Source organism: Gastrolobium bilobum, unplaced genomic scaffold (assembly GCF_033153095.1).
Source record: "Gastrolobium bilobum isolate Gb01-03AN ecotype WA unplaced genomic scaffold, APGP_CSIRO_Gbil_v1 utg1526, whole genome shotgun sequence".
Classification (NCBI taxonomy): Eukaryota; Viridiplantae; Streptophyta; class Magnoliopsida; order Fabales; family Fabaceae; genus Gastrolobium; species Gastrolobium bilobum.
Genome location: NW_026898895.1, coordinates 1 through 63785, shown reverse-complemented (window position 1 = coordinate 63785; position 63785 = coordinate 1). Strand labels below are relative to the sequence as shown.

At 36.1% G+C, this 63785-nt stretch overlaps 2 protein-coding genes across 2 annotated transcripts; both read left to right on the top strand.

Moving 5' to 3' along the window:
- The first annotated feature begins 35004 nt into the window (after nt 1–35004).
- On the top strand, nt 35005–41242 carry LOC133285121 (kinesin-like protein KIN-7G). The gene is made up of 13 exons (XM_061482294.1): nt 35005–35209; nt 35740–35829; nt 35941–36051; nt 36111–36235; nt 36315–36396; nt 36561–36628; nt 36713–36778; nt 36884–37008; nt 37584–37920; nt 38959–39063; nt 39150–40106; nt 40355–40674; nt 40790–41242. Exons 1-13 carry the CDS (start codon nt 35005–35007, stop codon nt 41109–41111), a joined length of 2913 nt encoding a protein of 970 aa, XP_061338278.1. The 3' UTR covers nt 41112–41242.
- A 4382-nt stretch (nt 41243–45624) lies between these two features.
- LOC133285120 (V-type proton ATPase 16 kDa proteolipid subunit-like) lies at nt 45625–50558 on the top strand. Its single transcript, XM_061482293.1, has 3 exons — nt 45625–45771; nt 45856–46141; nt 50260–50558. The coding sequence occupies exons 1-3, from the start codon at nt 45696–45698 to the stop codon at nt 50390–50392; spliced, it is 495 nt and encodes a 164-aa protein (XP_061338277.1). The 5' UTR covers nt 45625–45695; the 3' UTR covers nt 50393–50558.
- Nucleotides 50559–63785: the final 13227 nt, after the last annotated feature.

Sequence of the window (63785 nt, the reverse complement as noted above, 5' to 3'; positions counted from 1 at the left end):
ACCCCAAACCTTTCTTGGAAGCATCACAGTATAATTCAAACTCACCTTTCGGATCGGGGAGGGTCAACACAGGAGCAGTAGTCAATTTCTCTTTATGGCTCAGAAAACAACTCTCACATTCCTGAGTCCACACAAAAGGAGTATCCTTTCGTGTCAATCGGGTCAATGGCAGTACCATTGTCGAAAACCCCTCAATAAACCTCCGATAATATCCAGCAAGACCCAGAAAGCTGCGGATTTCAGTAACAGTTTTTGGTCGTTCCCAGTACATAACAGCATCAATTTTATTTGGGTCAACAGCAACACCCCTCTCAGAAATAACATGCCCCAGAAATTGTATCTCAGATAACCAGAATTCACACTTTGACGGCTTCGCATACAACTTTTTATCCTTTAGCACCTGTAACACAGTCCTCAAATGCTCACTATGCTCCTCTCTGCTCTTAGAGTAAATCAAGATGTCGTCGATGAACACAATCACAAACTGATCCAAATATTGTTTAAAAATACGATTCATGTAGTCCATGAACACTGTCGGGGCATTTGTAAGCCCAAATGGAATCACCTGATACTCGTAGTGTCTATATCTAGAACGAAAATCCGTTTTAGGAACATCCTCCGGTCTAATCCGAATCTGATGGTATCCGGACCGGAGATCAATCTTTGAAAACACGCAGCACCCCAAAATTGATCCAACAAGTCATCAATACGCGGCAATGGGTACCTGTTCTTAACCGTAACTTTATTCAATTTCCGGTAATCAGTACACAGTCTCATGCTTCCATCCTTCTTTTTCACAAAGATCACTGGTGCTCCCCACCGGGACACACTCGGCCTAATAAAGTCCTTTGCAGACAGTTCCTCAATATGTTTCTTCAACTTAGCTAACTCAAGTGGCGCCATCCGGTATGGAGCCAATGAAATAGGCCCCACACCGGGCAACAATTCAATAGAAAATTCAATCTCTCTCTCAGGTGGAAATTCTGGTATCTCATCAGGGAATACATCCGCAAACTCATTAACTACCGGAATCGTAGAAATTTCAATCTCCTTGCCACCCACTAGACCACCCAAGAAAATGTAACCCTGATCCTCATCCTTCAAGGCTTTAACAGCATTGCACATAGATAAAAAGGGAGACGGAGTAACCGAGGGCTTCTCATGAGACAATATCAACCTCTTGCCACAGCAATCAATCATCGCACAGTTTTGAGATAACCAATCCATGCCCAATATCAAATTAACAGAGGCCAGGGGCAATATAATTAAATCAATAGTGTAACCCCTGCCTTCGTAGACAAACCCGACCTCTTTGCAAATGAAGGAGGAATCACTAACCTCTCCTGTAGCCGTAGTAATACGCATAGGGGGAATCATCCGTGATACTTTTAATCCCAACCCCTTAGCCACATATTCCGCCACGAACGAGTGCGTAGCTCCAGAATGAAATAAAACAGATAAATCAATATTATAAATGAAAATTGTACCTTTTACCAAATTCGACGCCTTCGCCGTCTGCTGTGCATTAGTAGTATAAACACGCCCCACTGTAGGTGCAGATGGCAAGGTCTGCAGATTCGCAGCCTGCCCAGTATTGCTATGACAATTGTTGGCATAATGCCCAACCTTTCCACATCTGAAACAAGTAACTTGAGCAACAGTACAAGGCCCTTGATGAAACTTCTTACACTTATCACAACGAGGAGCAGAATTTCTCTCATTATACACACTTTTCTGACCACCACCCTTTTTAAACTGACCCGGGGGCTGTCTTACCTGCAACCCCCTACCTCTATTATTGTTTTGATGGTAGCCACCTCTGTTATTATTGCCGGGAGGAGCAGATGTCCTCGAAGAACCAGATTTTGGATATCTATTTTAAACATTTTCAACTCGTTTACACTGAGTCACAAGATCTGCAAAGTTTCTCAAAGCAGTATTAGACATCCTCTTTGCAATTTTCTCATTCAAACCCCTCTGAAATTTAGCAGAAAGAAACTCGGGGGTCAGCAGCACACCCCCATAATTGGCAAATTTCACCAAATCATTAAACTTTGTCACATAGGCATCAATAATCATGGTACCCTGTACCAACTTTTCAAACTCACCCTGTTTAGCTTCCCGGACATCCCTATGAAAGTATTCCTCATGAAACAGTCTCTCAAATAAAGCCCAAGTAATCTCTTCCCCTTGAAGAATGAAAGGCTGAGATGCAATGTACCACCACTCGTGGGCATCTCCCTCAAGCATATAAACAGAATACAACAACCTCTGGGGATCCTGACACTCCATAACTTGGAAGATTTTATCCATACCTCTCAACCAAGTAGTCACTACCTTTGGGTCCCTTGACCCCTGAAATGATGGCGGCTTGTGCTTTCTAAAAGAGATGAGTCTCTGCTCATTATTACCTGCCAACACTTTCCCAGCAATCCCAGAAGATTGAGCAGCAACAGAAGGATCCACAGAAGGCTCTGGGATATAAGTAGGATCAGTAGTGTGGTGACTAGCCTCGCCAGACTGACGACTAGCACCACTCCCCTCTTGCTGAGGAGTAACAGATGGCGTACGGGTAGCAGTCTTCGTAGCCGTATATGGAGGAGAATCATCCCTCCTATGCCGAGCCCTGTCCTCCCTCATCTCATTCATGAAGGCATGCATCATATCCTGATTATTTTTCATCAGGGTCTCGGTCATAGTCCTATTGGCAGCAGTCTCTTCCTGCAGTGCATTCAGGACTGCAGTAATAGGATCTGGTGCTGCTAAATGACCTGCACCTCTAGCTCCACGGCGACCCCGTGCCCTGCTCATGAAACTTGTACATGTAACACAAAGGAATGAGCTGATCAGACCCACACTGAGGAATCACATATACATTAATCATAAATAGTTCACAGATAGCTATGCAACACAAGACACAGTACTACTTTATCAGAGTTCCCTTACAAAACTGCTCTGATACCATAAAATGTAACAGCCCGTTGTACACCGGTATTGTTAACATTAATTATGATATTAAGCGCAGTTACAATCACAACAATTCATTTATAAAAATGTGAATAAACTTTTTCCGATTATTACGCGAGCATTTAAAACATAAAAAACGTAATAATTAAAAGCTGTGACCGTAACCGTAAACTCTTGCGGAAGACTTATTTAAACTATTTTTATAACTTACTTTACTTATTATAAGTTACTAAGAGGGGTTCCCATAAACCCACTTAGCCAATTTCCAAACTTTACGTTTTTACCTATTCGGACATATTTCACTCAATTTTTCTGCGACCACACCGCTCGCAACCAAACCTTCTTCTCAGATTATATCTTTGTCTTACTTAATTACCTTTTAAACAAGCTATCATACGCTCAATTCGGAGCTCATTTGCTCCGGTTATCGCCGTTTGAAGTTAGATAAGCAAATAGCCAACCAACCCCAAAAACAGCTCCAAACTACTCACATTACTCGAATTAATGCAATCAATCCACTCATCCATTTGTTCTCAAATTTTTATCCTACAAACTAGACATCTCAAAATTCATTTTGATATATCACATGCTTAATTTGACTGAGAAACGAAGCGGGAATTAATTTCCCAAATCAGGACCAGAACTGCCCCAGATGCAGTGGCACATGACCAGTCCGTGTTTCTCCATTTTTTTCAGGCCTAATATCAACCCAGATTTTTCCCAATTTTTGACACAAGATAGAGGCCATCTCAAACTTAAAAATGGCATATGGGACGTCCCTAGGGAACCTCTATGGAGGGAGATATGCTCTCCCGAAGTTCGCCTAAAATCTGCCAATTCTACAGAAAATTCGCCAGAGTTTCCTTTGTTTTTCCAATAATCCCAAATTTGTAAAAGATCATTTAAGCCTCAAATGTACCTAATAAGCACATGATAATACAGTAATAATCCAATGGGTGGCACACACAAGGACCAACAACGCCTTGGGGCACTTACAACCCAATCCAGTTTATAGTTATTAGGCATATAGTTCATATTAATCATCCTTAAGTAGTTGCAATCACTAACACCTTTTTCATGCATATTTTCATCATACATGTAATCATACCCTAAAATAGGCCTAAGGCCCTTCCATCATAAATAGACATGCATCAAATACGATTACAATATTGCTTTACAACTTACAACTTGAAACTTAAACTTTAACTTACATTCTTCCAATATTACAACTTAACTTCAAATAACAACATAACCAAATACATAACTACTAGACTTAGGCAAAATGGCATGAACAAATATGCTAATGAAGCTCATACCACATACATATGAGATGTTCATGCCCTAAGTCTAGCCTAGGCCACACAGCCAACAAAATGCAAAATATGAAGCACTCCACTGCTCACTCTGCGGGCCTCTTGCCCGCTGCTCCGGCTCCACTGCTACCTCCTGAAATAAATGCCCCGAGACGGGGTGAGATATACGAATATATCTCAGTAACCAAGAGGTTCTGGAGAAAACTCCACCCAATGGTTCACTTCGATGCATATCAATAGAATAAAACAACCACTTTGAAAACGGGATATAGCAAGGGATTTAGAGAAATGGGGAATATAAAGATATAAACTACGACGATACGGGATGGTAACCCCAATTCCACGTACGCCCTGGGCATATATAAGCCTATGGGTATCATCCAAGGTGTGTTCACAGAAACCACAACCATGATGCCCAAACCATCCAAAACGCCAAAGACATTCCTAGTGTGCTCCTACCCGGATCACACACCATGACACGCGGTCAACTGGAACTCCCTCCTGGAGACCTATCCAGCGGAAGTCCGAAACTGCCCGAAGGCTAATAAAACTGTCTACTGGCCAGAGACTCGGTACATAAGTACCCATAGCAATAATGCATGCATGCTCATGTGTTCTATACTACTCATACACACTTCCTACCGTTGCCATCAACTGGCAAGGTGGAACAGAAAAGGGGAGCAAGCCCCAGTACCAAGAGGTTACCTTAAATATTGTTTTCACAAGCTCCGCAGCAGCTTATCGCTCAACTTGGTACACAGCAGAATGCCTACACATAGGACATTCCCAATCTCTTATAATTCAAACAATACATGCTAATTTACAATTATACATGCATTGAACCAATTACATACCTCAATCCACTTGGTCCAGGACCAAGGGCAACTCCCAGATTCAAGTTTCGGGATTCAAGTCAACGTACGGCAACCTATACAATTACGTACATCCATCAGTACGCGTCAAATAGCATCAAAACGCAAAATTCACAAAATTCTCCCCATCCTCCCTTGATGGTTCGGCCATTCAAGTGTTAATTTGAGATTTATTTTTCTAAATTTTCTTTCTCATTTTGTTACGTCTCATTAGGTTGTCAATAGGCCAATTCAAGTGTCGGTTCGTCATTTTCGCGTCGAATTATATCAGAACGCGAAAACCGTAAAATCCTCCCTTTTCTCCTTGAAGGTTCGGCCATATAGGTGTTATTTGGGGATTTATTTTTCTAAATTTTCTTTCTCATTTTATAACACTTCCTTAGGTTGCTTAGAGGCTAGTTCAATCGTCGTTTTTCTGTTTTACGACATTTACTCATCGTTTTGCGAAATATTTCACTTTAGGCTCATTTAGGTCTCTAAACACAATTCATTTTTTTTTTCCATTGATTCAAACACTTTCCAACCACAACACAACCCATCTAAGCACCATATAACTACACAAACATCATCCAAATCATTTTTCAACATCAATTCCTCAATTTTTCCTCAAAGGTTCGAATTTTGCCCTATGACATTCCAAGGAATTTCCATTCAATTTTAATCACTCCAACCTTCACACAACCTATTATATCATCATACCATAAAGCCACAATTCATCATACAAAGTCTCAACACCAAAATTCAAAAGTCCAAAGTCATGATCATCAATTTATCTAAGTTAAATTCATCAATTTTTTCCAATAAATTTCATCGCATTTCTAGCTTTAATACATCATTCTAACACATTATCATCTAATACACATTTTCAAATTGAGCTCTCTAACATCACAATTCATGAATTCAAAGCTTTAGGTTTTCAAAACTCAATCACAAGAATCAACCAATAAAAAGGTGTAACAACTCACTCAAATGCTAGGCAATGGGCTCCTCCTACACATACACCACCATTGGAGCATTCCAAAGCTCCATGAACACAAAATTTCTCCTCCAAGTCGCGGCTGAAAATGGGCAGGATATCCTCCCACACTCAATTTCAAGGCTCAAGAAGGGTACCAATGGGTTTAGAAGGTTCTCCCCAACAAATTTCAACACAAGAATCAAGTGATTTGGTGGAGAAATGGCCAAGTTATGGTCCAAAGAAAATTTTTGCATAAAGAGGAAGGGAAAGAGAGGGGGGCGCGGGTTTGGGGCTGATGAGGAGTGGAGGAGGTGATGAATAGTGTAGTGATGATGTGTCTTAAGTGAATTTTAAGTGGGGTGGGTCCCACGCCACCTCACGCGATTCAAAACGCGTCAAAACTCTCACTAAACGTCAGTAAATTCAAAGCCTATTTAGAAAATCTAATTTTTTACATTAACTATTCCACTTTAATTAGGCTTGATCAGATGAATTCGGAGTCCTCCATTCGTTCGGAGAAAACACTGTTTTAAGCTATCGCGCGCGCCGTTGGCACGCTTCCCCAAAAGGACTTACTTTCATCAAATTTTATCAACAATCCAATTTCCTAACTCATTAGACCATTTATAACTCATATTTGAAACCTAGAGCTCAAAATTCAACTGGCACGTTTTACGGTGCAATCAGAACGCGGTATTTTTACCCGCGAAAAACACTATTCACTGATTTTTCTGAAACTTGCCTATCCACTCAATATTTTGTTCTGAACCCATTTCTAGGGTTATTTTTACCATCTGAGACCTTTTACTCAATTTTTATCTTCCTAGGGTTGTGTGTTGGCTAATTAACATTTTGCCCTTTCTTTGTATTTTGACCTAATTTTTAGGATTTTCACTAATCCATCACTTGATTGCTCACTTAATATTTTAATTACTTGATTTAAAATTGTGAGGTGTTATAGAGGGTAGGTTCAACTATAGTTGAATATTTTTCTAAGACACGCTCATATCAGAAGTACATATGTTTAACTGGATTGTTGATGCATGGTAATTGTAGAGAAGCTGATATAATTCTATATTTTTTGATTAATTTTCATGACATATTGTCACATAGGCAAGATTCATCTCCATAACTGATGGCAGAATATAGTGGTGAAGAATAAGTGAAATCCTTGACAATTGTAAATTAACTTACGAATTTAAGTTCTGGTTTGAAAGGAATGCTGGGATTTTTAAAGGAGCTACACTTGTGGTCATGCTTTTGGACATATCGTCTTTTTGTTCTGTTCAGCACATGGGTCCTTCTTGTGGTGCTTCCTTGATAATTTTTCAGAAGGACCAGAAAACTCTTGTATTCACGGTTAATAGTTTTTGCTAGGGTTCTGTTGGTGATTGTATATTCTAAGGATGGTTCCTTATCCTCATAATATTTCATCTGTTATTTGAATAACTTTTTTAACAAAAAATAATGTTTCTCAGTAATTTAATATACAATAATCAAGGGTTGGTGTATGTAACGTTTTAAAGTTTCTTTTGCAAAAATTGTTTTCATTTGAAGACTTGATGTAACCATCTTCTCAAGTCTTTGGCAACAATTGGTATTGAAGCTTAACCTTCTGAATCAAGCTTAACAACTATGACGAAATGATCCTAAGGAGCCAACCATGTCGTGTGAATTGTGAATATATTCTGACGAAGTTCATTTTTATTTTATAAAAATTAAAAAAATTAAAAAAAAAGACAAATAAAGAAAAAGAAAGAAATTTTCTATTAGCATTATAGTCCAAGCCCAATTGCCATCCATTACTTATATTCCTACCCAACTAGTGTCTAATGGCTATGAAATCTAGTACTCTAGTAGTCTAACCTCTTATCCTCACCATTCAAACTCTAGTTCAGGTTAGCGACATATGAAAATTCCAGGATTTATAAAGAGAAGACAAAGAAATGGCATGACAAGAAGATCCAGCCAAAAGAATTCGAGCCAGGACAATAGGTATTACTATACAACTCTCGACTGAGGTTGTTTCCAGGTAAGCTCAAATCGCGCTGGACTGGTCCTTTTGTTATCAAAAGAGTTTTTCCATATGGAACAGTAGAGATCTCCTCTCTCAAGGAGGACAGACCTTTTAAGGTCAATGGGAATAGATTGAAAATCTATCATGGAGAACAGATGAATAGGGATAAAATTTTTGTCTCTCTAGCTTCACCTGAAGCTTAGATTTTTCTAGTCAGGCTCGTGACGTTAAACAAGCGCTTGCTGGGAGGCAACCCAGTAGAAAATTTTTCAATTACTTAGTTTTAAATTCTTGTTTTTAATTTTTAAAGTTGAAGAAAACCAGAAAAATCAAAAACAAACGGTGCAGTGAGTGATCAAAAAGGAAAATCAGTCTGAGAGTCCACGCTCCTAGTGTGGGACTCACGCTAGCAACGTGGAAGAATCAAAGAGGCAGTACTTACCACGCTGATAGCGTGAATTTGACATTCTCAGCGCCAGAAAAGCCAACTGAGGCAGCGAGGTCCACGCTCACAGCGCCATTTTGGCGCTGCAAGCGTGGGAAATTAGTAAAGGAAGCCACGCTACCAGCGTGGGAACAGCGCTCTCAGCGCCATAAATCAAAAAGTGGTAGTGAATATCACGCCTTCAGCGTGGGAACCACGCCATCAGCGTGGAAACTTCACGTAATACTCGCGCCCATAGCGTGAGATTCACGCTGGAAGCGCCAATGGGTCTAATTTAGGCAGTAAGAACCACGCTCTCAGCGGGATATCCACGCTGTGAGCGCGGGTTCAAAAATCAGATTTTAAAATTTAAAACCCTAATTTCTTTCCCACCCCTCCTTTTCTCTCCACCTCACCACCGTCTCCCATCATCCTTCTCTCTCTCACTCTCTTACTCTCTCTCACACACTTTATTCCAAACACCACGCCCTAGCCACCGTCGACCACCACCTAGCCACACCAATCACCAAGCCAAAACCCAATCGAACCCACAAAACCCCAACCATCCACCACCGGTCTCACCCTCCACTATCTTCCCCACAGCCACTGTTCCATCTTCCACAGACGACCATCACCGTGGCACACCCCAAAAACCCCAATCGGTCTTCCACAAAATCACCAACTCACAAGCCCTAACCACCGCGTTCCTTACTATTCGCAACCTAGGGCATTAGATTTTGGGATCAAATTTTTAAGGATTCTCATCACGGTTGATTCAGTATTAGGGTTCCTTAATTTCAATGGCTGGTGATAAGGTACATTTTCATGTTTAATTAAATTTTCCTGGCCATACTGGATTGGAGTATATGATGTCTTGGGTCTAGCTTGGCTTATTTTTACTTGAAATTGGATTATATTCCTTGTTAGCCCATTTGCTTCAGTAGAATGTATATCCGTGAGTAGGCAATTTAAAGTTTCCATGGTTGTTCTGGCATGCTTCATTGACATACTTGTGCAGAGCTATTCAACTGAGTGACTATGAAAATTCATGAGTTTCATATTTACAAGATTCCTAGCTTCCAGATGATTGATTATATGCTGAGAATTCTTCGTGAAACTACATGGTTTATTCTGTTAATATATGCATTCTTTTGGTTAAGGACATGGAAATTGATTGAGTACCTGTTCCTCTGTGTTGCTCTTGATAATGCTTAGACCCTCTTTTGCTTGCTGAATGTTTGCCCATCTGGGCAAATACCAACTGTTAATCTTGCATGCTAAATGAGATAAATTGGTCATAGGATGTTTTGTGATCATTTAAGATAATGACCCGATCCCTGCCTGTTGGTTACATTATTCCATGCTTATAGTTTTCTGAGTAAGCATATGATATTGTGATTAGTATACTAGTCCAAATGCATTTGTGATATGCATACCAAGGAGCATGCTGTCATTACATTTCTGATTCTGGGAATTTTGATTATTGGATATCCAAAAGGACCCACTGTGGAAATTAAATTTGGGAATTTATTGTATGCTTCCATTGCTAAGTTTCAAACTGACATACATAAATTCCACTGTTTTGGGAACTTTTCTCAGTGCAGGGTAAAAAGAACACCAAAAAGGCTGCTGGCGTAGGTGGCAAAAAGACGGGCACAAGTAGTGTAGCTGGCACTAAGAGGCCCAGGGCCTCCTCTTCTGCTTCCACACAGTTTGATGGTAACCGGTTCCTCACACCTGCTGCCCAAGACCGGTACTACAACTGGTTCATCCACAAGAAAATTATTCAGGAGAGAACAATCAGTGAGAATCTGAATGAAGATTGTCCAGTGAGGAGAACCATAGAGAGGAGACAGTGGCAGCATTTGGTGCAATTCCCTACAGTCAGCTCTAGCATTATACTCAAAGAATTATGTGCCAATGCTGATCCAGAAACCATTGACCGGACCAGGACTAGTTGGGTGCGGGGGAAAGAAGTCTCCTTCACAGCTTTTCAAATTGAGAGGTTCCTGAAAACTTCTTGGGATGCTACCCATAGATGTCACTTCACCCAGAATTTTAACAAGCTACAGCCTACTGACGGGCTGTATCTGGAGGAGATGCCTGACAATGCTGAGAGAGTCAGGATAGCAATTACCCAGCCACAGTCTGCTTGGAAGCCCAAGAGTGGTCAGCCCGATGTGCCAGAAAAATTGGATAGGCTGGACCTTAATGAAGAAGCTATTTTCCGGTACTCTTTCATCAACTCCAACATTATAGCTTCCACCAATCTGAGTGATGTTAATGTGGAGCGAGCAGTACTGTTGTATACTCTCCTGGGAGAGGAGAATCTCCACATTGGAGCTATTCTATCTGATAGGATAGTTTCCATCATCACTCAGGGAAAGCCTGACCATCGCCTGACACATTGTTCATTGATTGAATAGCTCTGTGTGCAGGCTGGAATAGAGATACCAGAGGAGGAGCCCCGGGATGTAAAGCTGAAGAGGGAGATGACGCAGAGTCACTATTGGGCAATGCAGAATGAGTCCCGCAGGCAGGCCATCTGGAAGGCCTCCGACGACACATTACCACCACCACCAGCATCACCTGAGCCAGATGACGAGCCAGCAGCAGCAGCCATGGCCCCCACGGCCGATTCCCTCCTACTCCAGGCCATAGACCATCGCCAGCAGCAGCTGATGATTCAGAACCAGTATATGATGAGCATGATGGAGAGACTATGCATCGACAGAGGGATTGACACGGATAGCTTCAGGCCGCAGTTTCCACCACCACCTCCTGCTCAGGCTGACCCACCAGTAGCTCCCGCTGATGCCGCTGATCCTGATGATGCTGCGATAGCCGATCTTGATGTTGATGCTGTCATGGACGACGCATGATGTTATATTTTCCATGTCATCACTATCACTCACTGCACCCTGACATTTACTTAGGCATTCCATTTTGATATTTTGAGTACATTGTTAGTTTATATGGTTGGATTATTTCTCCTTATGCAGTACATTTCCATGATTATTCTGTGTTTACTATTTTAACAAGTGTGTGTGTGTGTTCCATCTGGCAGAATTAGCTTTTCGACTAATATAGTTTGTTGCTGAGGACAGCAACATTCTAAATCTGGGAATTGTCGCATGTTGTATGCGAGACTTGAGCCTTGCTAAATACTGCGGAACTACACCACGGGAAGAACGTCTAACAGAAAATTTTCTGAAAAGGGGAGATATTTTAACCTTCAAGTTTTTTTTTTCTATTTATTTGCTGTTTTTAGTTAGATTCAATTTTTAAAGAAAAAGAGAAAATTTTTAGAAAATTCCTAGACAAGCAGTCCCAGAGTGTTCTAAGCCTACTCAGTAAATAATTGGATTAAGTTGGATGAAGCATTATATCTGTGAGCAATTAATTGTTTTAATCTGAGAATGATGACTGCTTGTTTTTATAACTGTTTTGGTAGAAATTTTTGGTTAATGCTTGATGTTAAATTGCGAATTAAAGATTCTAGTTGAATTATAACTGTGAGGATTTGAGCCTAAATAGGAATTTTTCTTTTTGAGAGGCCTCACTGTAGTAGTTTCTAGAACTTGAACTGTTTCTCTGGCTTGTATGCATGACTGAAATGATAAGGGCATTTTTATTCTTGACAACATAGAGCCAAACAGCCTACCCATAAGAATTTGTATTGTTAAGTCCCTTTGAGCCATAAACCAGTTCATTCAAACCTGATGAAAATTGCTTAATCCTGTTCCTCTTGCCACAACTTGAGAGATTGAATGCTGATCAAAGAAGAAAAGTCAAATTACTTCTCAAAAAGGAAAAGTTCAGTTGATGAACAAGGAAAAGATAAGAAGTTGAAAAGACTGGTTTGCAAAATATGGCAAAAAAGCCGAAAAGAAAAAAAAAGAGGAGAAAATTTGCAGCTCAAAAGAAAAAAGGAAGAAAACATCTGCAACCAAGGAGAGAAAAGGTAGTGAAGAAAGGGAAAGAATCCCAAGTTTGTAAATGAGGCAAAGCCTAGAAGAGAAGGAAGTATTGTTAAAATCAGTATTTCAATCTCTCCAATCAGCTTCTGACCAAAAGATTCTCACCCCCAAACCAGGCCAAGTTACAACCTATCAAAGACCGTTTGATCAGTCTACGCATGTCAAATGGATTCCTCATTTTTAGGAATTGAGAATAAGTTCAAGCCTATGGAATTACTACTACACTGATGGAATAGGTGTGAAACCCTCAAACACTGAGCGTAATGAGAGTACATTTTAACTGGTGAGGAATATTCAAGTTAGGATTTTAAATTCTTGATATAACTGAAAAGCATTACTGGGAGTTTTTAACAAAGAGTTATAAATGCATAGCAGTCTGAATTCTTAAGATGTTGTGTTCCATGTTTTCACTGAATTATTTTTTGCTGATAACTTGAATCTATTACATTGCTGAGGACAACAAAGTTCAAATCTGGGAATTGTTTGATATGTGCTCGACATATAAGGAAATCTAAACCAAAAAGAGAAAGAATGTGACTGAATCTTAAGCAAAAAGGGCGATAATCACTGTTAATCTGTCAAAATTCTTAATCAGAGATTGCATACTAATTTCATGTTGATTTCGTAGGAAAAATAGACAAATTGGAGCTAAAAAGGGAAAGCCAATCTAAAGGCACACGCTCTTAGCGTGGGTATGACGCCCCTAGCGTGAAGAGAGACCTTTCATACAGAGACAACCAAGCTACTAGCGTGGGACTCACGCTAGTAGCGCCAGAGTTCCAAAACAGGCAGAAGTTACCACGCTACTAGCGTGGGATTGACGCTAGTAGCGCCATCCTTTTTCACAACCCACTCTAGTGGCGTGGAGCTCCAGGATATAGAAGAAAACCTCCCACGCTCACAGCGTGGATCTCACGCCAGTGGCGTGGGAGGTGCGGATAATTCAACATGGAATCTTTTTCAATCAGAGACAAGATCACAGTGAGATTTTGGAAAGAAATTGGACCAGGCTTCTCCACTAGGTCAAGGACTCTATAAATAGAGACTCAGACCTCAAGAGAAAAACACACTTTTGCACGGAGGCAGAACGCAGAGCAAGCTTCTTCTCTACTTTTTCGGTTATTTCTAGTTTTTATGAATTCTTTTGAATACTTTGTTTTGTCAGACATGAATATATATGGCTAGTTTTTTTATATTGTGGTAAGGGTCACAACCCTTGATGTGAACCCCTTGTATTTTGGTTAAGTTTATGATTAATTATTCAATTGAATTTATTTTACTCTGTTCTTCATCCCATAATTCTTTTAGAATTCGCCACTCTATTAGGATTGCGAGGGTTAGGGTTCACAATAGGGATATTGGGATTCTAATTCCTGACAAAGGGTAAGATAACTGTTCATGTATGCACTAGGGATAGGCTACGTGAACTGCAAATGTGGAAAATTCACTGGGCTTAAGGATTAACTTGAAAAAGGATTTCTAAGGGATTAGGATTCTAATAGGGTTAATAAGGTTAAGATCACTAAGGGATTAGGGCTTAACTCATTAATTATAGATGGTGAATTATTTGGTCAATTGGGTAATTAAATATAAATATTAATCAATATTACAAGGTGGGATCGGAAAGGTGTTGGCGTTCTTTACTGCAATAGTTTTTCTTTTAATATTTTTCTCAAATCTCAATCTTTGTTTTTTTAATTTCTTCAAATTTCTCTCTGAATTATTCACGAAATATTGAATAGTTCACAATTGTTACAAATACCATTATTTTCAAACCAACCCTTGTTCATCCAATAAGAAAGGAATAGTTAAATTTAAATCTGGTGCCTCAATCCTCGTGGGACGATATCTTACTCACTTTTATTACTTGGTACGATCGGTGCACTTGCTGATTTTACGCAACAAATACATCTGTCAGTTGTTGTCCCATTTATTTGCTGCGCTTTTTCATGACCTGCCTCAATCCCATTTAATGTAAATCGGATGGGGTATTCATGTAATTCAACAGTATTATGGCTTCTAGGGTTTCTTTGTCTTGACCCTTGAAATTTATTGACAGCATTCTTTTCAGGAGGGCCCACCACATCTACGTCATTTATAACTGCAATCGGATTGTTCTCTGTGTTATCATTGGCAATACCATCATCATTGGAGCTCATTAAAACGACATAACGGGAGTTAGATTGGCTATCAACCGTAATTGGCTGATTTGATTGCGGTTGATTATTCCCATGATTACACCTTGAATCTCGTCTTACTAGTTCCTGCTTCCTGTTGTCCGCCGTTTTGTTTTGAATTCTTGAATGGCGTTGGCGTTGCACCACCATCCAAGGACCTAAGCCATTTTTCTAGAACTCATTCTCATCCTTTTTTCCTTCGAAATTTTGTTGTCCAACCTTTCCATTAACTGATAGCTCAGGACAACAATCTTTGCTATGCCCATAGCGCCCACATTAGAAACAAATAAGGCCTAAGCCTTCATATTCTATCTGTTTGGTTGCTCCATCCAAAACATATTCACCCTTCAAAGGCTGAGCAAGATCCAGTTCCATGCAAATTCCAGCAAAGCGTCCTCTTGCATGCTCATTGATTGTCCTATCAATCTTTAACATTTTCCCTAACTAGTTTCCAATACGACGAAAGAAAGCTTCATCATAAAATTCCAGTGGGATATCTGGTAAATGCACCCAAGCTATAATCTTCATCACACTTGCTGCATTTGGTCGAAAAGCTGGCTCCCAACGTCTCAGTGATAAATAATGTCCTAGGATGACCCAAAGACTATCATTTAGAGCAAAAAGAAGATCATCTGTGTTGCTAAATTGTACCACATAGAATCCATTACCTACATCGGTGACATTAATCTTCCCAGATCTTGCCCATAACATTTCAATCTTCTTTTTCATGAAAGCCACTCATGTATTCCTACCAAGGAGTTTAACTATTAGCGCTTTTTCCCACACCTTCAACAATCTCATTCTTGCTTTTCTAGTACAGTCAAAATGAGTTCTACCATCTTCTTATGTCCACATTTTAATCCCACCATAATTCACATCCTCTTCCTCTGCAGGTGCACTTTGATCTACATTTTCTTCCATATTCCATTCCATCCCTTCCCAGACATCTGTTTTACCACTGTGTTGCATGAGCATCTCTCTCCACGACATCTTTTTATTGCCTTCTTAATCCATCCAAGATTCATGTCTAGGAACCCTAGATGTTGAATCAGTAAAAACCCTATCTCCGTCTTTATTTCTCTTATTGCTCCTACCTAACAGATCCTCTTCTTCTTTAGATGATTGGCCTTCAGTTGCTATGTTTTCCTCCATGTAAGAAAAACCCTAGCAGAGACTTTTTTTTTGTAAAAATTGGGATTATTTATCCATGTTTTTAATTGATGACTAAAAACGATAACATAGTTAAAGAAAATAAATAGATGAAAGAAAGCTTAAAGTGTCTCACATGGATAGAAGCAATACCCCCTCTTTTTTAAGTCCCATGTTGCAGAGGTCTTGTCTATTCCTTCTTCTCCCATCCCCTCTATGTAAGTAGCTCTCATTATATGTTTTGACGCCCAAGATTTTTCAAAGAGTTAAAAAAAATACTTGAGCTTAATAACAAAAACAAAGTGTCTTATAGTAATTTTTTTTTTAATTTTAAGCAATGACGAACTCAAGATTTTTTTATGATAGGAGACAAAAATAAATATTAAAGTCATAAATGTTATTAAGACTAATAAAAATGCTAATTATTACACATATTTTTGAGGGGGATACTAACTATTAGGAATAGTCTATTATTATTTACAAAAACACTATTTTATATATATAATACTAAAAAATATCAAAGTTTTGAGAGGGGAGACCGCCGACCCACGCCCTCCCTAGGTCTGCCACTGATTTTGAGGATAATTGGATAGACTTTTTACAACTTAACTCCATACACCAAGTGTTGTCACATTTGACATAAATTTAATTACCTTCGTTTTTAGTTAATAATTACTTTTTTATGCATTTACACGTTTTATCTTTTCTTTATTTGTTTTATATTTTATGTTGATAAACTATGAATTTTCGTATATAGTTTATTTGTTGTATATTAATGGAAATTTAAAAGGGATTATCTTAGTCATGATGACTTGTTAATCTCATAAATTTTATTTAGGGTCATTTTAGTTATGATAATTTGATAACCCAAACTTATTTAAATATATCATGCTTTCACCATAAGGGTCCAAATAACTATATTTTCACCTATTGGGAATGTATGTGAACATATTATTGGATTATATTATTAATATATTCAATAATCTCATCTTATGTTCACCATACAACACAATCCAATAGAGTGAGCAGTGTAATGTTCAAAAAAATCTGAATCATTCACATCCAGTTCAAGATAATCAACTTGGATCAATCTAAGAGTTTTAATGGTAAGATATTAAACTCAATCATCATTTACAATCTAAATAAAAAAACCATCATTATCATGAATTTCTTTTTATAAACCACAAATATCCTCCACGGGAGGCAATCCTATTAGGGGCGGGTCTAGGATTAAGGCTTTGAATTCGTCCTAAAGATGATAGCGGGGTATCATGAATCTATTCTGCGATCAACATACCAAAATAAATGTTTATAGTTTTAGATTCAATCTAAACTCATCCAAATCCCAACAACCAAAATAAGTCTCAAAGTCAGTTTACAATCAACAATATTCATAAAATAAAGATAGCAAAATATAAGTCTCAAATAAATGAACTCTGATAAAATGGGCAATAGCATGTGAACTATCAAGTTCCCACACACTAAATGATATATTCCTTTTTCAAGTAGGTCATCTTGGTCAAGATCTCACTCATTAAACTGTCATCCATCTATGTCATCCCCTGTAGAATATCAATTATTAATTTCATATTATCATGAATTCAATCAGTTGAATAATCTACCAAAGATGTCTAGTTCTACTAAAAAGAACTTAGCATCATATCATCAGGCAGAGAGAAACATATATTATTGTCATAAAGCATCATAATATCATGTTCATAAGCATCAAGCCAGTTTCATAAATTATAAACAAAGCCTAGACAATTTGATTTGCAAAAAGTCATCAACTTAAGTTTATTTGTAAGAGAATAATTATTGTCTAGTTTCAATGAACATGATAAATAGTCAAGTCACTTAGAATAACCTAGTCATGAGATGTTAAGTTTCAATTAAGAACAAGACCAATAGGCTCCTTATGCAAAAAAACTATTCAATTTGGAATGTCACAATTACTAATTCCTCAAAATCAAATAATCTAGCGACAAGTTTGGAATAAGATCATTTAACCAAAAAGATGGTCCAACCTAGTTAGATAGTATCATGTTTGGAATGACACAAGTTTCCCTGGTAGAACCTTTGAATTAGATTAAAGTTATCTTCATCAAGTTTGGAATGAGACAACTTACCCTTTTGAAATTAATCAGCAACCACGAACATCGATGAAACATATAAATTGTGCTTATCATTTTGGCCAACAAAATAAAAATTTGATAATTTAAAACACACAATTAGAAGGTAATTAAAAGGTAATTGAGAATTGTCTACATAGTCTTTAACCTTATTTCCCTTATTGTTTTGAATAATTGATCTTTAGGCATACCTTTTGTGAGAGCATAATTCAATCTCACAACGATAAAGGTGATAACTCCTTGTTCTCTCAAATAATTCAACAACACATGTCTCAATCTCATATTGTAACACCCTCCCTTGTATGCATCCAAGAGAGTTGTTTGCTAAGCGGAATTAGAGTTTTTTTTTGACGTCATTACTTTGGTACTGAAAATCATTTTGACGTTGCTAATTAAAACTTATAATTGAAATCGAGTCACTTATAAAATCAGAGTGCACTTTCAAAATTTCTTAACTTACTGAAAATATTATTTTACTGGCCGACGTTGCTGTCTTGAAAAATTCGTATAAAATCAAGTTTAACGATCCACAAAAATATTCTTTGTAATATAGAAAGAGAACGTTTGGGGCTTCGCGTGCATATAAAATAATAGTAAATCGGAATTTGTTTTCCCCTTGGAACATAACTCGCAAAGTGCTCGCAAAGCTGTTTCTAAATCAGCACTTAATAAGTTTTGAGAAATTGTTTTCGCAAAACGTTTTTCAGCATTTTACTCAAAGCATTAACTGATCATAAAAGTCTTAAGTTAGCCGTAATATCATAGTTCAACCGTTAATTCAGACTTCTCAAAATAATACAGTCATCCATCAAATAAAACAGTAACAGCAGCAAGTCCAATAGCAGAACTTAACAGCAAATATCCAAATAATCCATGTCCTCATATGCTTTTGCGTCCTTCTGCCATTTTATAAAAATAGCAGCCCCAAAGGGGTGAGAAAAATCTCAGTAGTGTGATAGCAAAACCAATAATGCAACGATATTAAACTAGGCACAAAATTATAAACAGTCACATCAACATTTCATTCTACGTTAACATATCATAGTACGTATATAACGCCATCATTACGCTCATAGCACCTTCGTGCGCGTACTAACATATCATTGGTGCGTATATAACACCATCATTACGCTCATAGCACCGTCGTGCGTGTACATACACAATGGATATTCCATAATGGCTCCCTCAAAGGTGAATTCCAATTGTGGCCTATGCGGACGGAAGCCAAGTGTCCCATACCCTAGTACCGAAGGGATGCCTATATGATCCGTGCTCAGTCGTATGCGTACTTACATTATATATTTTGGTTCCCAAATGGATGCACAATGCTATATGCCATGTTATGCTTCGCACACACAAGATAAACAAATGCATGATGAAAATGCATGACTAAATCATCATCAATATAACATATCTTTCAGGTATTTTTAATACCAAGCATCATCATCATTATAATAACATATCTTTCATGTGTTTACAACCCCAAGCTGCTGCATAACAAATATTTCTCATAACAGCATTTCCATCTTATCACATTCAGAGGCAGTACACATATAACATATAACAGAATACAGTCCAGGCACATGTGAGCAACAATTGACAATTCTATACTCTAGTTAATAATCACAATAGGTAATGCCACCTAACACATACCTTGTGTCCAAGCAATTATCAACGGTACCAAAACCAGCCCACACTTTAATAATTATGCGTACCTAATCAATGGTAGAATAAATCAGAACTTTATTCATGTCACCGATTATTTATAAGAAATTCCCATGCCTCTTTATTCTTGCATTTCATTCGACTTACCATGCTTCTTGTGTTCACCAATTTCAGCCTTCCCATTAATTAATAACATATTACCATAATAAAATCTTAAGTCCCCAACATATACCAATTCAGTTTTCATGATTATTTTATTGAATGAATTTCTGGCTTCTTATAAATTTAGTAGTTCATTACAATGATGGAATTCAACACATACAGATTCGGCTTCCTTAACATAAAAACATTCAGGATTTTATTTAAATAGTCCATCCCACTAAGCCTAGGGTACGACAAAGGGGCCTAGAGCATGTTGTCCCTGAATTTCTTAACTCCAACAGATTCGGTTTCTTACCAAGGAAAATGCTCACGAAATTTCTGGTTCACATAATAACTTTCCTCTACTAACAAATTCTGACTTCAATTAATTTTTATCCACTTGACAACATCACAAAACTCCAAGTTCACAATGCAACAATCCTTAAAGTTAATTCTGACTTCTAGTCCTCTCTCTACTAACTTATTAATAGAAAATTTCCAAAGTTCCCCAATCCTACCCATACGGTCTTCCACCCATAAGGGCTCATGATTCTTTATATACTTTTCCTACCTTTCTACTCCTATAATGCGCTAGAAGGGCCTCATGAACATGCTGTATTCATAATTTTAATACATGTAGATCTATTTAATTTGGTTTCTCAAGGGACAGGCCAACACAACAAAACAAGAGGCCATTTCCTAGCTCATGAAGAGATTAATTACAGTTTTCATATACTAATATCTAGGCTGTTCCCAAAATTCAATTTTTAGTCTTACATAGCCGTTTACAAAATTCCAATTAAAGCTCACATGACTTGTTCTAACGAGGAAGTGTCCACTGAAAGTTAAATGACCAAACAAAATGTTCCCAAATAACATAGGAGGCCGAATAGATGAGAAGCAAAGGAAAGTCATTTGCTTGACTTACCTTTACTTATGAGAGACCCAAGTTGTACCAATCAGTCATGAGGAGTAGTTACCCAAGGCTGTGCCATTTCTCTCCTATCTACAGCTCCACGAAATCGGTTTTAATGGCATGCCAAGGGAGAAAAGACCCATCTAAAAGAAAAGCTCGGAACATGCCATGGAAAAGAAATCCAAATCAGAAACGGTTCTACTAAAAAGACAATACGACAGCAACCAAAACACTTCACCTTTTCCCACTAGAGGGTGATTGTGCGCCCAATTGAAGAAGGTGAAGGTCAAAATATCAATCTGCATGCAGCAGAATCTCCAACCAGCGAAGGTAGTCTGGAGGAACAAAGGGGGTTAATCTACTCTTCAAAAATCAGATTCACATCTCAATGAAATGGGTGAAACCGTGCACAAGGAGGGACTCAAACAGAACTTGTCGAGTAGGAAAGGAACCAGAAAAATTGATGAGCATCTCCCTCCTTGCTGGTGGGTACTCGGCCGAAGGGTGAAAGGAACAACCAAGGGAGCTTAGATGGCAATTTCTCTCTTGAGATATTCACGGTCTTGGTGGACGAAAGGAGTGGCTGCGTTTTCTGACCTAGAGACAGGGTGCACAATTCAGTTTTGTTTGTTCTTTTAGTTCGCATGGTGGAGGAGCTTTGCTTGGTTTCTCCTCCACGCTAAAGAAGAAAATTCAAGAGACAAGTTTCATTATTTTTGAGAAGTGATTATTTGTTCCATAGGTAGTGTTTGGCCGAGGCATGAGAGGAAGATAGGTGATGCTTCTAACTCTAAACTAATCAGCCAACAAGCAGTACCACCTGCCCTATGCTGCGCACAAGGGACAAGATAAGAGGGAAAGCATGGGTGTAGCTTTTGGACCAATGGATTGACATGCAAATATATTCCCCTTTTTCCTATTGGTTGTATGTAACGGCTGGGACAGATTTGTTTTGTTCACAAGTGCAAGTAATCAGAATTCTTTATTTACATCATGTGAATGTATGGAATACAAGAGTGGATGGGATTTTGCCATGTGGTATTACCCAACCAATGCATGGCAAGCTTGTAGGTTCATTTAAGATAAGGTGTGAGAGCTTCTAAGAAGTTAAAGCTACACATACTCCCCACTTAAGGGCACTAGGGCGTCTACCATAGAGGGAAGTTGGGTTTTAGAATTCAAGTTTACATGCTCTCCTACCTTGTGAATTAACTCCTGCATTATTATTTTATGTATCCTCTAATTATGAACTTAGGGTTCATTCTTTGTAATAAAATTAATCACACACTTTTATTGAATACTCATATAATTCTAAGTAGAGTTATGCTTTCAATATGTTATAATTAAAGTATCCCTATACTCATAACTAGAGTTTCTCATGCATAAAATGGGTACTCCCCTTCCATGGTAATACCACTAATTTAACTAATTTTAATTTAACGTTATCCTAAAGCAAACATTTATATAATCCGAAGACAAGTACTCTACCACATTTCTAATTGCAATTTAAATAAATTTCTAATAAGACGGGATGTTACACATATGTCTTCTATTTGAATTAAAGAGAGCATTTTTAGCAACTTAGACAACAACTTGATTATCACAGAACAGACTTAAAGAATTAATCATTAGCCGAGTCAAAGGAATATCCATAATCAGATTCTTTATCCACTTTGCCTCTTTGCCAACTGAGACTAAAGAAAAAAGATGATTCTATAGATGACAATGTAATACAAGTCTATCTTTTGGATTTCCAAATAATAGCAGCTCCACCCAAAGTGAATATATATCCACTGGTGGACTTACTATTTTTAATTTCTAAGCACCATGACTTATCATAATATCCATCCACAATTGAAGGATAACTAGAGTAGTGTAAAACATAATCTTTAGTACCTTTAAGGCATCTCATCAGCCTATCAATGGCAACCCAATGTTTTTTACTAGTATTACTAATTAAACGACTCAACATGCCAACTGTAAAGGCTATGTCAGATCTAGTGCAACTCACAGCATATATGAGACTACTAATCAATTTTGAATACTTTAACTGACCCACGTTGGTCCCTTTATGAGAACTCAGTCTTTTATTATAATCACATGGTGTTTCACTAAATTTGCACTCATTGTATCCCCATGCAGAAAGTAGCTGCTCAATAGAATGAGTCTAGCTAAGGGAGATGACTTGCCTTTCAAAGCTTACTTTCATATCAAGTGACTTGACTATTGGTCCTATTCATTGAAATTACACAACTGTTATTCTCTAACAAATAAACTTAAGTTGATGGCTCTTTGCCAAATAAACTGTTTAGGCCTTATTCATAATTTATGAAACTAGCTTGATACTTATGAACATGATATTACAATGATTTATGACATTAATATATGTTCTTCTTTGCCTGATGATATGATGCTAAGTTCTTTTAGTAGAACTAGACATCTTTGGTAGAGTATTCAACCGATTGAATTCATAATAATATGAAATTCATATTTGATATTCTACAGAGGATGATCATATCACAGTCCATATTATACAAGTTAGGGTTATTATACATATAGCGCCACCATGGCGCTAATAGCATGGTGATACAAAGGGCAACACAATTGTTGGCGCTAGTAACGCTAGCTTGCTGACAATTTTTTTTGATTTTCCTTTCTTCTTGAATTTTATCTTGGGCTCTCCAACTTGACCTTCTTTCAATAGGGCCAAAATTCCTACGAAAACACAAGAATTTTATGAAAATACTCCTGAGAGTGAATTAACAATTGAATCACAATTCTCATGTCTTTTGGTTATGTTTAGATTAATTACATGTTTAATTTGACCCTTAATACATAGCAAGTCGGAAGCTCATCAGACAATTCTCTAATTTAGATATTGTTGTCCTCAGCAATAAACAAGATAAACAATATGAAGCAAGGAAGTAACCTTGTGAGAAGAAACACATGGAATTTAGGCATAATATTGCATTGAACAAAGTAATTAAGAGCATATGCTCAAGATAATACTATACTAAGCATGAATGAAATACTATTTGAATTTTTCGAACAATACTTTCTAGTTTCCAAAGGGGAATAGAATCTAACTTGAGCATCCCTCACTAGGATAAACAATGCACTCGCCACTCAAGTGTTTAAGGGTGTAATCACTCAATCCATCAATGTAATAACACTACTATAATCTTGATCCTATTCTCAAGTTCCTAAAGATGAAGAAAATTGATAACATGCACAAACTGATTAAAAGGTCTTTTCAGAGTGTAATCTCATGTCTTTTGGATAGGTTTACATTAATTACATGCTCAATTTGACCCTTAATACATAGCAAGTTAGAAAATCACAAACAACACAATAATAGCCATTAAAATCCCTCCAAAATTCATAAATGTCGTATACACTATTCGTCAAGAACCTAGGTTTATCAAAATCCATAAAAACAAGAAATAGGTTGTGTTTTCTTACCACAAATCACTTTAGAATGCTTAGAGAAGGAAAACCCAAGCTTTAAAATGATGAAACTCCCGTAACAACTCCAAATTTTGAAAATAATTCCAAAATTTGTGAGGAAGAATCTCTCTTTACAAGAACTTTTGATGGAAAATGAAGAAAGAGTTATGTTCTTCTCAAGTTTCTACAGACTTTTGATACTTTGGGATTTCATCAACTAACACCCATTCTAGGTTTTCAAACTTTCTTCACTCTTCAACAATGTCTTCTTCGGTTGAGAGGGAGAGGGAAGGTCGATGGAATGTGTGGTGTCTTTGTTTAAGTATAAAGTAATTAAGTGCTTAAGTCACTTGTTGAATTTGGTCAATGTTCTAGCCATGTTAACTTATTCATTCACCTTTCTTTTCTTACTTCTTTGTATCTAACTAGCCATTAAACTTGACATTTTTTTCTAACATGTGATTTAATCTGATAAACATCATAACAATGTCTTTTCTATATATTATTTCTCGATTTTGGGAAATTTTTACCTATTTGTATTTTTTACCAAAATTTTTACTGAAATTGCACTTTTATCTAAAAATAACTTAATTCTACCAATTAGATTTTTGATCTAATTATTATTTGTTATTTCTAATCACTTATTATACAGGTTTGGGTTATTATAAATAGCTTCAGGATTCTAACATGGATCCCAAAAAAATACACACACACACACATTACTACTACTAAAAAAAGATGATTGTGACGGAATTCCGTCACAAATTTTATTTGAGACAAAATTTGGTCATTTGGGACGAAATTTGGTAGTTCCGAGAGGATAAATTCGGTCGTAAATAATCTTTTTTTTAGTCTGAAACTACCAAATTATTTCGTCGCAAACGACCAAATTTCGTCTCATAAAATTTGCGATGAAATTCCATCGCAAATCAGCTTTTTTTAATAGTGATATATATACATATAAACTTTAGCAAATAAATTTTGATTTATGTCATTCCATTTGCCACCATAAGTAAAATTCTTGAATCCCATAATTTTCAATTGGATATCTCATATTCAAATTCTATTCAACATTTTTAAAATTATTATTATTATCACAAATCATAAATATGATAATATTATTTAAAAGTCCATAACATGTAAATTAATCAAACATAATAAAAATATTTATTTCCCCATGTATATATTATTAAATAACAATGATGTATCAAAATTTGAAAAATAATAAGAAGGATAAAATGTTACCTTAATTATTATCCAATCATGTCTTTGAAGTACCACTAAATTACTTCCATTCACTTTGGAGAAAAAAAATGAGCTAGTATGTACAGAGTATGGACACCAACAAATATTTGGACAATGCCTAAAAAAATATTTAAGGATGAAATATCAATAGGTAACTGAAATGGTTAGATAAAATCCCTAAATTTATGCCTAAAGCTCCAAAGTAACCCTAGCCAAGATAAATTGATGCAACCAGTAGACTACTCAAATTTTATGGGTAATGATCTTATGTCAAAGAGTTTGAATAGTCAACTAGGCTTTGTTTAAGAGTTTAGAGGAAAAGGGAAAGAAGGGGATCCAAAGGGAAGGTAGAGAAAGGAAGGGAAGGCAATTGGAGAGTATTCTCTTCCCTTGTTTGGGAGTTAAAAAAAAAGTAAGAGAGAAAAATAGAGGGTTAATGAGATATTTTTATTATTTTAACCTTGTTTTAAATTAATATAATTATTAATTTATAATAAAATTAAATTTAAAATTTCTAATAAAATTATTTATGTACTTATCACACTACTAAAAACAATCATATTTTCGACGAAATTTCTATGTTGCAACCGACAAAAATTCCACCAAAAAAGTATTTTTTTCGTTGGAATACTTTTCGTAGAAAGACGACTGAATTTTTTATCAGTCGAAATTTTTTACATATATAAATTTTCTATCAAAATTTTAAACGGAATTTAGTTTCCGTCAAAAGTTTTGACAAAAATGATTTCTTAAATATTTTCGGTGAAAAAACAAATCCATCGAAAGTTTTGACGGAAAAAGAATTCCTCAAAAATTTTGACAAAATGTTTTTCGTCCAAAATTTGTGATGGAAATGTGTTCCGACGAAAATTTTGATGAAATTTTTTTTTTCAACAATTTTGAGGGAAATGTTTCTATCGTAATTTTTGATTAAATTTAGATTCCGTAAAGAATTTTGACGGAATATTTTTGCGTCCAAAATTTTTACATAAATATTTTTTGTTAAAATGTTTTACGAAAATATTTTATTTGAAAATTTTCGATGGAAATGAGATTTGTTGAAAATTTTGATAGAACTGTTTTTTTATCAAAAAATTTGACAGAAATATTTTTCGCCAAAAATTTTCGATGAAAATGGGTTTCGTCAAAAATGTCGACAAATATTTTTTTGTCAAAAAGCTTGACGAATATATTTTCGACGAAATTTAGATTCTGTAAAGAATTTTGATGAAATCTTTTTTCGTCAAATTTTTTTATAGAAATATTTTTCGTCAAAAAAATTTCGATGGAAATATGTTTCGTTGAAAATTTTGATGAATTTGTTTTTTTTGTGATATATTTTGAGGGAAATGTTTTGACGAAATTTAGATTCCGTAAAGAATCTTGTCAAGATTTTTTTTTTTTTTGTCAAAATTTGTTACAGAATTGTTTAGTCACAGATTTTTATGGAAATATTTTTCGTCTATAATTTTTGCTGGAAATGTATTCCGTTGAAAATTTTGATGAAAATATTTTCCGGAAAAAGTTTTGATCTAATTTTTTACGTCTGGAAATGTTTTTCGATGGAAATGTTTTTCTTCGAAATTTTGGATGGAAATATTTGCGTTGAAAGTTTTGACGAAATTTAGATTCTATCAAGAATTTTGACTGAATTTTTTTTCCGTAAAAATTTATGTCAGTTATTATGGCAAAATCTTGTTTCGTCTGTAGTTTCGATGAAAAAAAAAAATTCGTCTCTATTTTTTATGTAATATGATTTTCATCAAAAATTTCGACGAAATATTTTTCGTCAGTTAATTATATCGGTATTTGAGACTTTTCTAATAATGTCACATTTAAAAATAATTCATATTATGTGGTATTCACATTTTAATACCGAGGGTAGATAAGTATTTTTCAATATTTCTTTCCTCAATTCTCCCAAATTGGGAAAACTTTAATTTTAAGAGTGAGAAGGGTTTTGGAGGATTTTGCAAAAATCTTCAATTTCCTTCCCTATTTTTTCTAAACTCACAAACAAACAGGAAAATTAATAAAACTCTACTCTCTTTTTTCTTATCTCCTAAAAGTATCTCCCAAACAAAGTATTAAAAAAAATGTGTCGCACCTTTTTATCCTCAAAGCACATTCCTTAGTTTCAAAATCACCCGAAAGTCTAGTTCCAAGAGGAAGGACATTTGTGTGCTTTAAAGTTTCATCGAAGGTTCTAGAAGAGGCTTGGAATTTGGTATAAAAAGAAGCAAATGAAAAGGAAGAAAGAATAGAGAAAACGACAAGATGAAAATAAGTAGAAGAAAAAGTTGTAAAGGACCACAAGTACCAATGTGCCATATTTTCAATCTATTTACCCAAATGCCACAACATGGAAATATTTTCCCAAGACCCTCCTAACGAGACCAGTCTCCCAAATGTAAAACTTGGTGATTCCTGCTCGTATGTCAGCTAAAACCTTCCTACTAGTGGGCCAACAGGACTAGTCCAACTCCCATACCCAGCTGGACACAACAAGTTTTGTTACATGGCAGACTCTTGATTGTTCATCCTAAATTCTACTTATTCTCGGCCCTAAATTCTCATTATACATAAATTGTATTAAATTGATATTATTATTTTATCATTAAGTTAAAAGTTAATATTAAATTAATTAAGTAAAATAATAATAAAAAATATAAATAATTCTCATTTATTAAGTGATATTTTGAATCCTTACAAATTTATTATCATTATTGACAATTTTATGATTTACTTTTTTTCTAGTTTGCCCAAAAAATAATTTTTATAAGTAAACAATTATATTGATAAATCGATCAACTTAGCATTATTATTTTGAATTAAATAGAAATTGGTATTAAATTCATTAAGTCAAGTAATATTTAAAATCATAAATGATTCTCATTTGGGCATAATCTTTTGGAATCCTTCAAAAATAAAAAATGTCACATTTATTATTCATTAATGATAATTTGACAAAAGATTTTTTTTTCCTTGTTCGTCCAAACAAATTCAATCCCCCTGAGAGCATTCTTTTACTTGTAAACCTTGAAAGAAAAAGAAAAATTAACAATGATATTATAATTATTGACAATAAATTTTATATTTTGAATTTACAAGAGTTTTGAAATATTGCCACATCAATAAGAATTAATTAGTTACGTTGTTAATTATTATTTGATGTAATTAATTTAATATTAGTTTTCAATTTAATGAAAAATAATAATATCAATTCAATGTAATTCATGCGGAGTAGAAGATATGGGTGAGATAAATAGTGAAATTTAGGATCAAATAAGCATGGCCGCGTGAGATCGTCTAACCAAACTTCTCCATAACTCGTTGCTTCCCACAATGGCAATAACAAGTGTCTATAGTGTGGTCAAACTTCCTACACTAGGTGCACCAACATCCTTCTCGAATGGATTTGGAAAGATTAGTCGTAAAGTGTTAGGCGGGTCCAAGGAAAGCCCGACACCACATCTCAACCCAAAATCTTAAGGCATTGAGTTTATAGGTCTTTCCATTCGATACCACATCTCAGCCTAAAACCTTAAGGCATTGGGTTTATAGATATTTCCATTCGATACCACATTTCAGCCCAAAACCTTAAGGCATTGGGTTCATGGGTCCTTCCACTTATATACTTTTCACTTAGCCCATTACCAACCAATGTGGGACTCATCACACTTGAATATCCCAACAATCTCTCCCTCAAGTGTGAAATTCAACATTGGTATGCTCCCCCTCAATTGAGTACTCTTGACCCAAGTACTCAACCCACCTCATAGCCAATCACCAGGCTAGCTCGAGCCCAACCCGGCTCTGATACCACTGTCAGGTGGGTCCAGGGAGAAGCCCGTGATGGGGGACCACCACCAATGAGCTAAGCTACTCCAAATACACCAAGTGCGTCCGACACCACATCTCAACCCAAAACCAAAATCTTCCACTTATATACTCTTCACTTAGTCCATTACCAACCAATGTGAGACTCATCAAACTTGAATACCTCAACAATCTCCCCCTCAAGTGTAAAACCCAACATTGATATGCTCCCCCTCAACTAGGTGGGCCTTCAACTCCTTCGACTCGCCTTCACTTGACATTACATCACTGACAGGTTTCTTTGGTACCGATGGCTTCTCATCTTCGATCATGTACCATATCCTTCCATAACTCGAACCCTTTTCCTCCAAACTTTTCAACCTCGATCCGTGATTGGCCAGTCGACATCCTCCCCAGATCAATTTCGCAGTTTTCTTTATGCCAAGAAAAAACCCCAATCTGTCACAGGAACTTCGTTGGTACCGATGGCTTTTCATCTTCGATCACGTACCATACCCTTCCATAACTCGAACCCTTTTCCTCCGAACTTATCAACCTCGATCCGTGATTGACTAGTCGACATCCTCTCCAGATCAATTTCACAATTTTCTCTATGCCAAGAAAAAACCCTAAATTGCGAAACCCCAATCTGTCACAGGAATCCCGGTAGCAGAACCAAAGCTCTTGATACCACTATCAGGTGAGTCCAGGGGAAGCCCGTGGCGGAGGACCACCACCAATGAGCCAAATTACTCCAAGTACACCAAGTGGGTCCGACACCACATCTCAACCCAAAACCTTAAGGCATTAGAGGGTTCATGAGTCATTTCACTTATATACTTTTCACTTAATTCATTACCAACTAATGTGCGACTCATCACACTTTAATATCTCAACGTAAAGGACTTAGTTGATATCATAACGGCCCCATCAATAGGTTTAGACGAAGATCCAACAATGAACTTAGACAAGAACAAAGTCGACCACTCAGTGGGCTTGGCAATTGGCATCCATCATGTGACTCTCTTCACTTCTAACAGTATGAAATATTTTAGAAAGTGAGCGTAAATTTTCTTTACCTAGGATCTGGACCAAAGTGAGGATAGATCCAAAAAAGAAAATGCAGACGATCCTCTATGTGGCTGGACAAGAGGTAGATGGTTACACTGAAGACTGACTTAAGATTTTTATGAACGCTGAGGCTCCCAGATTGGAACTCTGATGCCATGTGGAAAGATGAAAAATATTTATTGTTTTTACACATTGCTGCAGTATATTATATAAAGAATAAACGTAAACAAGTAAAAAAAAATGATTAAACTAAGATCAGTTTTAAATATAGTTGTAAAAGTACCATTTCACCCTTCCTCTTATATTTATACGGTGCGTTTTAAATATATTACCCTTAATGGTTTAAACTATTTTTAGGATCAGTTTTAACACTTTACATATAATGTTCACAAGGCATGCACTATAAATTAAGCATCGTGCAATACTTTAATTTCTAAGTGCATATTTGAAATTTCCCACACTTTTAGGACATGTGTTAATTGCTAAAAAAAAAAAAAAAAAACTCCCTGTCGGCTATATAATTAATTTGTAGGGAGGAAAAAAATTTATAAACTAAAAAGGAGAGCTGAGGAGTTCAATGAACATGCACATGTTGCCATGCTGTTGTATGCTTTTTTTTTAGTAATTACTATTGTTTGCTTTTAGCACATAAGCACATACAGTTCCAAATACATATTACATGATAATTTTTGTATTCAACTTTGGAGACAATTTTATGACATTCGTCATACAACACGTGCACGGGTATTGGGGCCTCTGATTCCTCTCCAGTGAACAATGAATGTTGAGCTCGATTCAGACCCCCGTTATCAATATATATGTGTGTGGGGAGTAATGTTGTCAAAGAGTTTTTGCGTAGAAACAAAGAAAGACGGTAGAAATGTAAAACGTAAAAATGACACGAAATGTAAAATTTATACTTTCTATTACTTAAAGACAAGATATAAAATTATATATATATGTAAGTAAAAAATATCACATAATGAATATGTATATTGAACCACTTATCTATTTAAAAAAGAAAATTATTTTTCATAACCAAGTATTAAAATTATAAACATTGATAATCAATAAGTAATGGATAATCAATCTGCTCTAACTGCTTTATACACTATGCAGATTTTGGGTCATCGCTTATCAAGATATAATTTCACTTCTTTAAATGCACACAATGATCCAAAAACACAAAACGATTCTTATAGCATAACTTATAATAGAATTGCAGCTTTATAAGACATAATTATAAAAAACATATATCAAAACAAAAAGATATTAAGATACTATGAATATGATTTGGGAAAAATTAAAATTAGGTTTTTTTTTAATTTTTTTTTGTAAATCTTTTTTATTTAACTTTTAGTTTTAAGTAAAAACGGTCAAAACGATAAAAACGTAAGTTTTTACCGTTTTTACGTTGTTATGCGGAGTTTCTACCAAGTTTTACCAAGAACCGTTTTTACTTAAGTTTTAACATGGACCACTCTAGTAAAAACGTAAAAAACGTAAATTTTTACGTTTGTACACTAGTTCTTGACAACAATAGTGGAGAGGGTAAATTGCATTTGCAGTCCCAACATTTCATTAAAGTTTTGATATGGTCAAAAATATATTTTTTCTTATTTACATCTTATACATTACTCGGATGTAAATGGATAAGTCAGACTTGGATTGTTAACTTAGTATAGGTCAAATTAAGTCTAGCATAACCTCCATTTAAAAAATAAAAAGTTTACCATAAGTCTATTAGTCTGTTTAAGTTTATTAGATATTTCAGAATTTTAAAAATAAAATATTACCTTATTGTTTAAAATTATTTAAATAATAATATTATTTATTTTATTTAAAAAATATTATGATATAGGTTAGGCCTTGTAAAAAAAGTCTATATATTTTTTAAATAAACTTTTTTAAGGGTTTAAATCTATTCTATTTTATTAAATTTGATTGGCTAAGTCTGACTTGATATAGATAGAATCATGAACCGATGATAGGATGCCTGATGATTTACACCCTTAAACATGACTATTTAATTTCAATGTTATCATTAAATTCAACCCAATCTAAATTACTATGAGTACTATGTACAAAATAAAAAAAACAAAATTTACTATGAGTACTAACATGGAGCCAACTCGGGTAATTGGAATCAATAGTAATCCTACATATATATCTAAGTTGGAACGTAACAAAATTAATATTTAATTATAAATTCTAATAGTTCATTTTAAGGAAATAATTATCTCATGTTGCATGAGATAATTATATCATGTAAGAGAGACAAAGTAGTAGAGTCTACATTATTTTTTCTTTTTTCTTTTTTTTACAAATGATGGACCCCACCCACTATCTTATCTCTGTTGCATGAGATAATTATCTCATGCAACATGAGATTAATAGATCGCTTTATTTTAATATTTTCTTTTACGAAATAACAGTATTCGGTTCAATAAAAAGAAAAATTTCAGCGCCGCAATGTGGATTATGCTTCTAAAATATACATAATTTGGAACCCACTCAAGAGGTTCCTATGGGTCACAATGCTATTTACATTATTATTTTTGGGTATATAGATATTAGAAATTCTATTTGAACATCTTATCCCTTTTTTAAAATATATTTAAACCTTTTCCACTTGACAAAGATGCAAGAATCTATAAAAAGGCATTATTATTCAAATTAGTGACCGGGGTAAGGTTTGGGACTTTGGGTATTTAACACTTTTAATATACACACAGAAAAGGAGCAAAAGTCGGAAAATGATTTATTGCGTTGTCAGTTGTCACATAATCGAAAGCCTCTTTCTATTTTCAGTTCTCACTGCTGCTCTATATCCTCTCTATTTAATACGATACTTAGTTTAGTATTTTTTATATTTTAGAAGATAAATTTATTTTTCATATATACATAAAAATATATGGAACCCATTGTTTTGTACAAGGAGAAAAAAGAGAAAAAAAAATATGAACTATATATATATATATATATATATATATATATATATATAACAGATAAATTTATTTTCTATAAAAAACAGTAAATCCTTTATTCTTTTAAATTTGAAATTATAAACATGACTTGTATATTAGGTACAGGGTCGTGGGTGGGTTGGTAATTTCGTGTTTCTTTAGGATGGTAGTTAAATTTGTTTGTTAAAGAATAAAAAACAAAAAAAAGAGAGGCTGAAAATGTAGTGTGGACTGCAACTAACAAATTAAGAAGGAGACACCATAACCTTTCCTCACAATTTCAAAAGCAACACAACACAACACAGAGATATATTCACACGCAAAAACGCACACTCGCAGAAGAAAGAGAGAGGAATCACCCTTTCATGCTTTCTCTCTTCTCCATTTTCGATCTCATTTTCCTTTTTACCTGAACTCCGCATTTCCCTGCAGCTCAAGAATTTTAGATTTGGATTCATTTCATCATCTTGTCTTCTCACATTCTTCTGGTTTTCGATGTGAGATCGCATTTGCACAGGGGAAGGAGTGCTTCAATGTTCGACTTCTAATTTTTTTTTTCTGTTTTTAAATCTTCATGCAATTTTGTTTTGTTTTTTTTCGTTTCTCTCTTTCGGATTTTGATTTTGAACTTCCGCATTGTGTTTTTTCCACACTAGTAGTCCACGGGATCGAGGGCTAAAATCCCTCGAATTCTTCTTTACTTAAGTGTTTTTTTTTAAAAAAAAAAAAAATTATCCATGAGGACTAAAATTTGATCTGGAGTTTTGTTTTGCTGAAATTGTGAATTTCGTTGTATTTGACGGATAATAATAATATATTAATATTAATTATATAGAACTGCGATTTTAATTCGGACCTCCGGTTCTGATTTTAATTGTTTCTTCCAAAACACGGCAAAATTTGCTGTCAGTAACAGTTCTGCTATAAGAAAACTCGAAATTTTGGCATTTTTTTCTCTTTGGATTTATTTAAACTATAATATTTGTTTGTTTGCTGATTCATATCCTATTTGTGGAGTTTTATTCTGGGTTTGTTTGGATTATGTTTTTTATGCTAAAATTAGGATAACTGAAACTACTCCAACGAAAAAACAAGCTAGGATTTTTAGTAAGATAATTGCATCCATTCAATTATTTATTTTTTCTTCTGGCAATCCCTTTTGAGACTTTTGTTTCTGAATTTCTCACCACACCAAGTTGGTGAAGAATTTTTCTTGAAAAATTGACTCCCGGTCTTTGTCACCGTAGGTAATTGTCTTATTCCAAGGTCTAAATTTTCTATGTTCCATGTGAGGGAGAATTTGACAGTCTGTTCCTTGTCTTGGGGACCATCCCAGAAAACTCCAAGCTTTCCATAAGAATCCAGAAAGCACCGCAATTTGGTGTCAAGATTATAGGAGCTTATGATATTGGTCAATTACTATTTTTTTCCCCTCTCTGACATGCCTGAATTTAAAATTGCATAAAACATTATCATTCTTTTATTTTCTTTGCTATTTTATGGAGCGATAACATTTGATTAGTTTGTTGCTGCAGATAATGATTGGGGGTTGAAAGCTTCGTTGGCCCTTGTGTTCCATACCCTCACAACCCAACAATAGTACTATACAAGCTTTGTGAAAAGTAATAAAATAACTGAATGCCAAATTGGCCTTTGTAATGCTCTGAATTCAGGACCTGATCTCATTGCCATCGTTGGAATTGGAGGTTTAGAAAGAAAAAGAAAAAGGTTGAGAAGGAGGTGAGAAAATGGGTTCCATTGCAGGGGAGGAAGCAGTGCAAGGCCCAACAGAGGAGAGAATTCTTGTTTCTGTTCGTGTGCGACCTCTGAATGATAAGGAGATCGCAAAAAATGATTTGTCTGAATGGGAATGCATTAATGACACTGCCATCATATACAGGAGCAACCTTTCAGCTTCCGATAGGTCCCTGTATCCAACAGCCTATTCATTTGGTACGATGAGGCTTATCTTACAATTCCATATTTAGATTTACTAGGTGTTTGTATGAAGGCTTATGTTCGAAATGCAGAGCGATTTTGACTGAAAACATCCACTTGATTTAATTTTCTTCCTACAATGCAGCTCGGATTGCGTATATTTTCATGTATTTGGATGCTTTTTAATTTGCAATAAAAGGCTGAATTAACTTAGAGAATATGGTGGGAATTTACCGTAATTGAAATTGATCACACAAGTTACTATAATGTGGTGGGCTTCAATCGAGGGCTTAAAATCTCTTAGGGATCTTTGTTCAGTACATTATATAGTTTTGTTAAGATATTTGTCACCATTCTGCTCCGGAGAAAATCATGTAAAGTGCCATAAATCTGGTTGAATCTATACATGGAAGTAGAGGGTGGTTCAATGCTTTTGTCAGTGAAGCCACTCTTCTACTGAGATCATATTTGGCTTTTATTCCATCAGATCTACATGGGTCAAAAACTACCCTCTTCTGATCCACCTTGATTTCTTTTGGCTGTAGACCGAGTATTTAGAACTGATTGCCCCACAAGACAGGTGTACGAAGAAGCAGCTAAGGAAGTTGCTCTTTCAGTTCTCAGTGGCATCAACTGTGAGTTTTTCTTTTCTTCCTTTTCTCTGTCATAAGCATTCACATCCATGGAACTTCTATATTAACATCTTTGGCCGGGCCTGTTGGGTCTTTGATTATCTATTTGATCAGCAAGCATTTTTGCATACGGACAAACAAGCAGCGGAAAGACATACACCATGAGTGGTATAACTGAGAACACTGTAGCAGATATTTTTGACTACGTAGAAAAGGTAAATGAAATCTAAACACATCACTGCATTACCTTGTCATTCCCAAAAACTTGTTTTGATTAGATTTTCATTTTTTACAGCACAAGGAAAGGGAGTTTGTTATGAAGTTTTCAGCATTGGAGATCTATAATGAATCTGTCAGGGACCTCCTTAGTGCAGACAGTACGCCTCTCAGACTCCTTGATGATCCAGAGGTAAATATTTTTAATTTTGATTATTTTTTCAGAAAAGCTAGTGTATGTATATTTTACTAACAATTTTTCATTTAAACAGAAAGGGACTGTTGTTGAGAGACTCACCGAGGAAACTTTGAGTGACTGGAACCATTTTACAGAACTTATTTCTTTCTGTGAAAGTAAGTAAGGACAAAGGATAGTTTGGGCGATTGTTGCTTCAACTGAGTTACCAAGATTGACTTTCTGTTATATGTTTTTCTTCTTGTGTCTTTCCTCTTTACAAAACTTTTGTCCAGCTAGAGCTGACTGCAAACTTATCCTACAATTAATTGCATTTTTTCAGCTCAAAGGCAGATAGGGGAGACAACCCTGAATGAAGTAAGCTCCAGATCTCATCAGATTCTCAGACTGGTATGTGTATTCCTATTTTTGTTGAAAGGCAGTGAACTTTTATAGTACCTTAGTACTTACATTTCCTACATAATGTGGTTTCAGACAATTGAAAGTACTGCACGTGAATTTCTGGGAAATTACAAATCGAGCTCTCTTGCCGCTTCAGTGGTATGACTGATTCACTCAGATTAAAGGAAAATATACAATAATCACTTTATTACGTTAAAGTACATCAATAGTAAACAAAAATGATAATTTTTTTCCCGGGTACAGAATTTTGTTGATCTTGCCGGGAGTGAGCGTGCATCCCAAACTAATTCAGCTGGTACGAGGTTGAAAGAGGGTTCTCATATTAATCGTAGTTTACTAACTTTAGGAACTGTTATCCGCAAACTCAGGTTAGCTTGTAAAGGTTGCATTTCAATATTCTTTTACTTACCTAAATGTACACTATGTCCTCATTCTTTCAATCTTACCCATAACATCAACACACATTGGGTAAATATGAAAGGGCATTAAGACACATTGTGATTTAGAGAGGACGTAAGATTGTTCACTTTTATAACCATATGGCTCGCTTTGGCTACATGACATTATTTTTCTTCTTATACTGGCTTTTGGTGACTCCTTAACCCTCTTTATATATGAGGTAGACATTATGGTTTACTGATCTTTCTAACGGTAGCACGTGCAATATAACTGTATTAATACAAAAAAGGAGACATGGATAAGTTTATCTCTCTACTGCACTCCTTTATTGTGAATTAACATTCTTATTATGCATCCATAGCCAACAGATTCCGTCAGTAATTAGTTTATTTCTTTGGAAATTATGAGCAGGTGAAAATCTTTGAGACTAATTTTTTCAAAAACTTATTGAATGTGTCAATATAATCTATGTTTGAATATTTTATACTTATGTTTGGGAAATATTTCTCTCGTTTTAATCTAAAAATATTGAATCTGATAGCAGCAAGGGGAGAAATGGACATATTCCTTTCAGAGATTCAAAGCTAACCCGCATACTACAGTCCTCATTAGCAGGCAATGCTAGAACTGCAATCATCTGCACCATGAGCCCTGCACGGAGTCATGTTGAACAAACCAGAAACACCCTGTTATTCGCAAGTTGTGCTAAAGAAGTGTCAACTAATGCAAAAGTCAATGTAGTGATGTCTGATAAATTGTTGGTCAAGCAACTACAAAAAGAGTTGGCTAGACTGGAAAGTGATTTGAGAAATTCTGGTCCAACCCGCACTAAATCTGATTCTGCAACATTGCTGAGGGAAAAAGACCTCCAAATTGAGATGGTAATGTTAAGGATTTTTGCAACAAAGATTCATTGCATTTTTAATGCTTTAAAGTAGAAATTGTTCATTATCTCTGACATCAAGGCAAAATTCTAAAATTCCATACGGAAAAATTGATAAAATATATTATCCACAATGTTAAATAAGGTATACGCTTTTCTTTGAAAAGTAGATTGTACTGTTTGTAAGGTAGTAGATGTTCTGACTCGATTGTTGTTATTCTTTGCTGGTCCTGTAACGTTCTGCAGTCCATGTTTTATCCCATACCTTCTCCGTTGTTGAATCTCTGTGATTACCTACTATATTTATAAACTTTCTATGTTGAATTGTTCTTTCCTCACATAGTGCTTCCATCTCAGACTCCCAGTAAATTTACTTGATTTATTAAGTGATGCTCTCCCATTTACTAGTTAAAAATTTAATTGTTCGAATTTCATTTCCTTTCGGTGGCTAATAATGGAGCCATTTGATGCTCTTGAGGTAAAAAATATAGGAGCTTTGGCACTCCCATCCCATGATACTCAGGTTTGCTTGGATCTCTGGGTCATCCATCATTTTTCTGATGTTGTTTATAAAATTGAGTTTAAATCATGGGATTTACGGAAAACATCAATGATAGTCTTCACTAGACATTATTTCTTGCATTTTTAGAAAATAATGTGTTCCAAGCTCATTGTTATTCTAAGGCCAGAAGAGAATCTTTTTTTGACCTTAGTTATTTCAATGTTGTCAACAACTAGAGAAACAGGGTCAGCTTAGGCACGGGGGTTCTCATTTTATTGCCTAGCCCTGAAACATTCCCTTCTCAACGAATTTCAGTTGGTCTTTTTTTTTTTTTTTTTTTAATTTCATTTTGAAGAGGCACCTTCAAATGTTCTTTGTATTATGTATATATTCACTCAATATTGATGTGAAATCAGCATATGAGTCTTATATAATGTATGAGGAATGACGACACTGTAATTTCCTTACTTTTGAGCATGAGTTTCTTTTTAAGCTGTAAATATGAAATCTGTTATTGTCCCTCTGTACTTGCAGTTAAAGAAAGAGATATCGGATCTGACTTTGCAGCGGGACCTTGCTCAATCTCAAATTAAGGACATGCTTCAAGTGGTTGGAGACGATACGTCCTCAGCTGAATTGGTAAGTGTATTTGCCTACTCTAAAGCATTAAAAGTAGTAATTGGCATTCCTTTTAAATCTAATTTATGTTCAAACCCAATCTCCAGGAAAGTTTGGAGCCTCAATATCCCAAATTACGTGTGAGGAGTTCATGGGACTTCGAAAATCCAACAGAGGAACCAAATTTATCAAGTTTTGACTGCTTGGAGAGTGTGAGATCTTTTGATGCGTCTCAATATTCTGATGGACACAGTTTTAGTTCTGATGAGAACTTTTTCCAACTCCCTGATTTGGAAAAGAATCTTCACTTCAGGAATTCTTCCCCAGGTCTGTCTGTTGTAAGTACTAATGTTGAAAGGAATGATTTTGATCAAAAGAGCGTTGAAGAACAGCACAATGATAATTTAGGCCACCCTTGTAAGGAAGTTAAGTGCATTGAGTCAGAAGACGTAATTACAAACACAAATACACACTCAAATCCATCAGATTTGGGTCCAAATTTCTACACAGACTCTAATGCTTCATCCCCGGAGGCAAACGCGACTATCTCAGGATTGACCGAAGTTGATAATAGAGACAAAGAAAATCTAGATTTGAATTTGTCTGTGTTAAAGGAAAACAAAGAATTGAACCGCTTACACCAAGATTCTGCTCTTGCTTCTCCAGTGAAAATATCTCCAAGGCTGGCAGAAAACAGTGCATCTAGTTGTAAAACCTTGAAGTTGACCAGAAGCATAAGTTGTAAAGCAAATCTCATGAGGGATTCATCTTCAGATTGGTTTGATCAGGAAGAAATAATTCAGAACACACCCCTGATAGATATTGAAAAAGACTTTACGAGAAGACTTGAGGAGTTTCAAAGGAAGTCCTACACACTAAATTATAATGCCAATGCTGAGAGGATGTCATGGACTGGTTATGGGAATTCTGTGGCAATTGCTGCTGTTGATGTACAGAATGTGAAATCCTCCACCGATGAGGCAAGCGATGGCAATAGTACTTTAGCTCCAGGAACAAAGGAAAAGAAAGATCTTGATAGTTCAAATCTACCGGAGAACCGTGAGGTATGATTCTATTGCTCATTTTCTTTCCTTTATTTGTTTCTTTTTGTCTTCTTATTGGTCTTATTCCTGAGTGTTCACGGCCAAACATCAGTTATTTGATCTAATTGATAATTTTTGTAAGCCGCTATATAATTCCTTTTTGTATTTCTGCTTAACCACGTTACTGATGTAAGTAGCATGGATATATTACCAAAACGTTATATATTGAAAATTCAGCCGGTGATTTATTAAGTTGTTCTGCATGGCAGGTTCCAGACGCAGTACTGGAGTCCATTGTTTCAGCAAAGAAGTTCAAAGATGTTGGATTGGACCCATTGCAATCTGATGAAGAAAAACATTTGGAATGGCATATAGAATTTAAGCGTCTGCAAAGAGAGATTATTGAACTCTGGCATGCTTGTAATGTTTCATTGATTCACAGGACTTACTTTTTCCTTCTATTCAAAGGTGATCAATCAGATTCTATCTACATGGAGGTAGAGCTGAGAAGGTTGTCCTATCTCAAGCAAACTTTTTCTCAAGGGAATCAGACTGTGGAAGACGGACGAACCCTTAACCCTGAATCAAGGTAAGATTTCAAGTATCCAGGTTTTGTTTAAAAGTCTTTTATGAATTTTTATCTTTTATAGAAGTTTACATTTTGGATAATAACAAAACTTACAATGCGTTTCCTTTGCAAACAGCGTGAGATATCTTCGAAGAGAAAGACAGATGTTGAGCAAGCAAATGCAGAGGAAGCTGTCAAAATCTGAAAGAGAGAACCTCTATTTGAAGTGGGGAGTTCGTATGAGTTCAAAGCATAGGAGGTTGCATCTGGCCCACCGCCTGTGGTCTGAAACAAAAGACATAGACCACATTACAGAGAGTGCCACCATTGTTGCAAAGCTAGTTGGTTCAGTAGAGCCAGATCAGGCTTTTAAGGAAATGTTTGGGCTCAACTTTGCCCCACGTCGCAGAAGTAAGAAATCTTTTGGCTGGACAACCAGTATTAAGCGTATTTTGTGAGGTTGATTGTCGAAGCGGATTACTTTATAGGAAGTTGGATGTGGCCATGTAAAAATTTCCCCCAGGCTCCAGTTAACATAGGAAATTATTTTTAACCACTTCTATAAACAATTTGATCTCTATTTTATGCTTCTGACCCCGATTGCTATTGATTGTAAAGACGTTCATCAAGGATGTGCTATTCCAAGGTTGTAGATTTCTTCATCTTCTAGACACTGTTTACCTAAGAATTAGTCCTTTTTTTTTTTTTTTAGAAAAATTAGAATAACAGTACTGGTTTTTTTTTAGCAGTCCATACCATCCTACTTAATATTAGGAATCAGATAACAATTTCTGAGAATAGAATTACCCCTTATGAAAAACGAGAACGTATTTTCTTGGTACATAAAATAAATAATTACGTATCGCCAAGCTGTTTAATTACCATGTGTCGTCCGTGGATTACATAGAGCAAATAATTACCCTTTGTGTTATAGGGGATCTGGAACTCGAAATGATCATGCTTTTACTGCTAAATTTTGGGTAGATGCTTGTAGAGTCATCTTTTTGGTGCATCCCTCTGTGAACAGTCCATTGGTGGACACTTCAAATAAATGTCATAATAGGTAATTATAATTTATAATAGGAAAAACTTTATAAAAATGTTTAACCCTTCTCTTAAAATTAAAATGTGGCTAACCTTTTTTTTTAATCAATAATGTTCCTAATGTTTAAAATTCTCTTAACTTTCTGTTAATTTCAAATAAAGGATTAGTGTTCTCATGTCGTACGAGATAAAATTATTTACTATATAGTATATGGGTCCGTCGGTTCTCTTGTTGCTGCTGATGAGAAAAGTTGCAGTAAATTTTTAACACTAGGATACACGTGCGGATCCTAGGATACACGTGCGGATCCTATCAAAACAAAAAAAAACTAAAAAAATCCAGGATTCGAACGCGTATCCTGTGTTGCTGCAGATTTTCCCTTCTGCAGTCACATAAGAAGTACTTTCCCCATAGTATATACACATAAAAGTATTTGGGCCAATCAAATAATACTATTAAATTTTATTATATTATGAGTAATTTTCTCTTTAATTATCTAAAAACACAAAGCAACATAACTAGTGATAAGAAGAATGTAAATACATTATAGTATCCATTTCATAAAGACCTAAAAAGGGATGGCAATGATCAGAAAGCACTACACACATGCTTTATAGAAGTCATTTTTATAATCAAATTTATGTCATTATAGTCAAATTTATGTCATTATAGTCATCTATACCTGATTTGGACATTATACCTACGAGATGAAGGCCAAACCTTAGAAGGGCTTAAAAGCCTTGACTTAACCTTGAAGAATACATGTGCATCTCGCGTAAGAACTGCGGGTATCTCGGTTCCTCAAATGGCAACCACTTGCCAAGCTGCACAGACAAATGGAATGTGGCAAGATCAGCTGCTCAAAGCCACTTGACCACCATATGAAAACAATAATTGAATGACAGCACCAAATCACCACACCCACTTGTAGGCATCCCACCATCCATATAGCCTATGAAAGGCCACCACTCTACACCAATAGGAATAAACACCACTATACAAAGGTAACATAAGCGAGGCATCTCTCAACTATAAATACAAAGGCCTTCAGCCCAGGTAAGATCATTTATCATTGAATACTTGAACTACTTAATATTGAATTAACTTGAGTGTCAGAGTGTCTTGCATGTATACCCTCCAAGTCTCTCAAGCTACCCAGATTCCAACGTACCAGCTCAACCATCTCGCCAAAGCCTCTTAGCTATCTTGTCATAGCTTGTCATCTCAAGAATACTTTCTTCATCAGCATACTTTTCTTCATCAACATCCTTTACTTCAATCGTGTGTGATCCAGCCCAACTTAATAGTTATTGAACTGATCGTTGGTGTCGTCTGTAAGGATGATAAATCTTGACTCCCACTTCAAATAAATCAAAAGCATGGTTGATATATGGTTGATACTAGCGTATTGTGGACTATCACCGGAGTCAAAAAAATTGTATTATGTGCAATGTTATTAAACACAGTCCAATTATTGACCCGGTCGAGGTACTGGATCACTAGGTTATTAGTTCAACTAGTGGATTACTGGTTTAACCACATGACCCGTTAGTATATGTAAATATATAATTTATATTAAAAAACTATAAATATACTTAAATACCTGTAAAAAATAATACAAATTTCAAATATTTTAATATAAAAAATAATAAATTACACATCATTGTCCAATAAAAGATCAATCAAACATATAATACTTGTGATACTTGTGTTTCAGGTTCAGTAGACGATATCTATAACTATAAATCAAATCAAAATTTCATGCATATTGCATAACCAATATAATATTAGTGTACAAATCAAAATACAATATTGTAATTACTAGATAGTTAATTTATTGATAAATTCAAATATGTAAGATAAGATAAACAACTTGTGTACATTTTGAATAGAATTTATAATTATTAGATAATTCATTTTTACACGAGCTGTGAATCCTATTTTCAAGATTTAATTCTATTAATAAATTCATTATCTAATAATCTTACATTAAAATTGTCTAATAATTATTGACTGTGCACAATCTGTCAAATAATTAATTATCTAATAATTATTTAAGGAAAAATGTTTGTCCTTTTAAAGGATATAATTTTTGGGATAAACTATTCTACCTATCTTTTTTTTTTTTCTGCCTACCACTCTATAACACCATTAGATCAGAATCTCAATAGAAGAGAGAAATAATAAAGGTAGTTCAGATTCTGATATAATGATGTTTGAAAGTGGTAGCCAATGATAGAAAAAAAGAGGTACACTCTCTAACACTTTTAGATCAGAATCTCAATAGGAGAGAGAAATAATAAAGGTAGTTTAGATTCTAATATAATGATATTTGAAAGTGGTAGGCAACAATAGGAAAAAAAAGAGAGGTACACTCTCTAACACTATTAGATCATAATCTCAATAGAGAGAGAAATAAGAAAGGTAGTTTAGATTATGATATAATGATGTTTGAAAGTGATAGGCAACGGTAGACATAAAAAAAAGTGGATAAAATAACTTGGAGAAGTATATTGTGACAACCAAGTTGTGTTACTACCAAGTGACTACCAATCAATCTCACCGTTAGATCAATTATGTGGATCCAACGGTTATATTTATTTATATCTTTGTATGGTCATGATTCCCCATATTTAAAGTGAAAGCATTAAATATGGGAAATCATAACCATACAAAGGTGAAAATAAATATAAAGTATTAAATTTGGGGAATCATGACCATACAAAGATGAAAATAAATATAACCGTTGGATCAACATAATCGATCTAACAGTAAGATTGATTGGTAGTCATTTGGTAGTAACACAACTTGGTTGTCACAATATCTTTCCCCAAATAACTTATCCCATAGTTTTGTATTATTTAAAGGGACATGTTATTCTGCCTACTCTTATTTTGCCTACCTCTCTTAACACCGTTAGATTACAATATTATCTAATGGTGGAGATTTGTAGAATAAAATAAACCATTTTTTCCTTTCTTTCTCCTTACTACCTCCCACACTCTTTCTCTCTCCTCCCCTTTCTCTCTATCGATTTGAATTTAAATTCAATCAATGATTAATGGCATGATAATTGTGCTGGATGAATATATTTTTTAAAATTCCTTGAATCTGATATAATTGAACACGGCAGAAATCACAAAAATACAAAAAAACGAAAACCATGAATAATCCCTTCCTTTGAATTAATCCACGATTACTGTAACGTTTCTATTTTGCTGTTGAAATTTGAAATCGAATCAACTTATCTCCTTCTTTTTCTTATCTTGTTTTTCACCTTGAAGTGGGGAAATGATCTCTGTTCTCTCCAGGTTACGCCCAACAACATGCATATTTGACCCTATAACATAGGGCATCTGGGTTTGTTCCATCTTGACATCCCTTTTCAATTCAATTTTTTATGTAAATGCTCATAACAACGACTGAATTGGATGAATTGAGAAAAAAAGCTTGTACCTTTTTTGATGCTGAAGCGCCATTAAAGTGAGAGAAAGGAGAAGAGAGAGAAAGACTGATAGAAAAAAAGAGTAAAAGAGTTTATTTTATACAGTAAATCTTCACCATTGGATAAGATTGTAATCTAACGATATTGAAAGGGGTAGACAAAGGTAGACAAAATAATCTATCCTAATTGTTGATTTTGTGTCATTTTAAAGATATAATTATTGAGAATTATTAATTAATTGATAAGTTTGATCCAATAAATTATAATCATTGATTCACATTATATCTTTTAGACAAGTATTTTTTTCATTTAATTTAATATGAAAATAATAATTAATAAATATTCCAAAATAGCTTAATAAGTACTTACCATTCTAACAGTAATCAAAAAGTATTTACCATTATTTCTTTTATTATTTTCCTTTTTTTTTCTAGAAGGGCAAAAAAGAAGAAGAGAGAGACATCGATACACGTAAGTAACATCATTAGCCATTAGCCAGAAAAGAAACAAGAAGGAAAAAACCGATCAGAGAGCAACCGCAACAGATCGAAGATGGTTGCGTTCACCGGTGACGAAACTGCTCCCTTCTTCGGCTTCCTCGGAGCCGCCTTTGCCCTTGTTTTCTCATGTAACCTCCCTTTCTCCCTTCATCAATCACATTTTCACACCTTTTTTCTAATTTTTTTTTTGGTTAAATTGTTGGTTGTTGTAGGTATGGGTGCTGCTTACGGCACGGCGAAAAGCGGCGTCGGGGTTGCATCGATGGGTGTTATGAGACCGGAGCTGGTGATGAAGTCGATAGTTCCGGTTGTGATGGCTGGTGTGTTAGGTATCTATGGTTTGATTATTGCGGTTATTATCAGTACGGGCATTAACCCTAAGGCCAAACCCTACTATCTCTTTGACGGTTACGCTCACTTTGCTTCCGGTCTGTCTTGTGGCCTTGCTGGCCTCGGCGCTGGCATGGCCATCGGCATCGTTGGCGATGCCGGTGTTAGGTATTTAAATTCCTTCTTTACCCTCACTCTGTTTTTGAATTGAATTCCAAACTTTTTTTTTTAACTAGTTTTAGTTGTTGAGGGAGATATTTTGACTACTGTATAAGATTAAGTGCATATTGTAGTTTATTTGGAATCAATAATTAATTAGTATATATAATTTAATAAATTACAATAAAAATCTACCGCTGAGATGGAGAGTACACTGGAGTTAAAAGATCCTCCCTCTAACATGTTTAGATATTCATGTGCCTAGATCTTATAGTTTAAACTTTTAGGATTGTTGGTGTTTTACTTTTAACAACTAGGGAATGAGATGGAGTGATATGAACATGGTGTTTTTGTGTGTTCATTGTTCTTACTGATTATTGTTGGTGTTTATAAATATTGGTTGTAGTGATTTGGTTTTTGGATTCCATGAGAGAGTGAGTACATTGCTAATTTCAAACCAAGAGTTGTGCTGATGATAATATGAAGTTTGCAGTGGCATGTCTGAAATTCTTGCTGGTTCTCTGGTAATGAGAAGTTTATGGTGTCATTGTATTCTGTTTATGGTTTTATAGAAATATTTATTAGTGAAGTTCTCAAACATTAAATAACTTGTGCCTTTCTTGTGAGGGAAACTAGTGATAAGGAAAAAATTACATAACTTCAACATTTTCACCTCTTACAATGACTATTTTGATACTCAAAGTTCAAGAATTGCAAAAGAGTTTCCTTTCAAGATTCTAGGAGTTAATAAGATGCTATTTTCTATGAAAAGTTGAAAACCAACAATTCTACAGAACAAAACTAAAGGAAATGTATATTGTTGTCATCTGGTTGTCTACTTGTTGATTATGTCTTGGCAATTATTTTATGGGAAAAGTATTTGTCCTTTTAAAATTATCACAACAAAAACATTTAAGCAATAGTGTTTTACTCAGTATTTTATGGCAGATGTCCTTTCAAGAGTGAGTACATTGCTAACATTTAAGCAATAGTGTTTTACTCAGTATTTTATGGCAGATGTCCTTTCAAGAGTGAGTACATTGCTAATTTCAATAGTGTTTTACTTAATATTAAAATTAAAAAAAAAAATCTATCAATAACTGATGCAAAATTACATGGAAAGTAGGCTTTCAGGAAAATGCAGAAGTTTTCTGCTATATTATCATTCTTCAATAATCAAAAAGTCTTCCTTCACATCCTTCTAACCAGCCTTTTAAAAGTAATACAAAAAGTAACTGACGACAAAGGACCATCAATGGTCTTAAAAACTGATACAAAACGGAAATAACCATAAACAAAACATAAAGTCATGCAAACTGAAACGTCTGCAATTATTAAAATTCATAAAAAGCTTTAAAACTGAAACGTCTGCAATTATAATAATTTATGGTGACTTAAGTGCATCATCCTCTCCCACTAGGAAAAGATTCGCCCTCGAATCTGCAACATCTTCAGGTGGTAATCCAGGCGGCAACTCTTATGGTACAATATCACCAAATTTCCTAATTAAGATTAGGACTTGGAAATGCAAATTCTTTGACATGCTTGGTATATTCATTTGTAGTTTGGATCAATGATCGCATCTGTGATCCGTCATAGGAAAACTTTGTTTGATGTACCAGCAAGTCCCATTACCTTTGACAATCTCCAATTAAACTTTTACCAAAATCTAAATCTTTATCTCCATGGAGCATAAGGTTGTTATGCTCATTGTCCCCAAATTCATAATCCTGCTTGCAAACTAAAGACTTTTGTAGTTTGGATCATTTTGCATGATATCTTTGGGTAGAACTTCATCTTTGTCAGAGATATTAGAATTTCTAATAATTGACTTCCCATCGGAATCACTACAAGAGATTTCTTTCACCTCTGGTTTCTCGTCGTCTTGCTCCCAATCATACTTATCATAGATAGGGAACTTGTCATAAATTGGAGCATCCATAACAGGATTCTCATCATCTTGCTCTTCATCATATTCATCATAGATTGGGACCTTCTGGTCTTCTGTCAAGTCTATGATGTCAAAGACCTTTTCGACGGTGTGTGACTCGTCGAAAGGGAGACAAGAATCTGAACTGTCATCTCCAGAGGAAGAGGAGGACGGAAATCCATTTTGGAACCGCGAAATACCAAGGAGAGGTCGAACCGGTGATCAACCCTTCACTTCCAATTTTGGGATGAAGATCGAGATTCCAGAATTTGAGAGATCAACTCACCCTGACATATTCATCGACTGGTTACACACCGTCGAGAGGGTTTTTGATTTAAAAAACCTCACAGATGAGCAAAAGGATTGATTTCCAGGTTGACTTCGTCCTCGTCGCTCCTGGTTCCGGTTCCATAATCTCCTTTCCTCCTCATGAGATGATCTTTCAGATTCCCATCCTTCATCTGACTCGTGCAACTGTGCCTCTGCAAGCAGTTGTGTCCTTTTCCTCAATTTCAGCATCTCTCGCATCAGTATAATAATCACCATCGGTAGGTTGACCGCGTCTGCCGCCACGACCTCTTCGTCCATGACCACGACCTTCGCGATTTTCCTTCGCGATTTTCCTGCTCAGCCATCTTTAAGGCAACCTGAGCTTTGATACCAAATGATGCAAAATTATATGGAAAGTAGACTTTCAGGAAAATGCAGAAGTTTTCTGCTATATTATCATTCTTCAATAATCAAAAAGTCTTCCTTCACATCCTTCTAACCAGCCTTTTAAAAGCAATACAAAAAGTAACTGACGACAAAGGACCATCAATGGTCTTAAAAACTGATACAAAACGGAAATAACCATAAACGAAACATAAAGTCATGCAAACTGAAACGTCTGCAATTATTAAAATTCATAAAAAGCTTTAAAACTGAAACGTCTGCAATTATAATAATTTATGGTGACTTAAGTGCATCAATAACCTTTTACTCTCTCCCACCACGATCTTCAATTGTGTAACTCTTTCACCATAAAACACAATATTTTAGTTAAAATGACACAATTTTATATTTTTTAAAAGGACAAATACTTTTTCCTTATTTTATATAGAATTTCATTATATCCTTTTAAATAAGAATTTGGATAATAAATTATTCTTCTTCTCTTGCAAATCAAATTACTAGTGCTTTATGCTTTCACTAATATTCTTTTCTTGTTATTTAGCCATCTGCCAGATATGCAAATGTGCTAACTAAACGTGTCAAAAATATGCAAACTTGGGCAGATTATATGTATAATTCATACAATTGTCAAAATTGTTTGCATAGGTGTACTAGGTAATTCATGCATTGCATCAGTGGATATTGATACTTAGTTGTAGTTAATTTCGGTTAGAATACACCTTTTTCATGGTTTCAAGTTTACAAAACTGCAATGAAGAAATATTCTAACCTGATTAACCTCTTTAAAATTGTTTAGGAATATATCTCAGTATTTTTCTGTTATTGATTGAATTACAACTTTACTACTACTGTTGCTGTTTTCAATTTTTCAATATTGTTTGACTCTCATCTTTGGGCAACCTGCCCCCACTTTGATACCTATCAAAATAGTTTCTTTCTACTCAGTTTTGGGCAAATAAAATACGATTATACTTCTGTACTACTCTTCCCTGTCCTTGCATTTTATCAATTATCATTTATCACAACAAAAACATTTAAGCATTCAATCTTATATCAGTAAACCAATAAGATCTTTTCCACACTTCACCTTCCAAACCATTTATCTTCAACAGAGAAAAGCACTAATTAGTGGATGAAACAAAATTTTCATAAATTGCCTATCCATATATCCCTTAGCTCAATTACGCTAAAATAATACTCCTTGACAGGCTTACCACATTCTTCATCTCCCAAAGTATTGTATTGCTATATTTTGAAGGCCTATATTGTTTCTCATTCGCTAAGAGTAGTACAGAAGTATAATCTTACTTGATTTTTTCCGCTGCAAGAAGGATTGTTGGTTTCATCAGATCACTGGGATATTAGTATCTTTAGTTTAGAAATTCGATTTGGTTTCTTTTTGACGTATTATTTGACATTATTGGTTCACTCCTTTTGATTCAGAACTCTACTGATTCAATAAATGTAATTCAAGTTTCATTTAAATGATTTGAATTTAACATGCTGATAACTGTCTTTGTAGAGCAAATGCTCAACAGCCAAAGCTTTTTGTTGGAATGATTCTCATCCTCATTTTTGCTGAGGCATTGGCGTTATACGGTCTCATTGTTGGCATCATCCTCTCTTCCCGTGCTGGCCAATCCAGGGCTGATTAATATATAATTTCCCGTTGGTTGTGATACACGGAGCCACAGATTATGAATGGCATTGATAATGTTAGTACTGAGCTTGCTGCTTGGTCTTACTCATGTGATTTGATTTATGTACTCGTTAGAAAATTGAGGTTATATAGGAATAAAGCTCGTCGAACTTTTCTTTGCTCATCACTTTATTTATTTATATGCTCAATCCAACAATATTAGATATATCTTTAATAAGACAGATACTTGTTTCGTTTCCAATGACTTTCAGTAAAAATTTTTAGTCTTCAAAACGCCTGTCTCACCTCTACCAAACCTTTTTTTTTTTTTTTTTTTCTTTTGTATTCTATTCTTTTGTTATGATTTTATTGTTTTATCTTTGTTGACATTCATTTGACACGCAAGATTAGCCAAAGTGCAATTTACGGTCGATTCATATTAAGTGAGAGAGAGAGAGAGAGAGAGAGATTTGGTTTACCTCTCACCCCATTTCAGAAACCAAAAATCAGAAATTGACATATCAACTCACGTGTCCGCAGGACAATTTTTCCTGAAAACAAGAAATATAAATAAAGAAATAGAGGTAAAAGAAAAGAAAAGAAAATGCATAAATAAGTAAATAAGAGAATAAAAATTGAGAGAAAAAAAAGAAATAAAAGAAAGGAAAGAAAGAAAAAATACGAAAAAAAAAGCAAAGGTATAAAGGGAAAGAAATGAAGACAAAGACGAAAAGAACTAAATAAGGAATATATGTAAGATAGGAAGAAAATAGGTCAAACTCTTCACAATGCTAATAGTTTTTCTCCAATTCGTCTTAAGACACATTGTCTGTCAATCTATATGTTACTCCATTAAGTCTTGTTTTACTACCTTCCCCTAGTAAGTTTCGATTTACCTCTTTCTCTCTTTAAGGTAACAAAATTTTGTTCTTACAAGATCTTTTCATTATGTACCCAAACCACCTCAATTTATATTCTCTCATCTTTTCAATCCCTCTTACCTTTCATAGAATATCTTTATCTCTTATCTTATCTATCCTTGTACGACCACATATCCACATTAACATTCTCATTTCTGCTATTCTCATTTATACTAATGTTGTCTATGTGCTGACCAACATTCAGATCCATATAATATTGCGGGCCTTACTACTGTTCTATAGAATTTTCCTTTTAACCTAGGGGGAATTATGTGGTCACACAAAAACACTAACACACTGTCATTTATGTCACCCTGTTCTGATTCTATGATTCACATCTTAATTAAATCTTTCTATTTTTTTTTTGCAAAATTGATCCCAGTCCCCAGATATTTGAAAGTATCTTTTTGGAGTACCTCTTTGTCCAAGTAGATGCACAAAATTGTGATCTCTATCTTTTACAAGAAAAAACTCACACTTTATATACTCAATCTTGCCCCGACTTAGCGTAAATCCTTCAAACTTCAATATGTTTCCCCACAATTCTAGTTTTTTCTTAACACCATCCCTAGTCTCATTAATAAGCATAATATAATGTGCAAAAAAAATACACCAAGTCACTTTTTCTTGAATATATTTTGTCAGTTCATCCATAATTAGGGAAAAGAGATAAGGACTTATAACAGAACATTCGTGTAAACCTATCGTGATAGGAAAATAACTTGATGTTCCATTACAAGCTTTCACACATGTAATAGCACCATCATACATATCCTTGATTGTCTCTACATACTTTGATGTTACTTTTTTTTCCAATAACCCACCATAAAACCTTTCTTGAAACCCTCTCACATGTCTTCTAAAGATCTATAAATACCATATATAAGTCCTTCTTTTCTCGATATCTTTCCATTAATTGTTGTATCAAGAAAATGGCCTCCATGGTATATCTTCATAGCACAAACCCAAATTGATTTACATGTACTTTGGTCTCTCTCCTCAAGCAATGTTCAATAACTCTTTTAACACAACTTTATAGTATGGCTTATAAGTTTAATGCCTCTATAATTAGAACAATTCTGAATATCTTCCTTTTTTTTTTCTCCCCTTGCTTTATTCTCTTTCTTCCTGCTTTGCTTGTTAATATTACTCCTATGTGAACTCCTTATGATATTTGTACAAATGAAGATGGCATTCCTTTGTTCTAGTTTAATTTTTGTTCTACAATTAGTCTACTCCTAATGATTTGTACAATGAAGATAATCTTCCTCTGTTTTGAATTTTATATTTTTGGTTTCCAAAAGGTGTTCCCACCTATTTGGATAGACTAATTCACATCGTAGCATAGAGCGTGAAGATTTTTACCGATGGCCCCAAGGTGATTCGCACAGGAATCGAACCAGTAACTTTTCAACCATAACAATTCGCTCCTTAAGCACAGCTGGCTTACCAACTATGCCACCCCTTGGGGTTCTCTGTTTGGAATTTTATAATAATTTAATATTGTACCTTAAAATTAGTAAGCCAGAAATACCTTACAAATTCTGGTTAAGGTTTTTGGACTTTAAGTACAATTTTTTCTGTTGTATTTGATAACTAGTATACTATTTCGTCAACTCTGTTCTAGCGACCAAATTGAAGATGGCAGGTTCATACATAGAACTTAGTTGTTGCGCTATACCACTACCCACCATAGCGCTATGGCATTTTTGGGAGGTTGGCAGCTACCAGCATTTGATAACTATGCATTACATAATTTTCTCCGGAGCACAATAGCGACAAATCATCTTAACAAAACTATATAATGTACAATATTGAACAAAGATCCCTAAGAGATTTTAAGCCCTTGACTAACTTGTGCGATAAATATCAATTACGGTAAAATCCCCCCATATTCTCTAAGTTAATTCAGCTTTGCCTTGTAAATGAAAAAACATCAAATACATGAAAATATACGCAATCCAAGCTACATTGTAGGAAGTAATTTGTAAATTAACAAGAGACGAGAGGATCAATAGAATGAATTTGTATATTGAATTGATTCAGGAGAGTACAATATATAAAGAAACACTAATGGGCTTAGCCTATATCTAACCTAAATCCTAATGAAATAAGGAAATAGATCTTTATAAATAATAAAGATATTCTAAAGATATTCTTTCCAACAATAATAAAGATATCCTAAAATATTCTTTCTAACACTCCCCCTCAAGCTGGAGCGTAAAGATCATAAGCAACAAGCTTGAACAAGAAAGACTAAGAAACATAACATCAAAATAAACGAGTGAGGGTTGTAACAACTCTACAACTCACCCTAAAGAAAAATAAAAATATTATAAACTAAAATAAAATATTATCTATATCTCAAATACTCCCCCTCAAGATGGAGGGACATTTCATCTTGGGAAGAAAGAAAACTAAAAGGATGCTTCACGGAATATAAGTTGAAGAAATCGACAGCAAATCAACTAGAATGACCATCAGTTTCAAGAGCTGGTAAAGATATCAACCTAAAGGGCTGGGAAAGACATTGTTGCAACTGGAATACAAGCCGACGCAGCTAAGTGTAACTGGAATAATCCGTGGATCATGAAACAATAGAGATAATGGGAAAAAGACATTGTTGCAACTGGAATACAAGCCGTCGGAGCCAGTGTAACTCGAATAATCCGCGGACCAGGCAACAATGAAGATATATGCTCCCCTTAAATGGGAGGCCAAAATAAAGGCAAAAATAAAGATAGCAGCACACGACAGAAATCGAATAGATGGACGCCGACGAATGCTGGCCGAAGATGAACAGATCTGGAAATGCAAATCGGTGAATGCGAGATCACACACTCGCGACCCAAACGATGACGATTGAACGAAGTGAAGACAAATCTAGAAAGAGGACGACTGGGCGACCTTTTCTGCCCTTGATCGACAACGAACGGTCGCCGGAAAAGGCCACCGGACAATGGTGGACAATGACACAGAGGTTGGTATGAATATTTCATCACATTCACTGATGATTACTCAAGATTTGGACATGTGTACCAGATGCGTACAAGTCTGAAGCTTTTGGAAAATTTTAAGAGTTCAAGGCTGAGTCAGAAAAGCATCTTGGTGTTCAAATCAAGACTCTTTGGTCTGACCGAGGTGGTGAATACCTATCTGGAGAGTTCAGGTCTTACCTGAGCAAGGAGGGGATAGTTTCACAATTATCTTCTCTAGGGACACCCCAACAGAATGGAGTTACTGAAAGGAGAAATCGAACCCTTTTAGAAATGGCAAGATCTATGCTCAGTCATTTGTCTGTATCTGATTCATTCTGGGAATATGCCTTAAAAATTTCTATGTACTTATTAAACTTAGCTCCATCCAAATCTGTTTCACAAACACCCATAGAATTATGGAAAGGGTGCAAGCCCCACTCTGAACCATATTCGGATTTGGGGTGCTCCGGCACATATTTTACAACAGAAGACAAATAAGATGGACTCACGTACAGAAGTGTGCATTTTTGTAGGCTATCCTAAAGGAACTAGAGGTTGGATGTTTTATAGTCCAAAAGATAAGAAGGTCTTAGTGAGTACTCACACGACTTTCTTGGAGGAGGACTATATGGCAAATTACAAGCCTAGGAGTACGGTTATCTTGATAAGCTTGTCTCAGATCAAGTTTTACCTCAACCTCAGGTGGTTCCATCTTTTGTTCCTGTGGTTGTTCAAAGAGGAGAATATATACCTGAAGGTGAACATACACAGGAACCAGAGGAAACAGAAGTTCAGCATGATGATCAACACGTGGAACATGTAGAAATACAAATATCACTTGTGGAGGAACAAAATCAAGAATTGGTTAACCCACCTAATAGGGGTCCTCAAGAAATTACTGATCTACCAAACTTGGATCCTCTTGTAGATGCACAACAACAAGTGCGACAAAGTCGTAATAGGACATTATTTCATAAACCCGTAAGATATCTCTTGTTGGGTGAATCATATCAGGATGTTACCATTGAAAGAGATGATGATCCTATAATTATGACGAGGCACTAGAAGATATTGATGTGTATGAGTGGCTTGGGGCTATGAACCGAGAGATGGAATCTATATATTCTAACTCAGTTTGGTTTCTTATAGAAGCACTTAAAGGGGTAAAACTCATTGGGTGTAAATGGATCTACAAGAAGAAGAGAGGATCAGATGGGAAGGTTGAAACTTTCAAAGCTAGATTGGTGGCGAAAGGGTACACCAAAATAGAAGGTGTAGACTATGACGAAACCTTTTCGCCGGTTGCCATGCTCAAGTCCATCCGGATTCTCTTAGTTGTTGCAGCAAGTCTCGATTATGAGATTTGGCAAATGGATGTCAAAAATTCTTTTCTAAATGGAAATTTGGAAGAGGATATCTATATGTAGCAACCAAAAGGGTTCATAACCAAAGGGCAGGAACACATGGTATGCAAGTTGCAAAAGTCTATGTATGGACTCAAGCAAGCATCCAGGTCATGGAACATTCGGTTTGATCAAGCCATATATCTTATGGTTTTAAAAAAGCCCTGATGAACTATGTGTGTATAAAAGGATCCAAGGGAAAGCAATATCTTTTCTAGTGCTTTATGTAGATGATGTATTCCTTATCGAAAATGATAAGGAGATGTTGTTAGGCATAAAGACCTGGCTGATCAAGCATTTTGATATAAGGACATGGGGGAGGCCAATTATAGTCTTGGTATTAAACTCTTACGAGACCGTAAGAATAGGATATTGCCATTATCACAGGCTACTTACATTGACAAAATCCTTTCCAGGTCAACACGGAGAATTCCAAGAGGGAAAATTTACCCTTCAGGCATGTGATTCATCTATCTAAGGAGCATTCCCCTAAGACTCCTGAGCAGAGAGAACACATGAGTAGGATACCTTATGCTTTAGCAGTAGGTAGTCTCATGTATGCCATGCTGTGTATCAGACCAGATATCTGCTATGCAGTGGGAGTAGTAAGTCAATACCAATTTGATCCTAGAGAAGAACACTGGATAACGGTTAAGCATATACTCAAGTATCTTTGGAGAACGAGAGATTATATGTTGGTCTATTCTAGTGGGAGTCTTCAAACCATTGGTTACAGAGACTCAGATTTCCAAGGGGATATTGACTCAAGAAAGTCGACCTCAAACTATATGTTCACTCTTAATGGCGGGGCCATTTGTTAGAGGAGTATCACACATGGCTGCATCTGAAGCTACAAAGGAAGTCGCATGGTTGAAGAAGTTCCTTATGGATCTTCAAGTGATACTGGGTGCTAGTCGTCCCATCACTCTTTACCGTGACAACAGTGGGGCAGTAGCACAATCCAAGGAATCGAGGTGTCACAAAAGATAGAAAGACATAGAGAGGAAGTACCACTTGATCCGAGACATCAATGATAAAGGAGACACAATGGTAACCAAAATAGCATCGGAAGAAAACCTTGCTGACCCTTTTACCAAGAGTTTGCCTAAACGTGTGTTTAAGAGGCATGTTACATTTATGGGTCTTAAGGGGATTCCAGACTTGCTGTAGCTTTAGGAGATCAGATTTTAGTTTGTTAATTTTATGCTCTTTGAGCAAGATATTATGACATTGTAATTTTTGTGAAAGTTTTAAATGAGGTATTATTCATTTATTTTGCACACTATTTAAAAACATCAAGGTCCGGATCAATTGTGTAATATGATCATATGAATACATTTATGGAGGACATGATCATAGGTTCTTACAATTAATGAATAGATTCAAGATGTTAAATAAAGTTGGGCACTTTATTTAGGTTGCAATATTTTATGAGATGGTTTTGTCCGAACCACTGTAAAATATTAGTGTGAATTAACATTCACATTGAAAGGATCAAGGAGAGATTTGATTAAGATTTTTTTTTCATAAGGTATCAAATCTCCATATAACTATAGTTACGTAATTGCTCTTAATCCTGAGTTTAATATAAATAAGTAATTGAATAATTCTCATTCTTTGATTTACCAATTGGTGAGGTTCGATCTTTTGACAGCCAATAACTCGGTATTTTGGGAGTGAGATTATTTGATTATCAGTATTTATGAGATAAACAATAAGGAATTGATAGGATATGTCCCCTTGATATGTTTCGGTACTTGGATATTGAAGACACTGGCCAGTGCAAGTAATCCATTAGAGAAACTATCATAGTCAAGAGAATAAATAATTGATTGAGTAAGAGAAAACTAGTCAATCAGTTATAGACATTCTACAAAGGGGAAATGCATATTCATATTATAAGTGTTATTAATATTGGAGTTCAAGTTCGCACTTTTAGTGGAGTAGCACCAAATTAGATAATCATTCGTTGATTATCAGGAGTCCTGATTAATAACAGATGGTAGATCCCCGGGCTAGCTTGAGACAAGAGATGGGGTATTTTTTCAGTTAATGATGACTTATGGATTATATGGTTTTGGGTTTTGGACTTATGAGTCCTGATATTGAAGAAACTGGCCAGTGCAAGTAATCCATTAGAGAAACTATCATAGTCAAGGGAATAAATAATTGATTGAGTAAGAGAAAACTAGTCAATCAGTTATAGAGATTCTACAAAAGGGCAATGCATTTTCATATTATAAGTGTTATTAATCTTAGAGTTCAAGTTCGCACTTTTAGTGGAGTAGCACCGAATTAGATAATCATTCATTGATTATCAGGAGTCCTGATTAATAACAGATGGTAGATCCCTGGGCTAGCTTGAGACAAGAGATGAGGTGTTTTTTCAGTTAATGATGACTTATGAGTTATATGGTTTTGGGTTTTGGACTATAGTTTGTACCCAAAAACTAAGTGAGAGATTGTTGAGTTTGTGCTCTTTTACTAAAGCCCAAATGAGTTACGAATATGATAAGAGCTCAAAAAACCTAGAGTCCAATAAGCTTAGGGCTAAGATTTCTTGGAACTCTTATAAATACTACCACTTAAGTCATCAGCCTCCAATGTTATTGAACAATGAGGTAAGCTTAGATATGAAAAGTGCCTACACACTTTCTCTTCCCCTTCGAGAGATAGCTTGGAAAGTTTACTAGAACCTAGAGAGATATGTTCGTGCTGTGACGCAGAAGAGATCAATTCGTGAGTTCGTGCTATGACGCAAAAGGACTCTAGTTTATGGAGCATCATCCCAGATTTGTGCTACAAAAGGTAATTGTAAACAATGATGATCCATTACATTCCAAATCACAATGGTCTAAACGTTTCCGCAAAACTAATTGCTCCTACAATAACAACTCTACAGCTCACCCTAATGTTAAATAACAAACATACCAAAATAAAATAAAATAAAATACGATATTATTTATATCTCTAATAAAAACTACAAAAATCTGAATGCTTGTAAGATTTTGAGTTTAAACACCTCTGATCATCCTATCATCTACCATTGATGCGAATTCATACTTAGCGCACAAGTACTCCAAGAAAATTTCGGGAATGTATGGTTTGGAAATTAATATAAGTTTGTGTAGTAATTAACTCGATAACTATTTTTTAATTTAATTAATCATTAAATTGATTACGACGAGGATTTTTTTTAAAAAAAAAAGAGTGAAAAAAATGTTTGACAAAGGAAAACGATAATTTAGAAAATTGAAAGAAAAAAGTCATTTTAATGAGGATGAAATTTAATACATATATGACAGTAATTGTGAATTATAAATATAAATAGTAACTATAATCATAATTACCACAGAGAAATGGTCAAATAAAAAAACATAGGGTTTTATTAGTCTCTTTTCACATAAGATAACTATCTTATGTTATAGAGAGAAAATAGATGGTGTTATGGACCCATATAATGGCCCATTAAGTGATAAGCCTCACAAGAGGCAATCTAAGATACTGATTGATATTAACAAAGGACAGATATCCATCAAGGATACTAATCCTCATACGACAACATAGCAAACAGGCCTGGGCCCTCACCAGAGACACCAAGGGCCCATCCACACTACCCACAGGTAACCTCTATAAATACAAGGTAAACCCTAAAGGTACGGAGGTTCTCTCTCTTACTGTTATGCTGTCACTGTGGGCACACACACACCCCATTGGCTAACGCCGTTATAGTATTCTTTGCACAGTGATCTGCTTGACTCAAGGGTATCTCATTCATAGATACCTTGGAGAGGACACTAGATCCAAGATAAACGTACTAGCCTATTGGGCTGGACATCTCTGTCTCAAGGACAGAACATTGGCGCCGTTTGTGGGGAATTCATCTTCATTGAATTGGAAGTCCCCACTAACCTGACAAAGGATGGCAATCCAGACAAGGAGTAGTAGCCAGCAGCCACCCCAGAACCAGAATCAACCGTTGGATCCGGTCCTGGAAGAGGCAAATCAGCCTCAGAACCAGATCAGAAACATCGTGGACTATGACCATGTCTAGGTTGAGGATGACGTATCAGACACCGCGTCTACTCCAGCGCGTCGAGACAGGGGGACTGATGTGATTATGGCTCCAATAAGGAACAATCCTTCCCAGCACCCAGGAGATCTCGCTGCGCGTATTACCCAATCAGCCGATCCGGATACTCGGTTGGCTAACAACGCATTTGCTGCGATCATGGAGCGGATTGTAGAGTTAGAAACTCGTAATAACCTGCAACGGCAACAGGACTTTCGGGAGATACAAGAGGAAAGTAATAGGGGAATACGAGACCTGGAACAACTTAACACAACTGACTGGACTGGAGCAACAGAAACTGAAGGCCAGCCTGCCAATGGCCGCGAAGGAACTCGAAACCTAATCCTACCAAACCGGGTTCCTGAGGTGGAAAATTAAGAAAGGCCCAACCCGGAGAATGCAGCAAACCCAGACCCAGGGAACCGGGCTGCTGAGGGCCAAAATGCTCAAAACCATCTGGCACAGGCCAATGGCCAGGAGGGCCGGAATAGGACTCATCATGACCAGGATGCTCAGATTGTCCGAGGACGTGTGGAACCCGACGGATACAGAAGGAAGTACAGTAGGGGGCAGTACAACAACAACCCTTTTACTGGTGAAATACTGAACACTCCCTTCCTAGAGGACTTCGACTTGGCACGTCTGCCAAAGTACGATGGGAGTCAAGATCCACAAGTCCATATAGACGCTTTCGACACTGACATGTACATCCGAGGAATTGACGAACCCCTCATATCCTGGATATTCGCCATAACTCTGACTGGGGCAGCACAAGCGTGGTTTTCAACTCTTCTTGCTAATTCCATAGGCTCATTTGAGGAATTCAGACAAAAATTCCTCTTAAACTTTGCAACCAGCAAAAAGCATCACAAATCTGAGTTCGCTCTCGAAAAGATACGACAACAACCTGGAGAAACCCTCTAGAAATATCTTAATCGGTTCAAAGACACTGCACTACAGGTACCAGGTTTACCAGAAAACATCCATGTACATCTCATCGTGGCTGGGCTGGACGGTGCATCCAGGTTAGCCAAGTCGGTCTATAAGGATCCAGTGAGGACATTGGAAGAGTTCAGAACCCGTTCGAAGAAATACCTCGAACTTGAGCAGATGGAGATTGCAAATGCGCAGTCTGAAGAGGGTAAAAGAATTAGCCTAAGAAGCAGAAGCCCAGCCCCGAAAGGAAAGGAACGAATTGAAAATAAGAGAAAGGAGTTCAGGGCTAGAATCCCGAACAACTGAGATCGTGTACCAGGGAGATACGAGAAGTATACACCATTAAATGTGCCACACTCTTAAATTTGGAGAGAAGTGGCAATGACGGAGATGAAGAAGGTTGAAAGACCCCGTCCCATATTTGACAGAGGAGGTTTGGACAAATCCAAATACTGTGCTTTTCATGACGGACCGGGACACAACACTGATCAATGCTGGGATCTCCGAGATGCTGTTGAGAAATTTGTTCGAGATGGAAGGCTACGCCAATACGTCATCAAAACCCAGGGTGCCAAAAATAACAAAAGGAAGGTGGGAAGCAGAAATAGAAGTAAAAGTCCGGTTCCTGAAAAGAAAAACAAGGAGGAAAGGAATCAGAAAAATGATTCTAACCGTGATGAATTCCCGGAAGCGGAATTTTACTGTAATGTAATTAGTGGAGCCCTGGGGGGTGGAGGAGATACTGTGAATGTCAGAAGAAAATACTTGAAAGAGGTACTCTCCATTCGAGACTGTCCTAAATTCAAGGAAGACCTGACCAAGCCGGACCCTCCCCTTTTGTATTTCACAAAAGAGGACATGCAGGGTGTGTTGCCGGGACATGTGGACGGGTTAGTCATTGCGGGGACCTTGGTAAATTACCGGGTTAGAAAGATCTTCGTGGATGCTGGGAGTTGTGCCGACATCATACTCTGGCACGCTTTCAAAAATATGAACCTAGATGAGGAAGACCTCAAACCTTGCAAGACGACTCTGATAGCTTTTAATGGAGAGCATACACCTCCTAAAGGCTACATCGACCTCAGGTTAACCCTGGGAACCAAAGAAGCGTTCAAATCAGAACGGGTTAGATTCTTCGTGGCTGATTTTCCGTCAGAATATAATATAATTCTGGGAAGACCAACCATACACCAGTGGGACATGCTGGTTTCAACAAAGCACCAGAAGATAAAAATGGTGAGTAGCAAGAACGAAATAATCACTATTGCTGGAGATCAGAAGGAATCCAAGGGCTGCTACTTTGACACAGTCAAAGACATCGACGGCGGGCATTCGAGTCCACCCCGGATTCGCCCAGGAGACAAACTCGGCAGAAACACAACTCCCCAACACTCAAATAAGTCGGTCAACTTGGTTTAACTAGACATGAGAGAAGAAGTAATCCCGAGACCTGAGCCCGATGGTGAATTGGAAGATCTTGCATTGGGAAAAGAACCGGTCCAATTTACACTAATTGGTAAGACCTTAGACCTTCCTATCAAGCAAGAGTTGATCCGGTTCCTTGAAAACAACACAGATGTGTTTGCATGGAGATCATCAGAGATCCCGGGGGTAGATCCTGCCTTCTGCTGCCATAAATTGGCAGTCTATCCCGGATCCTCACCGGGGTCTCAAAAGAAAAGAAAACTGGGTCCCGAAAAGAAACAAGTCCTGGAAGAACACGTGAAGGAATTATTAGAGGTGGGGTTTATTCGAGAAATACAATATACAACGTGGCTGGCGAACGTGGTGATGGTGAAAAAACCAAATGGGAAGTGGAGAGTCTGTACCGATTATACGGACCTGAGCAAGGTCTGCCCAAAAGACTCCTACCCCATGCTCAACATAGACCAACTGGTAGACAATTCGGCCGGGTTTCAATTGCTGTCTTTCATGGATGCATATTCGGGTTACAATCAGATTCCAATGTACCTAGGAGATCAAGAAAAAACTGTCTTTATTGCTGAAAAGGCTAACTGCTGCTACAATGTGATGCCATTTGGGCTTAAAAACTCTGGGGCAACTTATCAAAGGATGATGAATAGGGTGTTTGAAGATCAGCTGGGCAAAAATATGGAGGTATCCATTAATGATATGATTGTCAAGTCTTTTGATATCGCAAACCATGTCCAGGATCTTGGGCAAACTTTTCAAAAACTCAAGAAATATCAAATACGCGTAAACCCGACAATGTGTGCGTTCAGAGTTCCGACAGGGAAGTTTTTGGGTTTCATGTTAACCCACAGAGCGATTGAAGCCAACCCTGACAAGTTCAAGGTGGTACTTGATATGAAGGTGCCACAGAATAAGAAGGAGGTTCAGCAGCTAACCGGTCGCTTAGCTGCATTAACCCGTTTCTTACCAAAATCTGTGGAGAATGCCCTCCCATTCTTTAAACTGTTAAAGAAAGAAGAAATAGAAGGATGGAACCCGAAGTGTCAAGCTGCTTTCGACAAAGTCAAATGGTGTCTTGCAACTCCACCAGTGCTCTCAAAGCCGGCACTAGGAGACATTCTGATCATATATCTGGCTGTGGGGGAGGAAGCAATAAGTGCAGTTCTAATCAAAGAAACTGATAAAGGCCAGGAGCCAATTTATTTTATCAGCAGAGCTTTGCAAGGCGCAGAGGTTAGATATCAGAAGCTGGAAAAAGTGGCTTTTGCTTAATTGATTACGGCTGGCCATATTTTCAGGGACATCAAATAATAGTTAGGACCAATCAGCCTATAAGGCAGGTGTTGCATAAGCCGGACCTAGCAGGACGAATGACCAACTGAGCAATTGAGCTTAGTGAATATAACATAGCTTACGAAAGTCGGAAGGCCATCAAGTCACAAGCTTTGGCCGACTTCATAATGGAACTAACACCAATGAAACCGGAACATAGCAAATCCAGAGATGTCTGGAAGGTCTATGTAGATGGATCCTCCAATGATAAAAGAAGTGGAGCCGAAATTATTCTCGAGAGCCTGGAAGGGGTGACCATAGAGCACTCTTTGAAGTTGGGATTCCCGACTTCGAATAATCAGGCAGAGTATGAAGCCTTTATGGATGATGTAGG

Coding starts and splice junctions, on each gene's coding strand:
- LOC133285121 (XM_061482294.1), top strand. CDS start 35,005: ATGGGTTCCATTGCAGGGGAGGAAGCAGTGCAAGGCCCAACAGAGGAG. Junction 36,629..36,712: donor CTCATCAGATTCTCAGACTG/GTATGTGTATTC, acceptor ATGTGGTTTCAG/ACAATTGAAAGTACTGCACG. Junction 40,107..40,354: donor ATCTACCGGAGAACCGTGAG/GTATGATTCTAT, acceptor TCTGCATGGCAG/GTTCCAGACGCAGTACTGGA.
- LOC133285120 (XM_061482293.1), top strand. CDS start 45,696: ATGGTTGCGTTCACCGGTGACGAAACTGCTCCCTTCTTCGGCTTCCTC. Junction 45,772..45,855: donor CTTTGCCCTTGTTTTCTCAT/GTAACCTCCCTT, acceptor TGGTTGTTGTAG/GTATGGGTGCTGCTTACGGC. Junction 46,142..50,259: donor GTTGGCGATGCCGGTGTTAG/GTATTTAAATTC, acceptor CTGTCTTTGTAG/AGCAAATGCTCAACAGCCAA.